The following is a 71471-nucleotide window of genomic DNA, read 5'->3' on the forward strand; positions in this document are numbered from 1 at the left end:
AAATCTTGGTTTACATTGGTGCCATGTTCAGAAATGGCTCCAAAATATCCGGAGAAATTTTAGAGAGCCACATCATCTAACATAAATACTCATCATAAACTTTGATGAAAGATGCATGTTTTACATATAATTAAAGATACACTGGTTCTTAATGCAACCGCTGTGTCAGATTTAAAAAAAAAACTTTAGTAAAAATCACACCATGCAATAATCTGAGACGGTGCTCAAATATAAATAACATTTCTCCGCCATGTTGGAGTCAACAGAAATACGAAATTACATCATAAATATTCCCTTACCTTTGAATATCTTCATCAGAATGCAATGCCAGGAATCCCATTTCCACAATAAATCGTTTTTTTGTTCGACAATGTCCATTACTTATGTCATATTAGCAACTTTATCTAGCATGTGTAGTACACGTGTCCAAACACCGGCGCATTGAAGGCAAACGTCAGATGAAAACTTCAAAAAGTTATATTACAAGTCGAATAAACTGGTCAAACTTAGTAGAGAATCAGTCTTTAGGATGTTGTTATCACATATATCCAATAACGTCCCAACCGGAGCATTTCTTCATGTCTGTATAACTCATGGCACACATGGACATCGCATGGCTAGCGTGCGTGGCCAGGAACTAGAAATCTGCCAGACCAGTCACTCAAATAGCTCCCATGCGGAGCTATTGTGAAATAGCACAGTTACAAGTGGAAATCAAACTGGATGGACAACAGAAATAGAGGAAGGACTAAGAACAAACAAGAGAGAACTATTATAAAGTAGACTGTGTCTGTAAAATGTGTATAAGATGTATAAATTGAAGGTAAAAACAGAAATGTTTATCAGTTTACTCCAATTGGGGGATCGGTGGTAGGGTTTGCGGGGAATAATAATAAAGGTATACTCTTTAAAAAAAGTATGTATGTCTATGTAGGTATGTGTATGTATATATGTGTATATGTATGCATACGTGAATGGATATATATATTTACCCCCCAAAAATATGGGGGATTGGAAATGATGCAGACAATTACATTGGAAGCAACATTCTTTCCGCAATATTAAGCTGATCCACCCCCCCAAAAAAATCAAAAAATAAAATTGCTCCCTTCCAGCCCCACATCACACTAGAGGCTTCATTCCACGTTCTACTGACTGTTGACATCTAGTGGAAGGCGTATGAAGTGCAAACAGATCCATAAATTACAGAGATTTGAATAGGCGATGACTTTCACATCGACCCTTTTCAGATTTTTTACATCCTGTTTGGAAGTTTTCCTGCCAAATGAGTTCTGTTATACTCACAGACATAATTCAAACGGTTTTAGAAACTTCGGAGAGTTTTCTATCAAATAGTAATAATAATATGCATATGTTATCATCTGGGACAGAGTAGGAGGCCGTTCAATTTGGGCACAAATTCATCCAAAAGTGAAAATGCTGCCCCCTAACCCAAACAGGTTTTAAAGTCCCCGGGCCACTAGGAGCGACATGCTGTGTTGTCATGTGTTACTGCCTTGCTATGTTGTTGTCTTAGGTCTCTCTTGTCGTGGTGTGTTTTTGTCCTATATATGTGTATGTATGTGTGTACTGTATATATTTCTTATCCCAGCTCCCGTAGGAGGCCTTTTGCCGTCATCGTAAATAAGAATTTGTTCTTAACTGACTTGCCTAGTTAAAGGTTGAATAAATGTTTGTACCATGTTGTGTTTTCATGTTTTCTTAGGTCTCTCTTTATGTAGTGTTATGGTGTCTCTTTTGTCATGTGTGTTCTGTCCTATATTTGTATTTTATTTTTAATCCCAGCCCCCGTCCCCGCAGGAGGACTTTTGCCTTCTGGTAGACCGTCATTGTAAATACGAATTTGTTAACTGACTTGCCTAGTTAAGAAAATGGATGGTGAAACTTGCCAGCCAAACAGAAAAGCAAGGCGAAGCAATTCAAGCATTCATGAAAGTCATATTGAAAAAAAGTATTTTATAAGGCGTGAAGACACAATAATTAAGTGGAACTTTATAGTTACGCGGTAACATCACGTGCCACGCATAGTCCTACCTTCAAAATGATTCGGCAATCATTATTTATTCGAAAAACACAGTTACCATCATTGTCGAAATAAGAAAGTTAGACAGAAAAAAAATCCGCCCGTTGGACAAATAAAAATGCTTTGCATTAGAAAATGTCTCATATCTGCCGTTTCCATTACACATATCATATCATGAACAATAAAACCCCTAAAGAGACCCTGGTGCTTTCTCTACATGGCTGGACTGGCACAGGGAAGAACTTTGTCAGCCAGCTGATAGTTGAAAAGATCTATAAGGAGGGCATGGCCAGCCGTTTCATCCACCAGTTTGCATCTACAGTTCACTTCCCCCTATCAGAGATTGAGAACTACAAAGTAAGATATAGGACGTAAATGTATTTTGTGGCTATGCTGTAAGTTATTCTTCACAGCTCTAGTCTGTGTTTAATACTGTTGTGTTTATCCCCATTGTCCAGTCAGAGCTGCAGCAGTGGATCAAAGGCAATGTCACCAACTGCCCACGCTCCATGTTCATCTTTGATGACATGGACAAGATGGACGCTGATCTGATCGACTGTATAAAGACCTACCTGGACTACTACCAAAAACTGGACGGGGACTCCTACTGCCAAGCCATCTTCATCTTCCTCAAGTAGGGGAGACAGACCAGCAGTGTGTGTTTAAGAAATAACTTTAGTATTTTCTTCAACTAGATCTACGGTTGTGGCCAAAAGTTTTGAGAATGACATAAATATTCATTTCCACAACGTTTGCTGCTTCAGTGTCTTTAGATATTTTTGTCAGATGTTACTATGGAATACTGAAGTATAATTACAAGCATTTCATAAGTGTCAAAGGCTTTTATTGACAATTACATGAGGTTGATGCAAAGAGTCAATATTTGCAGTATTGACCCTTCTTTTCAAGACCTCTGCAATCCGCCCTGGCATGCTGTCAATTAACTTCTGGGCCACATCCTGACTGATGGCAGCCCATTCTTTCATAATCAATGCTTGGAGTTTGTCAGAATTTATGGGTTTTTGTTTGTCCACTCGCTTCTTGAGGATTGACCACAAGTTCTCAATGGGATTAAGGTCTGGGGAGTTTCCTGGCCATGGACCCAAAATATCCTTAGCGCTCACCTTGTCTTCTCCAGACAAGCTTTTTTCCGGATGCCCCAAACAATCAGAAAGGGGATGCATCAGAGAAAATGACTTTACCCAAGTAAAGCAGTCCAATCCCTGTACCTTTTGCAGAATATCAGTGTGTCGCTGATGCTTTTCCTGGAGAGAAGTAGCTTCTTTGCTGCCCTTCTTGACACCAGGCCATCCTCCAAAAGCCGTCACCTCACTGTGTGTGCAGATGCACTCACACCTGCCTGCTGCCATTCCTGAGCAAGCTCTGTACTGGTGGTGCCCCGATCCCGCAGCTGAATCAACTTTAGGAGACGTTCCTGGTGCTTGTGTAAAGGATGTGAAATGGCTAGCTAGTTAGCGGGTACGCGCTAGTAGCATTTCAATCAGTTACGTCACTTGCTCTGAAACCTAGATGTAGTGTTGCCCCTTGCTCTGCAAGGGCCGCGGCTTTTGTGGAGCGATGGGTAACAACGCTTCGTGGGTGACTGTTGTTGATGTGTGCAGAGGGTCCCTGGTTCGCGCCCGGGCGTGGGGACGTACTAAAGTTATATTGTTACATTGATGCTGTTGACCCGGATCACTGGTTGCTGCGGAAAAGGAGGAGGTTGAAAGGGGGGTGAGTGTAAAGGATGTGAAATGGCTAGCTAGTTAGCGGGTACGCGCTAGTAGCGTTTCAATCAGTTACGTCACTTGCTCTGAAACCTAGATGTAGTGTTGCCCCTTGCTCTGCAAGGGCCACGGCTTTTGTGGAGCGATGGGTAACGACGCTTCGTGGGTGACTGTTGTTGATGTGTGCAGAGGGTCCCTGGTTCGCGCCCGGGTATGGGCGAGGGGACGTACTAAAGTTATACTGTTACACTTGCTGGACTTTCTTGGGCACCCTGAAGCATTCTTCACAACAATTGAACCGCTCTCCTTTAAGTTTTTGATGATCCGATAAATTGTTTATTTAGGTGCAATCTTACTGGCAGCAATATCCTTGCCTGTGAAGCCCTTTTTGTGCAAAGCAATGATGACGGCATGTGTTTCCTTGCAGGTAACCATGGTTGGAGAGGATGAACAATGATTCCAAGCTTCCAGTCTGTTATTCGAACTCAATCAGCATGACAGAGTGATCTCCAGCCTTGTCCTTGTAAACACTCACACCGGTGTTCACGAGAAAATCACTGACATGTCAGCTGGTCCTTTTGTGGCAGGGCTGAAATGCAGTGGAAATGTTTTTGGGGATTCAGTTCATTTGCATGGCCAAGAGGGACTTAGCAATTAATTGCAATTCATCTGATCACTCTTCATAACATTCTGGAGTATTTGCAAATTGCCCTCCCACAAACTGAGGCAGCAGACTTTGACACAAATATTAACTTTCACATTCTCAAATTTTGGCCACAACTGTACAGGCATCCATTATCCTATCTTTCCCACAACTAAGTGACCTGTAGTGACTAGTATTTTACTTAGCTGAAAGTCAGCTGTCAATAAGACATTTAATCATACAAAATTAAAGTTATTTCTGATCCCTTAATATTTACTGTGTGTTGCTCATCTCCATAGCAACGCTGGAGGAGATAAAATAGTTCAGGTGGCCCTGGACTTCTGGAGAGCAGGGCGAGACCGAGCTGAAGGATTTGGAAACACCGCTCTCCTTGTCCGTGTTCAACAACAAGCAGAGTAAGCTAGCTGTTCACTATCACTCTTTAGATGCACTGTTGTAACTCATTCTCGTATTTAACAAATCATGCATTGAAAGATCAAATCACACATCTGTCTAATGTTAAGATTAATCCCTTTTGTTTATAATCCTGGAATTAGAAAACAAGGCGTTTTAGACCTCAAATACAAAATTCCTGTTTTATTCTGTCCATCCTTGTTTCTTCTCCCTAACCCATCTTATTACTGTCTCGTTCTCACCTTCTCTGTAAAGGTGGGTTCTGGCACACTAGTCTGATGAGCCTGGTGGACTTCTTCGTCCCCTTCCTGCCTCTGGAGTACAAACACGTTCTGATGTGTGGCATGGTTGAGATGGCTGCCAAGGGCCTGAAGCCCAACCAGGAAGTTGCTAACCAGTATGCCAGAGAAATGATTTACTTCCCCAAAACAGAGAAGCTCTTCTCCGTAAAGGGCTGCAAGACCATCAGCAAGCTGTCCCACTACACAGCATTGCAGTTGCGGAATGAACGATCTACGAATCATAATGAGTACTAATTTATGATGATTTTGTAGGTCTGATAAATTGGTCTGCAGTTCCCGACGGCAAAGAAAAAGGGAACATCTACCGCCTACTCTACTGTGGGGACTTTCTTAATGAGAACATCTCCGCCAGTCAGTGACAGAAAGTGGATGACCCTCAGCTATCCGGACATCAACGGGCTTGCCTGCTGTCAGACCTTTCTGAGGAGTGCAGGACACTTGTATAGGCTGACTTTCTCCCTTTCTCACACCATCCTTTTTCACAAGCATTGATCTTAATCAGTTTTGAAGGACACCCCCTTCTCAGAGCGCAGTCACATATGAATCTTGTTGTGAGGCAATATGCAACCCAAAAAATCAGAAAAACAAATGACAACTGTATTTGACAAACTTTTTTATTCACAGTCCAGAATTTAGTTACGACACCTTGTTGCAAAATATGCCATCTGATGTTTTCTCCATCTCCAACACACGGTTTAACCACAGATGTCTGTTATTCCATGCCAGTCCCAACTCTGGCTGTATCTTACAGGCACAGTCTGTATAGAGGAGCGGTTTCCCGGACACAGATTAAGCCTAGTCCTAGACTATTAAACAAGGTCAATCTCCATAAATGCTTTAGTCTAGTACTAGGCTTAATCTGTGTCCGGGAAAACGTCCCATAGAGTTCTTCATTTTACACCAGCAGTACAGCATTAATGCAGCCGTCGTTCTCTGGGTTATTTGTCACCTGGGCGTATTTACCTGAGGAAGAAGAGACATTTTAATCCCTACATTTCAGAAATGGAATTACACTGAGATTGTATGCAGTTTTATATAGTGTTGTCAGGAGTGAGATCAATCTAATACATTGCCATCACTCACTATTCTTTACTTTGGCCACACCCGTCTTATAATCAGACATTTCTGCACCGTTTAATAAAAGTATACATTCTCCTGTAGCAATGCCGGACTACACCAACCCCCAAAGTTCTGCAGCCCTCTGATTAAATAAATAACATATATAGGGCCGGGTTCTCAGACAGTCTAAGCTTAGTCGTAGACTAAGCATGTTTAATGGAGAATCTCCATGGAAAGTGCTTTTTAGTCTAGAGCTAGGCTTAAATTGGTGTCCGGGAAACCGGCCCATACTGATCCAGATAAATATCCATGTGAGAGGACAGGAGCTGACTCACCCCAGATGACCTTTCCCCCCTGCGTTACCAGGCCCAGCTCGCTGACGTTGACCTCTACTACGGTTCCCTTGGTGATGACCCCCAGAGTGGTGTAGAGGGGTGACGAGGGGTTCTTCTTCACACCCAGGATGGGAAGACAGAATGTGGCCTTCAGCTCCGGGTGGGTCACATGGGCCTTTTTGAAGCGTAGACCCTGAAGAGAGGAAAGGGCAGAGGCAGGTAGGACATTTATTTCAGGGGTTTTTGCCTCTTCACTAGGAACATCATTGAAAGAAGTGGAAAACTCTGTTCAACACTGAGCCCACTGGAGGAAGTTTGCCAATGGTCCCCAAAGAGCAAAAAGGTTTAAGTCAAGTCAATTTAAGTTGTTTTACGTCATTTAGTTGAATGCACTGTTTGTAACTAAGTTGATCTAGACTGATACATATGTAAAATGTAGTTGCTCACACAGTGATGAGGGTGTTTACACGTCAAAGTTTCAAACACTGCAACTAACTGAGAAAAGTGGCGACATGCCAAATACTGTATATTAGAGAACATACACATTAGGGCTGGGGATACATTCAAATTAATTATCTTTTTGCGTGATATTCCAAAATGCCTGTATCGCTTAATTTAGTTTTGTATTTGTGTGTTTATATCCACTTGTTCTCATGTCTTTTTGGTCTTGTCTCGTTCGCTCCATCTGTGCACCTTTCCATTCACACCAGAGATCTGTATAATGACGAGATGCTCATGTCTCCGCCCTAACAATGGGAGTCGTTGTCCCAAAGGCGGGAAGGCAGGTGACAAGCTTAGGATAAAAATAAGCCCATAGAAATGTATTGGGCTTAATTTGTACAGATTTTGGCGAGAGTGAAAGCTCTGATTCGGCTTTCTCCCAAGCTCCTCCCCCTACCACTCAAACAGTTTCAACTTGCATTTGAGGTTTGGTCCAACAGAAATCGGTCATATGGACATTCGAAACACATGGAGACATTTTACTGTAGGAGGATAAATTAACCTTTCGAACCATACCCTGTTGATGTTTCAACTCAAATCTTGAGCAGAGCATACACTACTAAAAACAGATGTACCAATTTTCAGTGTGGAAAATTAATGCTCAGTTTCACACGCATTACTGCAGCATTTTAGTCAAATAAAGATTGCTATACAGGCCGTTTAGTCGGTTTTATAAAATGTGCAATAAGCATTAAACAATTATATGGAATTGGCAACTCGTTCCCATTCTGAGAAATAAGGTAGGCCACTTAATTTCAACATGTGAACAAAGTGGACAGGCTAGCATGCTGTTCAAACAGGTGGAGACGGACAGAAGGGAACAAAGTGGACAGGCTAGCATGCTGTTCAAACAGGTGGAGACGGACAGAAGGGAACAAAGTGGACAGGCTAGCATGCTGTTCAAACAGGTGGAGACGGACAGAAGGGAACAAAGTGGACAGGCTAGCATGCTGTTCAAACAGGTGGAGACGGACAGAAGGGAACAAAGTGGACAGGCTAGCATGCTGTTCAAACAGGTGGAGACGGACAGAAGGGAACAAAGTGGACAGGCTAGCATGCTGTTCAAACAGGTGGAGACGGACAGAAGGGAACAAAGTGGACAGGCTAGCATGCTGTTCAAACAGGTGGAGACGGACAGAAGGGAACAAAGTGGACAGGCTAGCATGCTGTTCAAACAGGTGGAGACGGACAGAAGGGAACAAAGTGGACAGGCTAGCATGCTGTTCAAACAGGTGGAGACGGACAGAAGGGAACAAAGTGGACAGGCTAGCATGCTGTTCAAACAGGTGGAGACGGACAGAAGGGAACAAAGTGGACAGGCTAGCATGCTGTTCAAACAGTTGGAGACAGAAGGGAACAAAGTGGACAGGCTAGCATGCTGTTCAAACAGGTGGAGATGGACAGAAGGGAACAAAGTGGACAGGCTAGCATGCTGTTCAAACAGGTGGAGACGGACAGAAGGGAACAAAGTGGACAGGCTAGCATGCTGTTCAAACAGGTGGAGACGGACAGAAGGGAACAAAGTGGACAGGCTAGCATGCTGTTCAAACAGTTGGAGACAGAAGGGAACAAAGTGGACAGGCTAGCATGCTGTTCAAACAGGTGGAGACGGACAGAAGGGAACAAAGTGGACAGGCTAGCATGCTGTTCAAACAGGTGGAGACGGACAGAAGGGAACAAAGTGGACAGGCTAGCATGCTGTTCAAACAGTTGGAGACAGAAAGGAACAAAGTGGACAGGCTAGCATGCTGTTCAAACAGGTGGAGATGGACAGAAGGGAACAAAGTGGACAGGCTAGCATGCTGTTCAAACAGGTGGAGACGGACAGAAGGGAACAAAGTGGACAGGCTAGCATGCTGTTCAAACAGGTGGAGACGGACAGAAGGGAACAAAGTGGACAGGCTAGCATGCTGTTCAAACAGTTGGAGACAGAAGGGAACAAAGTGGACAGGCTAGCATGCTGTTCAAACAGGTGGAGACGGACAGAAGGGAACAAAGTGGACAGGCTAGCATGCTGTTCAAACAGTTGGAGACAGAAGGGAACAAAGTGGACAGGCTAGCATGCTGTTCAAACAGGTGGAGATGGACAGAAGGGAACAAAGTGGACAGGCTAGCATGCTGTTCAAACAGGTGGAGACGGACAGAAGGGAACAAAGTGAACAGGCTAGCATGCTGTTCAAACAGGTGGAGACGGACAGAAGGGAACAAAGTGGACAGGCTAGCATGCTGTTCAAACAGTTGGAGACAGAAGGGAACAAAGTGGACAGGCTAGCATGCTGTTCAAACAGTTGGAGACAGAAGGGAACAAAGTGGACAGGCTAGCATGCTGTTCAAACAGGTGGAGACGGACAGAAGGGAACAAAGTGGACAGGCTAGCATGCTGTTCAAACAGGTGGAGACGGACAGAAGGGAACAAAGTGGACAGGCTAGCATGCTGTTCAAACAGTTGGAGACAGAAGGGAACAAAGTGGACAGGCTAGCATGCTGTTCAAACAGGTGGAGATGGACAGAAGGGAACAAAGTGGACAGGCTAGCATGCTGTTCAAACAGGTGGAGACGGACAGAAGGGAACAAAGTGAACAGGCTAGCATGCTGTTCAAACAGGTGGAGACGGACAGAAGGGAACAAAGTGGACAGGCTAGCATGCTGTTCAAACAGTTGGAGACAGAAGGGAACAAAGTGGACAGGCTAGCATGCTGTTCAAACAGTTGGAGACAGAAGGGAACAAAGTGGACAGGCTAGCATGCTGTTCAAACAGTTGGAGACAGAAGGGAACAAAGTGGACAGGCTAGCATGCTGTTCAAACAGGTGGAGACGGACAGAAGGGAACAAAGTGGACAGGCTAGCATGCTGTTCAAACAGGTGGAGACGGACAGAAGGGAACAAAGTGGACAGGCTAGCATGCTGTTCAAACAGTTGGAGACAGAAGGGAACAAAGTGGACAGGCTAGCATGCTGTTCAAACAGGTGGAGACGGACAGAAGGGAACAAAGTGGACAGGCTAGCATGCTGTTCAAACAGGTGGAGACGGACAGAAGGGAACAAAGTGGACAGGCTAGCATGCTGTTCAAACAGGTGGAGACGGACAGAAGGGAACAAAGTGGACAGGCTAGCATGCTGTTCAAACAGTTGGAGACAGAAGGGAACAAAGTGGACAGGCTAGCATGCTGTTCAAACAGTTGGAGACAGAAGGGAACAAAGTGGACAGGCTAGCATGCTGTTCAAACAGGTGGAGACGGACAGAAGGGAACAAAGTGGACAGGCTAGCATGCTGTTCAAACAGTTGGAGACAGAAGGGAACAAAGTGGACAGGCTAGCATGCTGTTCAAACAGGTGGAGACAGAAGGGAACAAAGTGGACAGGCTAGCATGCTGTTCAAACAGTTGGAGACAGAAGGGAACAAAGTGGACAGGCTAGCATGCTGTTCAAACAGGTGGAGACGGACAGAAGGTTGTGTTCATAACAATTCAATTGTTTTGCCCTGTTAGCTGAATTCAGAGCTTCTGAAATTATACCTAGGTCAAAGTTGGCTGAACTTGCAATATAAATATTAGGGATGCACAATATAAAAAGTGAGCATATCGGAATTGAGCGATATTAACAAAAAACGCCAACATCGGTCCGATGTCTAGTTTAACACCGATGTGCAAAACCGATGTCAAAGCTGATGTGCATACCTATAACGTCACTACGTCATCTACCTATGCCATGAAAAATACAGCGCTACACAGAACCAAAGCAGAAAAATACTAAGCGCACACGTCCAACAACTAAACAAGTTCAAGTCGAGCAGTCATTTGAAAGAGTAAGAACATTTCAGCGAGACAACTCAAAAGGCAAAATCCATTAAAACGCCAAGATAATGGAATTCATTGCCCTTGACAATCAACCTTTCTCTGTTGTGGATGATGTTGGCTTTCCCCGACTCGTCGAGCACCGGTACACACTACCAAGTAGGCGCTATTTTTCCAGATGTTGCCCTACCAGAGTTACAGTATTGTTGAAACACATCCATGAGCTACTTGCTATGGGCACCACTGGTATTAGCTTCACGACTGACATTTGGACCAACGATGTCAGCCCCATGAGCATGCAGAATCTGACAGCACAGTGGGTCGATAAGGATTTCGTACTGAAGAAAGCCGTATTGCATGCTCAAGAATGTGCTGGTTCTCATACCGCTGCTGCCATTTCAATGGCATTTGAGAACATGTTTGAAACATGAACACACTCCTTGCTCCATTCGAACTGAATCAAGAAATAAGCTAATCAACTGCGTCAGCAGACGTGATACCCTCGGTCATGGCATTGAAGCGCCTGCTCAACAAAACTGCCGACACAGACCGAGGGGTTAAAACTTACAAAAGTACTCAAGGCTGTGAACAAACGATTTGGCGGCATTCTCTCTCTGAGCCTCTTTACTGTGTTGCCCCCATGCTCGATGCTAGGTACAAGGACCGTTACTTTGATGCAGACAAGAAACAGGGTTTACGTGAAATGTTACATACACAGCTGGACAAAATGGAAACGGACACAGTGACAGTGCACACCAAGGAATAGAGGCCACGGACAGACAGAGCTGAAACTTCACTGCTTGACATGGATGATGAAATCCTGGTTGAGAATGAAATGACTGAACAACAACGAAACAGCAAAAAATATGTTTTGATTACGTTTTACTGGTAATGGGGACACGTAAATGCCAACAAAATAACTTTTTGGTCACTGCAGGTGGCACTAGTGCACTTCACAAAATAGATGGCATCATGAGGTAGGAAAATGATGTGGATATATTAAAGCAACATCTCAAGACATCAGTCAGGAAGTTAAAGCTTGGTCGCAAATCGGTCTTCCAAATGGATAATGACCCCAAGCATACTTCCAAAGTTGTGGCAAAATGTCTTAAAGACAACAAAGTCAAGGTATTGGAGTGGCCATCACAAAGCCCTGACCTCAATCCTATAGAAAATGTGTGGGCAGAACTGAAAAACTGAAAAGGCCTACAAACCTGACTCAGTTACACCAGCTCTGTCAGGAGGAATGGGACAAAATTCACCCAACTTATTGTGGGAAGCTTGTGGAACGCTACCCAAAACGTTTGACCCAAGTTAAACAATTATAGGCAATGATACCAAATACTACTTGAGTGTATGTAAACTTCGGACCCACTGGGAATGTGATGAAAGAAATAAAAGATGAAAGAAATAATTATCTCTACTATTATTCTGACATTTCATTCTCAAAATCTGACTTCAACTGTATGTATGTATATACATGTGTGTGTGTATGTATACACAATTAGTATTTGGTATCATTGCCTATAATTGTATGTATACACACATATGCTTACATACACACGCATATATACACACACACACATACATGTTTACACACACACGTATATGTTTACATAAACACACACATACATATACACTAGAGGTCGACCGATTAATCGGAATGGCCGATTAATTAGGGCCAATTTAAAGTTTTCATAACAATCGGTATTTTTGGACACCGATTATGGCCGATTACATTGCACTCCACGAGGCGGGCGAACTACCTGTTATGCGAGTGCAGCAAGGAGCCACGGTAAGGTGCTAGCTAGCATTAAACTTATCTTATAAAAAACTATCAATCTTAACATAATCACTAGTTAACTACACATGGTTTATGATATTACTAGTTTATCTAGCTTGTCCTGTGTTGCATATAATCGATGCGGTGCCTGTTAATTTATCATTGAATCACAGCTTACTTCGCCAAAAGGGTGATTTAACAAGCGCATTCGTGAAAAAAGCACTGTTGTTACACCAATGTGTACCTAACCACAAACATCAACTCCTTTCTTAAAATCAATACACAAGGATATATTTTTTACACCTGCATATTTAGATAATATTGCCTGCTAACATTAATTTATTTTAACGAGGGAAATTGTGTCACTTCTCTTGCGTTCTGTGCAACAGAGTCAGGGTATGAGAGGCAGTTTGGGCCGCCTGGCTCGTTGCGAACTGTGTGAAGACCATTTCTTCCTAACAAAGACAGTCAACTTCGCCAAACGGGGGATGATTTAACAAAAGCGTATTTGCGAAAAAGCACAATCGTTGCACGAATGTACCTAACCATAAACATCAATGCCTTTCTTAAAGTCAATACACCAAAGTATATATTTTTTCAAACCTGCATATTTAGTTAAAAGAAATTCATGTTAGCAGGCAATATTAACTAGGGAAATTGCGTTCAATGCACGCAGAGTCAGGGTATGTGCAACAGTTTGGGCCGCCTGGCTCGTTGCGAACTAATTTGCCAGAATTTTACATAATTATGACATAACATTAAAGGTTGTGCAATGTAACAGCAATATTTAGACTTATGGATGCCACCCGTTAGATAAAATACCGAACGGTTCCGTATTTCACTGAAAGAATAAACGTTTTGTTTTCGAACTTATATTTTCCGGATTTGACCATATTAATGACCTAAGGCTCGTATTTCTGTATGTTATTATATTATAATTAAGTCTATGATTTGATATTTGATAGAGCAGTCTGACTGAGCGGTGGTAAGCAGCAGCATGCTCGTAAGCATTAATTCAAACAGCACTTTCCTGCATTTGCCAGCAGCTCTTCGCTGTGCTTCAAGCATTGCGCTGTTTATGACTTCAAGCCTATCAGCTCCCGAGATTAGGCTGGCAATACTAAAGTACCTATTAGAACATCCAATAGTCAAAGGTATATGAAATACAAATGGTATAGAGAGAAATAGTCCTATAATAACTACAACCTAAAACTTCTTACCTGGGAATATTGAAGGAACCACCAGCTTTCTTATGTTCTCATGTTCTGAGCAAGAAACTTAAACGTTAGCTTTTTAACATGGCAGATATTGCACTTTTACTTTCTTCTCCAACACTGTGTTTTTACATTATTTAAATCAAATTGAACATGTTTCATTATTTATTTGAGACTAAATTGATTTTATTGATGTGTTATATTAAGTTAAAATAAAAGTGTTCATTGTTCATTCAGTATTGTTGGAATTGTCATTATTACAAATATATAGATTAAAAAAAAACATTTTTTTTTTTAATGGCTGATTAATCGGTATCGGCTTTTAGAAAAATCATAAATCGGTTGACCTCTAATATATACACACACAATAAATATATATATATATATTATACACACACACACAGTATGCTAGTGAGTAATGGCACCATCCTTCTTACCATGGGTCTGATGAAGCGTTCATATTTGGGAGGCTTGCGGGTGAAGTTGTCACCTACGAAGCACACTTTGGTCACCATCCTCTTCCAGGCCTTCTTCTGCCTCTTGCCTGTACGGATTACTTTGAGCACCTCTGTCTCCCCCTGGGCCCGAACCTTGGGCAGGGGCACCTCCCATTTACCCTACAGGGAGAAACAGAATATCCAATCAGAGACCATTTCAGGACACCTTTAAGAACCTGTTTTCAACTAAACTGGCTTGGGCTTTGCACACGTAGGTCCAATTTCATTGAACGTGCATTTAAGTTAAGGACTAGGCTTAATATGGGATTGTTGGAAACCAGCCCATACAGTTTTATGTTGACATTTGAAACAATTAGTCAGCTAGGTATTGTTCCCTTTTATACAAGATAATCTGTTCAGACATACACTGTCTTCGGTGAGACATGACGAAAACAAGTAAAAGAAAGGCATCGAATACTCACAGCCTTCTCCTTCCTCTTCTGTTTGATCATGTTGGAGAGGATCTTGGCGCGTGACTGTCCCTCTCTGTCCAGCAAGTAGGCTGGTACTGCTCCCTCAGGAGTCTTGTCGTCGTTCTTCTGCTTGGTCTTCCTCTGTTCGTGCATTTTCAGGCTGTGGTGAGACAGGTTGTGGTACATAGCTGTCAACAAACAGCGCCAATGGCAAATCAAAGGAAACATTTGTTTGCCCGTGCTACAGACCGCTATATTGGTCTGTTAATACAGGACTAGTAAAGGCCCAGTACACTACTTTCATTATAATAAAAAATATATGTTATTCTGATTTTTCAGAGGGTGTTGCTGCATGGTAGTGTACGACATATATACTCACGTCTTCTTCATCTGGATCTTCTCAGAGTGCCTCTGTTTGTGGTAGAGTTTGGCCTTCAGACCAATCATCTTCCTGGCTTTGTGTGAGCGCTCATGGGCCTCACGGCTCTCCTTCTTCCTCTTCCTCTCCTGATGGTCCAGGCGCTGGCCATGGCGCTTGCGATGTAACTCAATGTGTTCGTTCTGGGGCTGGGGTAAGAGGAAAAAAAGGATTACAGTTCGACTTCTTTTTTAAAGGGTTGGGGCTTTCTGAATGTGTGCTAAGTAAACAAACATCACAAATCATTTATGATTTCTGAATATATAAAGGTCGGCTTACTTGGCTCAAGCATCCTCAAAATATGTTTGCAATGATGACCATTAAAGTAACTTAGTTAGCTAATTGTTGATTGATTAGCGTTAGTTACTTGAGGTAAGGCAAGATCAAAACAATTCAGTTCAGCGGGCGTATTCCTAAAGTATGTTTCATAGTAATTTCAAATTATATTAACTATTGTGCATCGGATTTGCAAATATGTATCTGAAACAAGCCGTGGTTTTATATCTAGAGCAGTTCGACCAACAAAACACATTTGAGACACTGTCGTCAGGCGTCTGCCACATGTTAGCTAGGCAGCTTGCTAACTTTGCATGCTAACAGGTTTTCCTATCAAATATGTTATATAGAACGTGAAACGTGGATATCTTACCATTTTGTGTCTTGAATGTTACGTGTTCAGGTATAATACTTATTTGATTGAACTGGTTGTTTCAAATATGTTTATCTTTCGTTGTTTTGACTTAAGGCTTGGGTCGTTGGTGTTTATTTTCCCCGAAGCCAGAATTTTAGAGGAAGTACGTAATTGGAGTGTCCTCAAACAAATTCCGGAATGAAACCTGGTGCGAGGGTTCAGGAACTGTCCCGTTGCACACTATAAACGGTACTAAATTGACGAGTTACCTATAAATTAATAATAAAAAGTTTTAATAGTTTTAATACTCATTACACTTATCTTTTTAAAATGTAAAACCGGAAGTGAAATTCTGATGCGAATGTATTTTGAAGGTTGCTTTCATGAGGAAAGTGTGAGGAAAATTAGGAAAATGTGGATAGATTTCTTATAGTTGCATCATTGAGATATGAATACATGACTGTTTTTGATTATTGTTATCATGAAAAATGATTTCCGGGCATTTAAAGAATGTGTTTAGCCTATTTTACAGCCAGTTTAAGGCCAACAGTAGGTGCTAAATTCAGAGTTGAGCAGGGGCGAAATTGCCAGACCATGTGGACTATTCCTACTTCTATAAGCATAATCAGGTGCGCGTCCTTACTCAACATTGACAGGAGCGTTTTGAACAAAAGATATACAAATTGACAAAACTCAAATTGAATGAAAATAATAATAATTGTTTCTCAAAAGTGTGCATAGGTTGTGAGTTCTGCAAAACACATGTCCAATCTGACAATGAGAACTGTAGGCCTAAATGACTAAGAATCATGCAGGGCCTAAAATTAACACCACCTGCCAAATGCGGGTCGATTTTGGCACTGGCGGGTAAAATGTCCATTTCCCCAGCCACGTTGGCGGGTGGTCAAGGCTCGACAGTGTGAGCATTTCACTCACATTTGAGAATAAAAATAGTGAAGTATGATCATATTTATAGCAAAGTAAATGCTGCAGTAGCTGTTTTATAAATGAGAAACTACCTGTTGCACATATTCCAATTGGCAGCGGGAAGAGCTTCACAGGATTGGTCGACTTGATTACCAACCAGAGCAGAGGATGGCCATTTGTTTGAAATCAAACCCCTCAGCCAATTAGATGACCAGGAACTTCTACATGAGGCCAGGAAAGCTCTGATAGAACAGGTAATGTAAATGACATCATCATCCCAACTCAACAAAACCTCAATTGGTAGATCACTAAGCAAAACGTTTGGGAACCCCTGATCTAGTGTGGATGTAGGAAGATACGCCTACTGATAGCTAACATCACTTTACAAATAAGAGTATCAATCAAATGTATTTATAAAGCCCTTCTTACATCAGCTGATGTCACAAAGTGCTGTACAGAAACCCAGCCTAAAACCCCAAACAGCAAGCAATGCAGAAGCACAGTGACTAGGAAAAACTTCCTAGAAAGGCCAGAACCTAGGAAGAAACCTAGAGAGGAACCAGACTGAGGGGTGCCAGTGTAACGGATGTGAAATGGCTAGCTAGTTAGCGGGTACGCGCTAGTAGCATTTCAATCAGTTACGTCACTTGCTCTGAGACTTTAAGTAGGGTTGCCCCTTGCTCTGCAAGGGCCGTGGCTTTTGTGGAGCGATGGGTAACGATGCTTCGTGGGCGACTGTTGTTGATGTGTGCAGAAGGTCCCTGGTTCGCGCCCGTGTCGGGGCGAGGGGACGACGTAAAGTTATACTGTTACATTGATGCCGTTGACCCGGATCACTGGTTGCTGCGGAAAAGGAGGAGGTTGAAAGGGGGGTGAGTGTAACGGATGTGAAATGGCTAGCTAGTTAGCGGGTACGCGCTAGTAGCATTTCAATCAGTTACGTCACTTGCTCTGAGACTTTAAGTAGGGTTGCCCCTTGCTCTGCAAGGGCCGTGGCTTTTGTGGAGCGATGGGTAACGATGCTTCGTGGGCGACTGTTGTTGATGTGTGCAGAGGGTCCCTGGTTCGCGCCCGTGTCAGGGCGAGGGGACGACGTAAAGTTAAACTGTTACACCAGCCCTCTTCTGAGTACAGCACAAAGCTGTGTAAAAGCTATGAGCTGAACCACCCAGAGATTCTACAGTTGGTATTTAAATTGTTCTCCTTCACAGGTCTGACACGGAGGGGGAGAGGAAGAGTGATGGTTTCATATATGTTACGAATCCAATTTGTACAATGTTATGAATTTGTGCTTATCTTCAGAAACTGCATAGGGACACCGTTTGATAGTGTTGTGTACACAATGAGATCTCTGCCTATGTACTGTACCGTAGTCTCGTCATGGATTTGTGAGTGTCCACAGAAATAGAGTGTTCATAGAAGAAGACATTATTAGCAATACAGTAGTGGGTTCGTTGGTGATAGTAGCACTACGGTAGTAAAAGTGACCCTAATTGCAATACTACAGTTGTAACAGTGTCCCCATTAGTAATACTACAGTAGTAAGTGTTGTTCGTCTCTCTCTGTAGGCTCTGGGGGGGGGGGTGATGCTGGGTGATCCTGGCTCAGAAACGAGGGGCTAGCCGGGACATCCAGAGTTGCCATGACAACACCCAGGCTGAGAAGAGGTACTTTAATATCGCCGGGGCGGCAGGTAGCCTAGTGGTTAAGCGTGTTGGGCCAGTAACCGAAAGGTCGCTGGTTTGAATCCCCGAGCTGACTAGGTGAAAAATTTGTTGATGTGCCCTTGAGCAAGGCACTTAACTTCTCCTGTAAATCACTCTGGATTAGAGCGTCTGCTAAATGACTAAAATGTAAATGAAGCCTCACATAGTGACAGACCATCTTCTACTTATACCAATCCACAATGAAAGTAAATAGCAATTTCTGAAATTAATCATGTCATTATTGGAGACACTTAAGGGCATTGTGAATTGTACTATTCGTTTTGCTGTTTGTCTTGCTCATCTCCAGTGGGTCTTGTTGCCAGCGAATGACAAATCCCTTTCATCACTATTCTAAATGCAGATCATAATATAACTGTATCAGAGACAAATAGTAGACTCATCAGTTAGCACCATAGAGAAAGATAGGATTCTAGTGCCCAAAAGCCTGTTATAGCATGGCAGCGCCATTGAGGAATTTCACTATTTTGAAGTAATCAACTGGGTGGGACTTCCTATGGGTTAAGGAAGGATCACATAATTCCATCCAGATCACCAGGAGGGATCAGCCAATAATGTATACCTGTGAGTAAACATTCCATAACTGCAAGTAGCAGTAAATCACCAACCTTGACCTTATACCCGTTCAAACAAACTAGGTGGCAGTGTGCACCCTTTCAGTTTGTTTGCCAACTCACAGAATTTGGACTACAAAATGGAGACAGTCTCCATGGCGCCGCCCATGTTCTCACAGACGCCAGAATGGGACAGATACAATGACGCGATGTCTAAGTCCATGTTTAGCACCATTTACCAGGGTCATATTCACTTTTTTCTACAGTGTGCGCTAATAAATATGTCCCAGGTCGTAATGAATCGAATCTTTCCTCCTCCTCGGTTTCAGGGCTACTCTACCGCCCTGCGAACTCTGACAACTGCCACCTTCTCCTTCCAGCTGGACAGCTACGAGGCCATGAACCTCCAGCACCAGAACACCCCGCTCAACAAGATGGCTGGCCTCGCCTGATGACGTCACCTCCTGTTCCTAAACTACAAGAAATGGCTAGAGGATTTGAGATTGTTGCACTTCGAAACAGAACAGTTATGGTTTGACAAATCTCAGCATCCAGTTCAAGCATGTGGCATGGGCATGTCACAAGAGACTAGGATTGGACTAATGGACTCTTGTACCGAACAAGAGCACAATTCAGTTGTTATAGTATGTTTCTGTGGAATATACATGATGTTTGAATGTAAATGTAAACCAGGAAAGCCACTGTCAATACTCTTGTAAGGGTGTTTGCTGTGCAAACAGATTAATCAAGAACATGGTAGTCCGTGTATGAGGGCATATAGTAGTGCTGCTGAACATATTGTAGTAAAATGTATAGACATTGTATGAAAGATGATCTCGTGATGAAATGTGTCATTTCCATGAGTATATAGAACTATCACACTTCAGGTGTCCACAGCACTGTACACAGACAACTGACCTTGCAAAGGTTTATTATTATGATTAAGTCCCATATGGCTCAGTTGGTATTACATGGAGCTTGCAATTTCAGAGTTTGAATCCCACGGGGGACCAGTATAAAAAAAAAAAGAAAATGTATGCACTAACTACTGCAAGTCACTGTAAGAGCATCTGCTAATTGACTAAAATGTAATTATTAATCATTTGAATTATAGATTCATATAAAAATAAATGGTTTTCTAAAAACAAGATCAATGTGACATTACATGGAATGAGGATTGTTCTGGAAAACATTGTTTAAAAAAATGAATTTTCGCTCGTATCAGCGCATCAATGAAGTCGATCACAGTGGTCTTCACATTTCATACCTCTTTGTACTCATGTGCACAGTAACCTGTAAAGAGAGGCTCAGCTGGGATACCACGTCTGGGGAGGGAGAGAGAGTTACCAGTCAAGAGAGAGGACAGGAAGAGACAGTTACCACATTGTATACTACCGTCAAGAGTTGATCATTCTTTTTACTACAACTGGGGGGGGGGGGGGTCACCATGGAATTAAATAGAACAGTAATACAGAGATGTAAACTCAGCAAAAAAAGAAACGTCTCTTTCTCAGGACCCTGTCTTTCAAAGATTTGGATTTTTACGAATTAACTTCACAGATCTTCATTGTAAAGGGTTTAAAACACTGTTTCCCATGCTTGTTCAATAGACAATTCATGAACATGCACCTGTGGAATGGTCGTTAAGACACTAACAGCTTACAGACGGTAGGCAATTAAGGTAACAGTTATGAAAACTTAGGACACTAAAGAGGCCTTTCTACTGACTCTGAAAAACACCAAAAGAAAGATGCCCAGGGTCCCTGCTCATCTGTGTTAACGTGCCTTAGGCATGCTGCAAGGAGGCATGAGGACTGCAGACGTGGCCAGGGCAATAAATTGCAATGTCCGTACTGTGAGACGTCTAAGACAGCGCTACAGGGAGACTGGATGGACAGCTGATTGTCCTCGCAGTGGCAAACCACGTGTAACGACACCTGCACAGGATCGGTACATCCGAAACATCACACCTGCAGGATAGGTACAGGATTGCAACAAAAACTGCCCGAGTTACACCATTAACGCACAATTCCTCCATCAGTGCTCAGACTGTCCGCAATAGGCTGAGAGAGGCTGGACTGAGGGCTTGTAGGCCTGTTGTAAGGCAGGTCCTCACCAGACATCACCGGTAACAACGTCGCCTAAGGGCACAAACCCACTGTCGCTGGACCAGACAGGACTGGCAAAAAGTGCTCTTCACTGACGAGTCGCGGTTTTGTCTCACCAGGGGTGATGTCGGATTTGCGTTTATCGTCGAAGGAATGAGCGTTACACCGAGGCCTGCACTCTGGTGCGGGATCGATTTGGAGGTGGAGGGTCCGTCATGGTCTGAGGCGGTGTGTCACAGCATCACCGGACTGAGCTTGTTGTCATTGCAGGCAATCTCAATGCTGGGCGTTACAGGGAAGATATCCTCCTCCCTCATGTGGTACCCTTCCTGCAGGCTCATCCTGACATGACCCTCCAGCATGACAATGCCACCAGCCAAAGACAGGAATGTCAGTGTTTTGCCATGGCCAGCGAAGAGCCCGGATCTCAATCCCATTGAGCACGTCTGGGACCTGTTGGATCTAGGGCTAGGGCCATTCCCCCCAGAAATGTCTGGGAACTTGCAGGTGCCTTGGTGGAAGAGTGGGGTAACATCTCACAGCAAGAGGTGGCAAAACTGGTGCAGTCCATGAGGAGATGCACTGCAGTACTTAATGCAGCTGGTGGCCACACCAGATACTGACTTACTTTTGATCCCCCCTTTGTTCAGGGACACATTATTCAATTTCTGTTAGTCACATGTCTGTGGAACTTGTTCAGTTTATGTCTCAGTTGTTGAAACTTGTTATGTTCATACAAATATTTACACGTTAAGTTTGCTGAACATAAACACAGTTGACAATGAGGACGAGGACGTTTATTTTTTTGCTGAGTTTATGTATCTCTATGGGCACGACTTACTGGACCATGCGGCAGCGGTGCTTGGCTAGACGACTGTAGGCATCATTTAGGTCCCTCACATCCCCGTCACTCCACAACCGCTCCCCCACAGCACTGGCACGGGGCCTGAGCATAGGAAACACATTATGGGACCAACAGACTTCTTAGTAATAATCTGTAGGCTATAACATTTCTGAACATATGTGTGAGATAGATGAAAGAAAGGATGTTTCATTATTATTATTATTGATGTGGCGTTGCCTGGTGTACCAGAGTCTAGGGGTCAGGTTGGTAGCATCCACATATTCTCCCCACAGACATGCCTCTCCTCCAATCACCAGCTTTTTCTGGGCATCTGTGCCTGGGTTCAAAGGGTAATTTAGTGGTCAGGGGGTAATCACATTCACATAAACATCATATATGTAAACATTTATGTATGCCAATTTCTGTACTTAATCTTACCACGTGAACACAGTTTTTGGAGGGACATTTTTCTGCTACTTCAATCAACAGGTTTGCATAGTTGCACAGAAATCCAAACCGTGTGACCATCGGCTCATTAGAAAAAAAGCAGATGGCTTTTAGCACGGAGGGGGTTTTCCCTATTCAAACTCAGAAAGTGGGTGACCTCAGAACTGTGTCACATGAATCCACTAGCACTCTAGAACAGCAGGGCCAGGCAACGTCTTTCTTTATCACAAACCATAAAGCAAGTCAATCGCTGTATTGGTCTTTGCTGCCCTACTGTTAATATTGAGTGAGGTATTGTCAGTGGTGGAAAAAGTACCCAATTGTCATATTTGAGAAGTAAAGATACCTTAATAGGAAATGTCTCAAGTAAAAGTGAAAGTCATCCAGTAAAATACGACTTGAGTAAAAGTCTAAAACTATTTGGTTTTAAATATACTTAAGTATCAAAAGTACATGGAATTGATCAAATGTATCAAAAGTAGAAGTATAAATAATTTCAAATTCATTATATTAAGCTAACTAGGCAGCACGATTTTCTTGTTTTTTCATTTACCGATAGTGTGCCCCTGGCTAACACATAATTTACAAATGACACGTGTTTAGTGAGTCCGACCAGATCAGAGACAGTAGCGATGACCAGGGATGTTCTCTTGATAAGTGCGTGAATTGGACCCTTTTCCTGTCCTGCTAAGCATTCAAAATGTAACAAGTACTTTTGGGTGTCAGGGAAAATGTATGGAGTAAAATGTACATTATCCTTCTTTAGGGATGTAGTTGAGTAAAAGTTGGTAATACTATTTATATTTAAGTACAGATACCAACAAAAAAAAGAGACTTAAGAAGTACTTTAAAGTATTTTTACTTAAGTTCTTTACACCACTGGGTTTGTGATGAGTGTTGTGGCCAGTGTGCAAAACGACAAACTAAGAAACCTTAAAATGAACAAGCACCAAATAAGTTGGACATTGTACCAACACAGCAAAGACAAGTAAGAGCCGAGGAATAGTACTTTCCAAGAAATAAAGCCTCTGTCCAAAGCATCTAGATGGGCTGCCTGTGTAAACACAGCCATATAGGACACACACCATTGAAGTTCTGTGGGTCGGCCTTGTAAGTGGCCTGCCAGTCTTGTCCGTAGGAGATGCGGTTGAGGTACCAGGGTGTGGAGAGCAGGGTCTGGTAGCCTGATGCTGTGACCCTCGTCATCTCAGCATTGTACTGCTGCTGGTTGCCTTTCCACATGTGGATTAGTGAGTCTGCCTTCAGCTACATACAGTAGACACACAGATAAACATGCAACATGTGATTGAGAAATAGCCTTAGCAATTAGGGGAATTATTAGTACCAATTAGGGTATAGTACTTCTTTTTGGAGAAAAACATGAAATAGAAAAACAAAATGCCACAGCAGCGCTCTCGTGGATAAGCTTACATCAGGGTACATTCAAGATGCAAAACAACAGAGCAGTGGCCAATAGAAGGAGCGGTCCTCTTGTCAGATGCTTACGGTGGGGTGGTTTTCATCAGTGCATTGGCATTCGTCTCTCTTCGGGGGTAGACATCACAATACAGATGGAGCAAAGTCCAAAGCTGCCTGCATTTGCAAGGTTTTACAGTGCATTCGGAAAGTATTCAGACGCTTTGATTTCCCCCAAATTTTGTTACAGCCTTATTCTAAAATAGATCAAATAGTCCCCCCCCCCCTCAAACTACACACAATACCACATAATGCAAAGCAAAAGCAGGTTTTTAACAATTTTTGCATGAATTAACATAAGTATTCAGACTCTTTACTCAGTACTTTGTTGAAGCACCTTTGGCAGCGATTACAACCGAGACTTCTTGGGTATGACGCTACAAGCTTGGCACACCTGTATTTGGGGAGTTTCTTCCATTCTTCTCTGCAGATTCCTCTCAAGCTCTGTCAGGTTGGATCGAGAGCGTCGCTGTACAGATATTTTCAGGTCTCTCCAGAGATGTTTGATCGGGTTAAAGTCTGGGCTCTGGCTGGGCCACTCAAGGACATTCAGAGACTTGTCCCGTAACCACTCCTGTGTTGTTTTGGCTGTGTGCTTAGGGTCGTTGTCCTGTTGGAAATTGAACCTTCGACCCAGAGGTTCTGAGCGCTCTGGACCAGGTTTTCATCAAGGATCTCTGTACTTTGTTTCGTTCATCTTTCCCTCGAGCCCGAGTCTCCAATTCCCTGCCGCTGAAAAACATCCCCAAAGCTTGATGCTGCCACCACCATGCTTCACCGTAGTGATGGTTTCAGGTTTCTTCCAGATGTGACGCTTGGCATTCAGGTCTAAAGAGTTCAATCTTGGTTTCATCAGAGCAGAGAATCTTGGACTCTCAGACCATGAGAAACTTTAGGTGCCTTTCGGCAAACTCCAAGCGGGCTGTCATGTGCCTTTTACTGAGGAGAGCCTTCCGTCTGGCCACTCTACCATGATGGTCTAATTGGTCGAGTGCTGCATAGATGGTTGTCCTTCTGGAAGGTTCTCCCATCTCCATAGATGAACAATGGAGCTCTGTCAGAATGGCCATTGGGTTCTTGGTCATCTCCCTGACAAAAGCTCTTCTCCCCTGATTGCTTAGTTTGGCCAAGGGGCCAGCTCTAGGAAGAGTATTGGTGGTTCCAAACTTCTACCATTTAAAAATGGAGGCCACGGTGTTCTTCGCGACCTTCAATGCTGCAGAATTTTTTTGCCACCCATCCCCAGATCTGTGCCTCAACACAATCCTATCTCAGAAATCTACGGACAATTAATTTGACCTTATGGCTTGGTGGGACCTTATATAGAAAGATGTGTGCCTTTCCAAATCATGTCCAATCAACTTGTAGAAACATCAAGGATGATCAATGGAAACAGGATGCACCAGAGCCCAATTTCGAGATATATATTTTTATACATTTACAAAAATTTCTAAAAACCTATTTTCGCTTTGTCAGTATGGGGTATTGTATGTAGATTGATGAGGATTTTTTATTTATTTAATCAATTTTAGAATAAGGCTGTAACGTAACACAATGTGGAAAAAGGGAAGGGTTCTGAATACTTTCTGAACGCATTGCATGTCAACTTCTTGCTCATAATGTTTAACATGTTACAGTGTTACTGGTCTTGAATGTAACGCTGATTTAAGAGAAGCATTGTACAGCTGAAAAACAACGCATCCTGAATGCCAAGTGAACATTTATAGAAAGGAAAATAACTGACAATGTAGGAATTGTCAGGGATAGTATTTGGAAAGTAATACACTGCAACAAGCCATGAAGATGTATACTTCAGGCCACCTGTCAACATTGTAATACAGTGTTTCTCAATAATGGTCCTGGGGACCCAAAGGGGTATTTTAACTTTTTGCCCTAAAATTACACAGCTGATTCAAATGATCAACTCATCATCAAGCTTTGATGATATGAATAAGGTTTTTAGTGGTAAGGCAAAAACCAAAATACCCCTTCGGGACCCCAAGACCAGGATGGAGAAACATTTGTAATAGACACTTTTTTAACTGAATAGGCTGCTCTCAAAACCAGCTAGAGCCAAACCCGCCTTCCAACAGTCACCATCTCCCTACAACACAACCTTCTTCCAGAGAGCAGAGATTTCGATACAGCTGTGCAATATTAAAGCGCAAACCTGTTGAGTGAGGTCTTTTAGTTTTGAATCACTATTTTGGCATTTTCAGCCTTGGCGTGTTAGGCCAAAACACAGGGCAATTTCCATATATTTTACACACGTTGAGAGTATAAAAACACCATCTGATGAAGCCAACTGACCCTTGAAGCTGAGCGGCTCGGCTCTGTAGTACTTCTGCCAGTCCTGTCCATAGCTAATGTAGTCTAGGTACCAGGGGGCGGAGAGGATGGTGGTGAAGCCTGCCTCCGTCACCTTCTGAAGCTCCTCCTCCACCTTGTTCCCCATCCACACATGCACTACCGTGTCCGACTTCAACTGCAAGTATTAAACTGATTTGTTAGACTCAGAAAACATGTTTGTCTGTGTATTATTTGTGGATGTGGTCATCAGACTTGGGTTTCAAATGGCCGATCGATTCAAATACATTGAGCGTTTGCTTGAGTCTGATGGGAATTTGATTAAGCTTCCTCGAATCCCCTCTCTGCCGGGGGGGCCAGATGGGTGGTATTTTCAGTTTTGGGACATTTCTTTTGGTCTATTAATCCAGGCAAGCTCAAACAGACACAGATAGACTTATGTGTGTGAACCAAGTTCTGTTGGTTATCTGATAGAGTTGGAAAGGAAAAGCTAATACCAACAGGGGGAAACTATAGAAGCTAAATGTACTACTATGTAAACACCAGGCAAGAAGTGAGTAGGGTAACTGAAGATATTTTGATTAAAGAAATATCCGAATTTGAATTCAGAAAATGACCCTTTGCATTCTAGACAGAGTGGCTGCTTTTCACTCTGCCAGTGCTGATATCTGCTGTTGTTCTGCTACCTTAACACCGTTGTCAAAGACCTCCTGCCAGATCATGTAGCCCTTGTTGATAGTGGTGACGATATCCAAGAGCCTATCATGTGACAGAAAATAACCACATGATAATGTGAATAATTAAGCTTCAGAAAAGAGTGGAAATCAAGGAGAGGAAATCATTGAGAATATATGGATAAGTTAAGGTTTCTCAGGTTGGCCGAATGACTGATCAACGTAATTTGTTTCATTTTAAGGCCATCCAGAGGTCTGAATGAAGCCACACCTCTGGATGTAGAAAGACTCCAGCTTGCTGTAGTCCGTCCCAAAGCCTTGCTGCTCCATGAACTTCTGGATGTCAGGGTTGGACTTCCTGTGGATCACAGAGGCAGAAAGTAGAAGTGTTTTTATTGATGTGCTTGATGTTGGCCAAGACACGGCCTACAGTACGGTTTCTGTGACTTCATTTCCATTGAGTGTCAAACAAGCTAGTGTCACATGGCTGTTGGCTATTGACAATTAGTGTGGTCATACATTTGTAGTGGATGAGCAGTCTGTGGTTAAGTGGGTGCTGAATATGTTAACTGTAACTCCCATTGGAAAATGCATGTTAAATGTCCCTGTCTCACCAGCAGCTGAAGTCGACCTCGTCTCCTCCCAGATGGACGTAGGCATCAGGGAACACTGTGCTGACTTCCTTGAAGAACATTCTCATAAAGTCATAGGTGGTGTTGAGCATGGGGTTGACCGGTCCGAATGAACCAGAGGGGCTGGCTCCAGAGTAACAGGGGGTCAGCAGGTCCTTCTGCCCTGGAAGGGGTGAGCATGAGGGGGAGGGAAGCATGAGTGAGAAGGGTGCATTCGAGAGGAAAGGGGAGTTATTTGGTGCAGATAAAACCAATGCAATTTCAGGTAGCTGCATATTTCAGTTAAATTCTTACAAAAAGATATTGAAAATGTGCATGTCTAAAGGACAAAAGACAACCCTGACCCCCTAGAAATGAACCCCTCGATACAGCCAGAAAATGTTCATCTGAATGACCCCACATTCACCTTTGCCCCATGACTGAGTGTGCCCAGGGGTGTCAAACTCGGGGACAACCCGAATGCCCCTTAGGCGAGCAAACTCGATGATCATCTTCACATCAGAAGGCGTGTACACATGTGTGTACGGGTGGTATGCTCCCTGCAGTCACAGGATAGAAAAAGTTATCTACACACATTTTACATTTATATGAAACATGCATCATTTATGCACGTCCTGTACTTCATGATCACAATGAAGTTTAGACTGGTTATATATCCCTACATCAATGATTACAGATGTGTTAGCAATATGACGGCTCTACCTAGCCCTCCAATAGGCCTTGTGAAGCACCGACCATATTCTTTTCACATTTTACTTTCGCCATATCCCCTTCACCCATCCAGTCCTTTCAGGTGTGTGAAAACTGAAAGCAAAGCAGCTGAAATGGGACCAGGATATCAATAACAACGCCCATCCACTCACATGTTGACTCAGCTGGGGGAAGGTCCGGCTCAGGTAAGGGAAGGAGGGGTCATCTACTATGTGCCAGTGGAACACATTGAATTTGTTCCACGCCATGGCTTCCTGTGTATGGATTGGGGGAGAACATGATGTTTGTTATGAGTATGACGTTATGTTATGCCATTATTAGAAATTGAAAATGATTTGATCATAACGCAAACATTTAACCATAACGAAGTGAACTGAAATCAGGATCCATGTCCTCTCACCAGATTGGCTAAAATGACTTTGATGGGCAGGAAGTGACGAGAGGTGTCCAATAAGAGGCCTCGATGTGCAAACCGTGGGAAGTCGTGAATGTCTGTCCTATTGATGCTTTTCTGTGAAAATAAAACAATTTTAAAATTAAAGTATTATTGAAATATTGGTACAATTTAAACTATTTACATATAATGAATACTGAGTCACTGAGGCCAAAACCACAATGTTGGATTGAAAATAGCTTGCTAAATTGAGGGCAACTGAATGTCCAAATGTGTTGATGCAATACAAACACTTAGAATAATAACAAATGAAAACCAGTGAGGTAGTTTACTTCCGCAATCATACGACTGGTGTTCAGACATGGGTGAGGCCTCCTGGTTGAATGTAGCAAACTATTCACATGGCACTAACGCAAACTTACTGCTCCATATTCATCCTTATACACCAACTGGCTAAAAGTCTCCAGACCTAGCAATTAGGAAACGAGACACAGACAATGGTTAATCAACAGAGTCACAATCGCAACGATTGCAAAGACATGCTTTACAACTAGGGATGTGCACCTTACCATTTCAAGAGGATTCGATATAGGACAGATACGTTTTAGTTTAGTTTGAAACGATTCGTGAGAGTCGGTTTGATATGTGGTGTGTGTGTGTAAATGATGTATGTCTATAGTGCATGTACTATGTAGGCTCCTGAGTTAACCTGATGAGGACAGGGGGTGCTGTTGTCACTTTTTCTGGAAAACGTGTCCTTTTTAAACGGCTTCCTACTCAATTCTTGCTCGTACAATATGCATATTATTATTGGATAGAAAACACTCTCTAGTTTCTATAACCGTTGGAATTATGTCTCTGAGTGAAACAGAACTCATTCTACAGCACTTTCCCTGATATGGAGTGAGATTTCAGAAATCTTGGCCCCTGTTCCCAAGTCAGTTGTAAAGTCCCTGTAAATGCTATGAGGATACAAACACTGCCTACGTCTTCCTCTAGATGTCAGTAAGGGGTGACGCTTTGAATGGAGTCGATTGCGCAATCAGGGCCTGTATAAAACACCAATGACCGGAAGTAGCTTTCTTTTCGTCTCTGCGCCTTACGCACGATGGTCGTCGGACTTGCCTCCTTCCAAGCTGTTGTTTAGCCAGTAATATTTCTCCGGTCATGTTTTTACTCGTTATAGGTGTTAAAAACATCATTAGGTAGTTAATTTGAACCGTTTTATAGCAATTTATATCCGTTTAGGGCGATTTTATGGCATTTCTGTCTGATGCACTTTGAGGAGCTGGGCACGTTTCGAGTGCATGGTGAACGTTAGTGGGCATTTCGACGGGACTAGAGGACATCTTTCGACCAAAAGACGATTAGACCGGAGAAAGGATTCATTGCCCAAGATTCTGATGGAAGAACAGCTCATAGTAAGAACTATTTATGATGATAAATCGTGTTTCTGTCGAAAAATGTTAAACGCTTATGCCGCCATTTTGTTTGGTGTAGCTTCGTTTGGCGCAACATGTATTGAAAAGTAAGGATAATTTAAAAAATGTAATTCAGCGATTGCATTAAGAACTAAATTGTCTATCAATCGCTGTCCACCCTGTATTTTTTAGTCAAGTTTATGAGTATTTATGTATAAGACTAGATCACTGTCTAATATGGCGCCCGACATTTTCTGACCAGCTTGGCTACTTTTGTCATTGTATAACCACGATTTTGGTGGCTAAATATCCACATTTTCGAACAAACTCTATATGTATGTTGTAATATGATGTTACAGGAGTGTCATCTGAAGAATTCTGAGAAGGTTAGTGAAAAAATTAATACATTTTGGTGGTGATAATGCTATCGCTCTTTTTGCTGTGAATCAATGCTGGGGTAATGTTTGCACATGTGCTATGCTAATATAACGATTTATTGTGTTTTCGCTGTAAGACACTTAGAATATCTGAAATATTGTCTGTATTCACAGGATCTGTGTCTTTCAATTAGTGTACGCTGTGTATTTAAGAAATGTTTTATGATTAGTAATTAGGTAATACACGTTGCTCTCTGTATTTATTCTAGTCGAGTTGTGATGGTGGGTGCAATTGTAAACTATGATTTATACCTGAAATATGCACATTTTTCTAACAAAACCTATCCTATACCATAAATATGTTATCAGACTGTCATCTGATGAGGTTTTTTCTTGGTTAGTGGCTATCAATATCTTTATTTGGTCGAATTGGTGATAGCTAGTGGTGTTGGTGGACAAAGAAAAAATGGTGTCTTTTGCTAAGGTGGTTAGCTAATAGATTTACATATTGTGTCTTCCCTGTAAAACATTTTAAAAATCGGACATGTTGGCTGGAGTCACACGATCTGTATCTTTCATTAGCTGTATTGGACTTGTTAATGTGTGAAAGTTAAATATTTAAAAAATATATTTTTTTTGAATTTCGCGCTCTGCCTTTTCAGTGGAATGTGGGAGGAGTTCCGCTAGCGGAACCCCAGACCCAGACAGGTTTAAGCCATAAGGGAGACTAGGCATCTACCATCTCATTACCACTATCAAATTAGGGGGGTGCACTGTAGCCTGTTTTTGATCCCCCCACTTTGGTTATGAAACCACAATCACACACACTTGTCATTTTTGCAGATTAAATGTTTGAGCTAGTATCAATATTTATCGTTTAGAAATTAGCTATGACAAAGCCAATACATAGCACAACATTGGATTTCACCCCACCACATATGTCAAAATCAAATGGGTTTGATCGTTTGGAAGTTAAGAGTGATCTTCTCTTCTCTCGCTTCTGCCACATAGTTCTCCTCGCAAAAGTGATTGCTGTCCTCGTTATGAACTTTACCCTGTATATCAAAAAACGACCAAATAGTCTGATTGTTTAAAGCAAAACTACCAACACTATTGTAGACGCTCTTATCCAGAGCGACTTACAGGAGCAATTATGGTTAAGTGCCTTGCTCAAGGGCACATCAACAGATGTCACCTAATCATCTCTGGGAATCAAAACAGCAAGCTTTCGGTTACTGGCCCAACCTCTTAACCGCTAGGCTACCTGCCGCACAGTGCGCAGTTTGACTAGGCTTCTGATATCGCCTTGAGTTGTTCTGCATTCAAAATGACTTGTAGATCAACAACGAAATAGTTACATGCAGTTTGACACTGAAGGATAGGACTTCAGATGTCACAATAGATGGTCTTTTCGGAAGGTATGAAGAACGTAATATGAGCAACAACAACAAATTTAACTGCTGATTCAGAACGTTTGAATAGATTTTCTGACCGATGCATGCTACATTTCGGTCAGTTTGGGGTCCGCGGACCAATGCACTTGTATATTTTTTCATTTTACCCCCTTTTCTCGTGGTATCCAATTGCTAGTAATTACTATCTTGTCTCATCGCTACAACTCCCGTACGGGCTCGGGAGAGACGAAGGTCGAAAGCCATGTGTCCTCCGAAGCACAACCCAACCAAGCCGCACTGCATCTTAACACAGCGCGCCTCCAACGGAAGCCAGCCGCACCAATGTGTCGGAGGAAACACTGTGCACCTGGCCCCCTTGGTTAGCGCGCACTGCGCCCAGCCCGCCACAGGAGTCGCTGGTGCACGATGTGGCAAGGATATCTCTACCGGCCAAACCCTCCCTAACCCGGACGACGCTAGGCCAATTGTGCGTCGCCCCACGGACCTCCCGGTCACGGCCGGCTGCGACAGAGCCTGGGCGCGAACCCAGAGTCTCTGGTGGCGCAGCGATGCAGTGCCCTAGACCACTGCGCCACCCGGGAGGCATGCACTTGTATCTTAAACATTTTAATCTGTGACCAATGGGTATCGTGAATTGTTACATCCCCATTTACAACACACTGCTGCAAACCTGGATATGTCTCAAATCAAAGTTAGCCATATGCACAGGATACAGTGTAGTGTTGTAAACAGTACAATGAAATGCTTACTTGCAAGCTTTTCTCTCAGGACAACAGTACTATAGAAAGTATAAGTTTCAAAGATCAGGTTATGGAGTTAGTACTTTCTGTAGCTCTCAAGGTCTAGACACAAGAAACTCTAAAGGCAACCCCAAAAGTTGCACATGGGTTATGAAAACAAGTGAAGTGTTATAAGCATGCAGAACAATAAAGGGTTATTATAGTATGAAAATAGAGGATGTCGTGACGGAACAAACCTCTTCATCAGAATATAAACAGTGTGTAGAATAAAAGCCATGACCCCTACCTCTCAGAGCTCCCCACACCTTAGGTGCTTTCAGCACAGCAACAGGAGAGTCCACTGACAGTTTGTCTGTGGAAAGGCAGAGAGAACACAGTCAGTCCTATGTTTTGTTTTAAAATGTGTTAACATCCAATAATGCATATTGATTCAAAGACATGCATTTGTCATGGTTACCCATCTAGGTAAGTGAATGTTTCTTCTTTGATGTGTAAGTAAATACGTTCATTTCTCTTTGATGTGTAAGTAAATACGTTCATTTCTCTTTGATGTGTAAGTAAATACGTTCATTTCTCTTTGATGTGTAAGTAAATACGTTCATTTCTCTATTAGTTTGGGGCCTTGAAACTCGTCCACGACCAAACTTGCATGTGTACTACTGGTGTGCATTCATGAAACAGTAGCTAAGGGCCTTCACAACAAAGATCTGACTGTAGAATAAATCCATTATCTCCAAGACAAGCTAGGTAATCCCTCTGTGGGATAATCTCAATTGATTCTTGATTCCTTGCGTCTGCTCTTCTCGACTCCATCTCAAAACCCATTGGATGAGAAGGTCAGAGGTCCCGCCCTTCTGACCATCTCATCCAATGGGTCTCCCTATTGGTCTACTACTGACGTAAAATATACTGGCAGACGTAAACCGCACCAGAGGATAATACTCCCCTAAGCACTGGTGTGGGATGATGAGACCCTGATCCCTCTGGGGAGCCCCCTCCACTATACGACTGAAGTCTCTTCCATTTGCATATATCCTGCTCCAGTCCCAAACTTGAAAACATGTGCCCATAGTCACAGAGTCTCAGGAGGGCTGGTCTGGGATTAGGTCCCCCCTGACCATATGCTTTAGAAATCAGATCCTGTGTTAGCACACTCTGAAAGTCTTTGTGCATACGGACCCTGTTTTACAACACCAGCACCCGTCTTTTCTTACTAGCACTGACTTTGCTGACAGCGGTTTTATTGTGGTAAAATGTACATATTATGACAGATATGTTATTGTCTCTCCTAGCTACCTTAAGATGAATGTGTAACAGTATAGCTTCCGTCCATCTCCTCGCCCCTACCTGTGCTCGAACCAGGGACCCACTGTACACGTCGACAACTGCCTCCCACGAAGCATCGTTACCCATCGCTCCACAAAAGCCGCAGCCCTTGCTGAGCAAGGGGAACAACTACTTCAAGGTCTCAGAGTGAGTGATGTCACAGATTAAAACGTGGTTAGCGCGCACCCCTCTAACTAACTAGCCATTTCACATCAGTTACAAATGCACTAAATTGCAAGTGGCTCTGGATAAGAGTGTCTGCTAAATGACTAAAATGGAAACGTAAGACAAACCCCATGCCTGTGCACTCACATGACTCATCAGATGTTACACTGGGGTAGCTGTCGCACTCGGAGTCAGCTGATGTGATCCACACCTGTAATTCAGACATGTCAGAGGACAATGCCTTTTTGCTCTTGTTTTTCCCTTGTTTTCTGGAACTGGTAAAGATGTACTCATCATACCTGAAGGAAGGAGGAACAAAACCAGTGTGTCATGTTTGTGTGACAATTGGTCTAGAACCCCAGGAAGAGAAGGAATGTAAGTAGAATGTCTATCCATAATACACTTCAACAGCAAGCCATTTGTATTTATACATTCATTTATCTCGTACTTTTGAAAAACGTTCAGATTGATACATCTGTAAGCCTAATTAAATTAAAATTGACTACATGCATTTAAAGCAAACGTTATTCAAATGGTACATCTGCAGTTTAAACAATAATAAGCGACACCTTTTGGGGTAAACAGTTTAGGGTTGGGGCTGGAGAAATGTAACGCCTCATTCATAAACTCATGAGGCAATTAATTTATATTCTTCAAGAGTCAATGGGTACATTCATTTAAAAGTAAAACAACTGATGTAGCAACCGCATATTGCCACTTTTTAAAAGGAACTAACGCAAAACAAACAAATCATGAAAGCATGCTGATGCCTGTTATTTACATGACTCAGTCGTCTTACCTTCGATATGCATTTTGAAGAAGTCTGCAGCTCGCACCAGAAGACGATTCTTTAGCGTCGAATATATGGAAGCTAGCACCGCTGAGTTTGAATACTGCCGTGGATATTTGGACTTTCTGAGGCAACGGCCAAAGAGATCCATATGGAGAATCCCCCAGGGTAGGCTCCTCGTCTATTTCAGCGTCATCATAGTCATAATCTTGCGTTGCCCAGCAGACAACAACCGCGAGCAACAACGCTGCAAACTTCAGCGTCGCAAACATGATGTGCTATGGTGTTGCCAGTCAGCTGACAACTGGCAAGACTGCATTAGCCTCGAGCGGGTGGGGCTTGAATCAATGTGGAAATAGGACGAAATCTAATCTAGCAAATCATATAAGACATGTCTTTATTTATATATTGAGCCATGAGACAGTACATCACTGAAAATCGAGCATTTGTTTGGTTAATGGTCAAGCAGCCAGTGTAATATGTGACTATAGGGACTGGCTAGATGACCTTTCAATCTAGCTATCTGAGGACTTTCAACTCATAAATCATGTAAAGGAAATATAAATACATTATTTATGAGTTAGATGTCCTCAAGATAGCTAGGCTATTTATTGTAAATACCTACTACAAGTATGAATGTCTAGAATATCTCCACAAACACATTACAACATGATTATGTTCATTTGCTCTCATCCCCACCGGATGGATTAAAGTCTTATTGCCACATAAATAGATCATGGTTAAAAAGAAGCATATGGACAAAATACATAAGGTTGAGGGGTAATCTAGCCAGTACCTATGGTCACATATCACACCGGCTGCCTGAACATTGACCAAACTAATGTTCGATGTTCAGTGAGTGAGTAAGAAGACTTGATAACATGACTCCTTGCTCTTTGAACGTTCTAGAATCAACCTTTTCTCAAGCTTTTAATTTTCTCCAGCAAGTGGCGATGTTGTCACAAAAACAGTCATGTTTCACAAAGTTGTTTCAGACTCTCTAATGAAGTTTTCATTCAGTATCACATCAATCTCAACAATATCTCACCATTTCACAATTTTTAAGTGGATTCATTATTTGTGACAATATGTTTCGGCAGTAAAACTTTTGGAATTTTGCCAATGTTGCATGCCAAAATGACCTATATCCATCTAAACGTACTGTCCCGTGTCTGTCGGTCCATTATATTTTACAAATATGAACACATTTAGGTGTAAAGACCCTGGCAGGCAAAATGTATATTCCACGTAATTTGTACACTAGACTATGTTGGGTCATGGCCAGGCCTCTGGTCACGTGTATATTGACACACGTACAGTGCGTCCAGAAAGTATTTATACCCCTCGTCTTATTCCACATTTTATTGTGTTACAACCTGAATTCATCATGGATTAAAGCAACAAAACACATTTCACCCCTCTACACACAATACCCCATAATGACAAAGTGAAAACATTTTTTGAAATGTTGCACATTTATTGAAAATGAAATACAGAAATGTCTCCCTGAAATATTCATATCTCTGAGTCAGTACGTGTTAGAATCACTTTTGGCAGCAATTACAGCTGTGAGTCTTTCTGGGTAAGTCTCGCAGAGCTTTGCACACCTGGATTGTACAATATTTGTCAATTATTATTTTCAAAATTCTTCAAACTCTGTCAAATTGATTGTTGATCATTGCTAGACAACCATTTTTAAGTCTTGCAATAGATTTTAACTGTGAGTCAGTCTTTTTGGTAAGCAACTCCAGTGTAGATTTGGCCTTGTGTTTTAGATTATTGTCCTGCTGAAAGGTGAATTAATCTCCCAGTGTCTGGTGGGAAGCAGACTGAACCAGGTTTTCCTCTAGGATTTTGCCTGTGTTTAGCCCCATTCCGTTTCTTTTTTAATCCAGAATAGAGATATATGATAGAGGAATATGTGATTCCAATGACATCATCAACCAATTCGTAGACAATTAGTAGGCAATACCTACACACAATTGATCAAAATCACATGATGCACACCTATGACGTCATTGAAAACGCTTATCTTCCTCTATGTTTTAGTAGAAAACGTAGAAATGCACCAATTTCACATGTTGATGTTGGGATGGTGCTGGAGATGATGACTATGAAGTTGGAAAATGGTGACGTTTCCCATTAAGGAAGTTGACTTCATGGAAATCAAATGTAGCCTAATATAAATCATATTTTGTGCATTTTATCATCCAGTAGGCCTCGTATGGTGTGCAAAAAAATCTGAACTCACATCTACATTACAGAGTGTAGGTAGGCTATATAGGCCTTCTGACGGATCAGAATACACTTTGTCTATTGAGCGTCTGTTTGTAATAAAGGGCACAGTTCTGCAGGTGAGTAAATTGTACTACTCTTAGATTTGAGACGGCAGACTCTCTCTCACTGACTATTTTACCGTTTTATTACTTCTCCCTTCCGTTGTTATCCTACCGCCTCTGCTGCTGCTGCTCCGTTCCCATCACACTAGGCTACTTTGCATAGCTTACCTCTCCCACTCCGCTTCCTCGACACGAGGACGTTCCTCCCCCTTTCTCACTATAAACACACCCATTGATTTTACCGAGGGAAGACCCGACTCAACCGAGCGCACCGTATGCACTATCGACATAGAACTCCTATAGGATCAGAAGCAAGTCTGGAGTCAGTCCGCGAGCGCAAACGTTTATCTGTATTCCTTCAAACTGGACGGAACGACGAATGTTGAACTGGAGATCTCATCACTGAACGACACATTTAGATGAGTCGCGTCCATTGACATCTATATAGGGATAGAACTATTGTCCAGATCCTTTCCAAATAAGGCTATTCCTTTTTTGAAGAACCCAAGACGCGCATTCTCCCAAGCACAAGTGGCTTGCTTGAACCAGCATCGTGGCTACTCTTCCAGCAGTGGCATGTTCGAGGGATAAAGCAGACAAAATTGAACTCCTACTTTCACCCAAAGAGGTAGTAATGGCACATAGTCTATTTGTATTTTTCACATTTGAGAATGGTTATTGCCATTGTTGATGTTGTGATATAGGCTGGAGGAGCTCTGATGGGGCATTTGAGAGGATCACATCTACCTTTATTGTGTCTTTTTGTGGGAAACGCCTAATTTAAGAACATAGCCTAAAGACACCATCCTGTAATGGATTTTGCAGCATGCCACTTATTAAAGGAATTCCTCAAACATCTGTCTAGGAGATACCATATTAGAATAATTTAGAGGACAATATTCAGAGGGAACGTTGTGTTTTTGCATTATCATGTTAATTGACTGCATATATTCTAGTATACTTTAACGAGAGAAGCAAGATAAAGCAAAGATTGAGATCATATAGCCTAAAATGTGTTATTTTTAGGGCATGAAGAGGACTTTTAGCATGTGTACGTCTTTTATAAATATATTCAAGCCAATCTCATCTAGAAACACTGAGGCGATATTTATTTAAAAAAAATAAGAAATCATCCCTTGCAATTGTAACCCTTATATTGTGTTGTCTTCTCATTGATTAAACACGGTCTATTCTGAATGGTCTCCCTGGGTGCCCTTCACAGCTGCTCCCGGTGTAACGAGATTAACGGAGGGCATCAGGTGTGATATAATGCCAACATAGCTGCTGATGTGTCATTAATGTTCCTTATTCGGTTAAATTCGGCAAGGAACACAATTTTAGTCCCGTGGAGCGTTGGGTTTAACAACACAATTAACCTCTCGCGCAGAGACGATGACAGCCAGTCGGGGACCGCCGGCATTGTATTGGTTACAATACAATTAGGACTGATTGGATTTGAATATACACTCGCAGATGACGGCTGTTTACAGTGACGGGTTAAATTGGCATTTTGCCCAGTGATAGGGTTTATTTTTCCTGCAGGGATTGGACAGTTATAGGATACACATGCCTTGCTGTTTACTTTTGCAAGTTTTCTCCCTGCCTAGCCCCCCCACCTCTTCTCTCTGTATCCCTGGTCCACTTTGAACACCTGGCAATGATTTGACAGATTCCAGCCAGCCCTAGACATCAGATCAGACAGGGTCTGTTTGTGTGTGTATGTGTCATGACATCATCCAGCACAGCAGCTATCTGTCTGCCTGTCCCAGTCATATCAACATCTCTGGTAGACAGGCATTGCTTTCTTGATCCCAGCCCAGGGAGCGACCCTGCTGATATTGATCATATCACACACCCTGCCTGAAATCAAAATGAGACTGAGAGGTTGCATTCCAAATGGCACCATATTCTCTATGTAGTGCACTACTTTGACCAGCAACCATAGGGCTCTATAGGGAATGGGGGCCAATTGGAATGCATCCTGAGAATGTGATGGAGACTCACTACCCTTCCTTAGGACTGTATAGAGATGAGTAATACACTCTTACAGGGCTTGGCTTGGCTTGGACTAGCTTCCATTTATATTCAGGGTTTCTGGTTAGAAAAATTACTTTGAACAGTAGGCTACATCCCAATGCTTTAAATATATTATCATGCATTTTTCTATGATGTGTTTGTATGGGTTTCCATATGTTCGTATGGGTTTTCTTTTTAGAATCACTCATGCCACTGGCTATGTCTAATACTTGATTATTATACAGTATAATAATGCAAATGCAAATACAATTCATCATTTTGTTCTCCTTATCCAGGATTCAATGAAAATGTCTGTGTGCGTCCATGAGAACCGCAAGTCGCGTGCCAGCACTGGCTCCATGAACATCTACCTGTTCCACAAGTCATCGTACGCCGACAGCGTCCTAATGCACCTGAACACACTGCGGCAGCAACGTCTCTTCACCGATGTCCTCCTCCACGCCGGGAGCCGCTCATTCCCCTGCCACCGTGCTGTGCTGGCTGCCTGCAGCCGCTACTTCCAGGTAAAGACACTGTCACCCAAGGCAGGGTACTGTTAGTGTTTGACATTGGAAAACAAGTCACGTTTAGCTGCCATGCTAACACTAGCTGGACTAAATGCTAATGCGCTAACTCTTGGTTTCCCACCCCCTTGTTTGTCTGTCAGGCTATGTTCTCTGGAGGTCTCCGGGAAAGCCAGGCCAGCGAGGTTGACTTCAGGGACTCCATCCACCCTGAGGTCCTGGAGCTGTTATTAGACTACGCCTACTCCTCTCGCGTGGTCATCAACGAGGAGAATGCAGAGTCTCTCCTGGAGGCCGGGGACATGCTGGAGTTCCAGGACATCCGGGACGCCTGCGCCGAGTTCCTGGAGAGGAACCTGCACCCGTCCAACTGCCTGGGCATGCTGCTGCTGTCCGACTCCCACCAGTGCACCAAGCTGTCTGAGCTCTCCTGGGGCATGTGCCTCAGCAACTTCCCCGCCATCTGCAAGACAGAGGACTTCCTGCAGCTCCCCAAAGACATGGTGGTGCAGCTCCTGTCCCACGAGGAGCTGGAGACAGAGGACGAGAGACTGGTCTATGAGGCCACCCTCAACTGGGTCAACTACGACCTGGAGAGGAGGCACTGCCACCTGCCGGAACTGCTGCAGACCGTCCGCCTGGCACTCCTCCCTGCCATCTTCCTCATGGAGAACGTGTCCACGGAGGAGCTGATCAACGCCCAGTTAAAGAGCAAGGAGCTGGTGGACGAGGCCATCCACTGCAAACTGAAGATCCTCCAGAACGACGGGGTGGTGAACAGCCCCTGCGCCCGGCCCAGGAAGACCAGCCACGCCCTGTTCCTCCTGGGAGGACAGACCTTCATGTGTGACAAGCTGTACTTGGTGGACCAGAAGGCCAAGGAGATCATCCCCAAGGCGGACATCCCCAGCCCCAGGAAGGAGTTCAGCGCCTGCGCCATCGGCTGTAAGGTCTACGTGACCGGCGGGAGGGGCTCGGAGAACGGTGTGTCCAAAGACGTGTGGGTCTATGACACCGTGCACGAGGAGTGGTCCAAGGCAGCGCCCATGCTCATCGCCCGCTTCGGCCACGGTTCAGCCGAGCTGAAACACTGCTTGTACGTGGTTGGAGGACACACGGCCGGCACCGGCTGCCTCCCCGCCTCGCCCTCGGTGTCCCTGAAACAGGTGGAGCAGTTCGACCCGGCAGCCAATAAGTGGACTATGGTGGCGCCGCTGAGGGAAGGCGTGAGCAACGCGGCGGTGGTCAGCGTCAAGCTGAAACTCTTCGCCTTCGGCGGCACCAGCGTCACCCACGACAAACTTCCCAAGGTGCAGTGCTACGATCCGCAGGAGAATTGCTGGATGGTTCCCGCCTCCTGCCCGCAGCCCTGGCGCTACACTGCCGCCGCCGTCCTCGGCAATCAGATCTTTGTGATGGGCGGGGACACAGAGTTCTCGGCGTGCTCGGCCTATAAGTTCAGCAGCGATACCTACCAGTGGACTAAAGTGGGAGACGTGACGGCTAAGAGGATGAGCTGCCAGGCCGTAGCGTCAGGAAACAAACTGTATGTGGTGGGGGGCTACTTTGGCACACAGCGGTGTAAGACTCTGGACTGTTATGACCCGACGCTGGATGCTTGGAACAGCATCACTACCGTACCCTACTCCCTCATCCCCACTGCCTTCGTCAGCACCTGGAAACATCTCCCAGCCTGACCTGTATGGCATTCTGGGATAGCCCCACACCTCCATCCCAACCCCCCTCTCATGAGGTATGGAGATCTGTCTCTCTCTCTCTCTCTCTCTGTGTTGTTGTCTGTTTGTTACTATCTGTCAGTAGGGGAATGAGATGGAATGCATAATGTATTAGTGATACTCTGGGCAGTCCAGACTGGAGAATCCAAGCGATTTCAAGTATTCTCAGCTGAGCTGAGTGCATAAGACAGTTTCTTGTTGTCAGTTTTTCTAATAAACACTCTTCGTCGCATATCTACTGGGCTGTGTTTTGAGCTCTCATTGTCACATATCTACTGGGCTGTGTTTTGAGCTCTCATTGTCACATATCTACTGGGCTGTGTTTTGAGCTCTCATTGTCACATATCTACTGGGCTGTGTTTTGAGCTCTCATTGTCACATACTGGGATGATATAAGTAAAATTCCCAGCTCATAGGTTAAAGACAGCTGTTTTCATTCAGTAGCCAGTAGATAAAAATCCTGTTCTTCCTCCGTCACCCTACAAAGATCCTGATTGAATCAAGCACAAATGGACTATTGATAGAGTAATTAGATTGCCATGCGATTTTGGCCAGGACTGAACTGCATGCTTTGAATACTAACCAAGCAGCCGCCGCTATTTGATTTGTGTCTGTCGATACCAGTGAAAACCACAGATACAGGGCGAAACAAAATACACCAGACCACTGTGTGGAGAGAGGGGAGTGAGTGGTAGGATGGGGGATTGTATGTGTAGGTCATGAGAGTTATGAGACCGCAGGTTTGGGGTGAGACAATTTTGACTTTGCGGCTGGCCTAAGGGGAAATCACTCAGTTCTGCCTACAGGACAAGAATCATGACAATAAACTTCAACCTGCACGAGGCAGCGAAGGAGGAGGCACACAGGGGGTAATTGAAACAGAATAAAATACTTTTATTGTCCCTGTGGGGGAAATTTGTCTGAGGGGGTTGAGAGGGGGGAGGCCAATTAGACAAGTTACATGCCGGCAAGCTACAACATCCTGGTGAAGCTAATCCACTCTCAATGGCCTCTTTTTGATGGGTTTATGGGGCTCTGGGTGGGAGGTGAGAGAGAGAGGCAGTCTGGAGTTACTGAGATGAGGAGAAGGCAGAGGGTGGTAACAGGGAGTAAGGCTTTGGTGCCTGTCTTTCAGAGAGAACGCGGCTGCACAGCCATGCAGACAAGCAAAACACAGCCAGTACACACACACTCCGGCCCTGACAAATAACAGTGCCTGGACAGGAAGTGAGTGTTTACTGTTTCTCTGAGCAGCCTCAGTCTCCCCCACCTCTCCCCTGTTCCCCGTGTCTGTGTGTCTGTCTGTGTGTATCTGCAAAGCCTTATAGTAACCACTCTCTGTCTCCTTGACGATAAGCAGGCCAGACAGATGTAGAGCACAGACCATTGGCAACCCTGCTCATTCTGAACACTGGAGACACTGGTGTCATAATCCGACTCTCTCTTTCACACTCACACACGATCGTATAAAGGCAGACACACATGCACACACGCGGACAGATGCGCACACACACACGCATGCAGACACACAATTGGCAGACCTTCTCATTTAGCAGACCTTGGTGAAATGGCTGTGTGCCCTCAGCTCATGAGCCAAAGAGAGGGGAGAGGCAGAGAGGGAAGGATAGATAAATAGATTGATCGGCCTGGGATACTGATGCGCCTCTCCGCTCCACTATTCTTTGCTCTCCTTTGATGAAATGCTCCCTGACTTAAGTGCAAATTTTTCTTCAATGACTCATCTCTGAAACAGAGACTGCAGTGAAAGCTTTAACCCTCTAGACTAAACCAATGCAACATACTGCTTTTGGGTGTACAATTATTTCAGATTTCAGTCACTGAGGCCTGATCCTCTCTTTTGTGTAGGTGCCCATTTTTCTGTAAACAGTCATAGTGTGGAGTGGTGACTCCACACAGAGACACAGTGACACTGATGTATTACTGGCCACTAAATAGTGGGAGGGGAGGAGAGAAGGGTGAAAAACAGATCTCTCCTCTTCAGTCTGTTTTCACACTTTTTTGGTTGCTCAACACTCCCCTCTACACTTCCCCCTCCTCTCTCTTCATCCCTCCCTTTTCCCTTCCTCTCTCTCCCTCTATTAGGTCTAGTCTGTCCTGCTGGCTTGTACTGTTTACAGCCCCACTAGGTATCTGGTGTCAAGCCAATTTATGCTTTTGTTCAGAGATCTGCTTTAGTCTCGCATGGGTGCCATACTGATCAAATCCAATTTTCCAATCATTCCATTTTGTAACTTCCAAGGTTGGTAAGGACTGGGGAACTCCAGGGTATAGAATCCTCCAAAATCTGAAATGAGGATTTCATTATCAGTCAGCTAGCTCATTCCACTCATGCGTTGGAGAGGATAGAGATGCTTGCTTATTGTTATTCATCCTTTGCTATGCAATGACCTCCAGGCAGATATCCCCATCACTAGGCCAGTAGAACTGGATCTTTTCTGGAAGCCTAATTAAGAAAGGCCTCTTCTGGGAGGCAGAGTTGGCTGTTATGCACTCATCTGTGTGTGTGTGTGTGTGTGTATGTCTGTGTGCGACCGTGTGCGTGCGTGTTTGCATGTGTGTGCCTGTATGTGCGTTTCCTCTAGCTACCACAGCCAGTTGTAAGATTGGGCTTCCCCCTCAAGATAGGGCCACATGGGAAGAAGGCGAGAGAGATGGGGGAGGAGGATATGTATTTCAAATGGATATTAGACTTGCGTTACACATGGGGCCTTCACAAGGATTTAAACCATCTGTGGTGTAATGCGGAAAAAAATAAAGCTTTTAAAACCGAAAAGTCAGAATAAGATGCAGAGCAGAAGTCAAAGGCCATCAGATTTGAAATATCTATCTGGATTTAGATTTGGGGGAGCGATAAAAAGAACCCTAACTGTGTCAGGGAATGGCAGTAAAGTGGATGAATTTCACAAAGGAGTCCATTAGCCTTCTAGCCTGATGCATGATATCTCTGACAAGTCTCTAGAGAAACAGGTGCAAATGCCACGGCAGGCAAGGCAGTGTCTGTTTAGTTGTTGTTTTTTACTGAGGGGAGAAAGAGAAGGAGTTAGGGGGGACAGTAATGGAGTGAAGATAGGGTCTGGAGTCTATCTGAGGGATATTTCTGTCCCTGAACTTTTGAATCTTAGCAAATATGTTAAATTGTCTACTTTTGAGCCTTTTTTCGAGGCGCAAAAGCAGAGATATTTTCCATGACCTCTTAAGCACTGTTTGTCTAATGGGTAATTTTTTTCTCTCTCCTTTTTCCTCAGATTTCTCTGTTTTGCATCATCCACTGGATTTCAGCTGTGAAGATAGAATCACACTCTTTAACTTCCTGTCTGTGCAATAAAAAAAAGACTTTCTAATTGTCTTCATGAAAAAAAACTGAACCATTGTATAAGTGTGAAAACACACCTTGATCCACCCTAATGCTACTGTGAGTTTACAGACGTTTAAAGAACCATCAATGCTCCTGAGAGGACCTTGTACACAGAATGATGTCAATGATGTCATATCGTTTCTGAGAGAGAGGTTTGGACGTTATTCATGCAAACAAACCCAGCAACCTGCTGCTTGTACTGTACGATCCAACAACCTGCTGCTTGTACTGTACGATCCAACAACCTGCTGCTTGTACTGTAAAATCCAACAACCCCCTAATCCCAGTGTACTATCGGCATACCGCGCCTGTGCTTCTCAGCCTTCCATGAAAGACCCATCAACATATCAGTCAGTTACACACTCACACAGCCTGGATTTCTTTCCATTCAATCATGAAATACTTGTACTACAGACTATGTCTTTGCTCTTCTCACTCTGATAATTCTGTGATCTGCACAGGGCCTTTAATTGAATAGCATGAAGGAGGACCTGTTTGGACATAGGATACATATGAGGGGAGAGAGGAAAGTGACCAGAGACGGACTCCTCTTCAGCTTGATTATAACCAACTGATCCATCAACAGTTTTCTCTCCCTGGTGTATCTGAGACTTTAGACTCTTCTAGTTCCAGTCGTTCTGCCCTCGCCAAGAGGAGAGAGACAGAGATTGACAACCTCCTCCCCTCCTCTTCCTGTCCCCACCACCTAGTAGGCGTTTGGGGTTTAAAACGTTTTAATGGGTGTTGGAAGTTCCTCTTTGGCAGTTTGCTGTGAGACCTGGCTCTAGCTGTCACTACGTGTTGTGAGGACTTGAAGTGCCAGCACCAGCTGAGTGCGAGAGCGGAGTTTGGGAGAGGGTGAAGGAGGGTCAAGTCCTGACATGTCTACCGATATAAAGTTACCACCCCCTTTAGCCCTGCCTCCCCCAACCCCATTCTTGCAGTAGGTCACTACACTCTCCTGATCCAAAATAACAATAATCCAAGAAGAGAAGTGGACAATGCAACACAGAAGTGAAGAAAATGCTAATCCAAGCTCAGTTGGACACTAAGGGCTCGATTCAATCTGTAGCGCTGAATATCAGGATTACAGCGTGATTGAAAATGAAAGGCAATGTTTCCACGTTCGCGGAGACTGCATTCACGGTAATAGCTGCATGTCGGCTCAATCGGAAATGACCTTTAAAATGTTAAGCTTCCTGTACGGATTGCATCCAGCCCTGAAGGGTTTGCTCTTGCACACTATTTACTGTTTGTTCTGAAGTCATTCCAATGAGCAGTATTGTTTTGTTGGATCACCGATGGATAGATGTTCTACTTTGCCTAGAAGATTATTCTGAACTCTTCAGAGCATGTACCATGGATATGGGGACTCAAGTAAGATTGGCATGATGAACTTCTCTGGTCAAGAGCATCTTGTTACCTTCCTAACCAAAACTGAAATGGAATACATTCTTGTCTTATCTTGCTCCAGTGTATCATGTCTTAATTTATACAAAAATGACTTTACTTTTTTTATTGTTTCTCTCCCTGCATTCATTTCCAGGTAAATGAATGTAGATCTTTTTAAGGGTAAATCATGCATGACCCTTGTTATAGATGCTCTATTTTATTGTTTATCCTTTGGTCTGCTTTTTTTGCACTGTTCAGTTTCTCCCAAAGTGCAACCTGTTCCAACCATATGGTCAGTTAGGTGAACAGGTCAGAGGTCTGGGGATAGGACTTAGTGTAGGGATGGACACTTAGATTACCTAGATTGCAAGTGGCCTGTGGGTGGGCCTTGCTTAGAGAATGTGTCTGTTTTAGAGGTGGACTCTGGGTAGAGTAACATCTCACATTTAAATGTTGACTCTGCTATGAGGCATATCTGCTCAAGTCCCACACTCAAATATTCAATATTATGACTTGAGATGAGCGTATGTAGCTCAGACTTCTGTGTACATCATTTATCAATGTCAACGGGAGACTTGCATGAAAAATACAAGCTAAGCATGTAGATCTCAAGTCAGAATATTGCCATTTTAGTATAGTGTGCGTGTGAAGATGAGGAGGAGGAAGAGGATGTGTAGTTAACTGAATCCTGTACATTTAAAGGGCAGGCAGACACCGCAGTGCTCTTCACCATATGGGCACTGATGTATGGGAGGGAATATGACAGGGGAGAGTTCCAAAGACCAACAAAAAGAATGTCTTAAATACTTGCATCCAAAATGTTGTATCAGTAGTTGATTTCTTGATGTTTTTGTCTGTTTGTCTGTCTGGGTGGCCAGAATATTGACATGTACAGTTTAGCATGATGAAATCATTGTCAAGGTCAACATAAAAGCTAACAGTTGTATAGATTTTCCCAGGCAGGATGTGTTCTGGATGGATTCGGGGAATGGCCTCAATCCCTTGTATTCCACATTCCTGTTTGATTATTTGAGCCACCCACCTCCCAGTCCTCCTCCCAGCCCAACTTCCACCTCCCAGCCCAGCTCCCAGCCTACCTCCCAGCCCAACTCCTAGCTCCCAGCCCACCTCCCAGCCCACCTCCCAGCTCCCAGCCCACCTCCCACCTTCCAGCCATTCTCCCAGCCCACCTCCCAGCTCCGAGCCCACCTCCCAGCCCTCCTCCCAGCTCCCAGCCCACCTCCCAGCCCACCTCCCAGCTCCCAGCCCACCTCCTAGCTCCCAGCCCACCTCCCACCTCCCAGCCCACCTCCCAGCCCACTTCCCACCTCCCAGCCCACTTCCCAGCTCCCAGCCCAGCTCCCAGCCCACCTCCCAGCTCCCAGCCCACCTCCCACCTCCCAGCCCACCTCCCAGCTCCCATTTGCTCCTTGATGTCGACCCCCTAACCAACCCGCCCACAGAACACTGCACGTTTCTCCTCACCAATCAGATAAGAGGGTTCCTTTTAGAACATAAGTTACCCTGGCAACGGTCAGCAGTGAGTGCCCCTACAATTTACAAGTGATTGTTCAGTGTCATTTTCTTCCCTCTCTCATTTCTCTTTTTGCCCCCTCTCTCCTCCCCCTTTATTGGGATTCAGCTCGCTTACGTCCGCTTACGTGTAGTGTGTTCTCCCTGACTGGCTTGCTGTAGGCATTCACCAAAATTATGTAAAATTCTTTATAAACACTTTCAATGTGCATTTGCTTTCATTTTTTCTGTCATGTTTTAATTTTTTTATAACATTGTTTTGTACATGTGACAGATTTTTTTTCACAGTGTGAAATTCATTGCAAAATAAATGAGTTTTTCCTCTTTACTGTAATCACTTGCCTTACCTGTCTTTATTTGCAATTGAGCTTTGATATATTGCAACTATTTGTGTAACTATTTGGTGTACACACACAATGACCTCTAAAGAAATGTATTTTAACACTATGCTTAAACCAACATCCAATGTCTTTCCCAGGCTAAACTCATGAAGGCACGTGACGGTTTTGCATACAGGCTATCTATCATTCCTAAGACCAACTTTCCCTATAAACCTCCTGCAAATATTTTGACATAGCTCTTGAGTAGTAGGAATGAGGAAAAATACAACCCACTCATTCCAGCAGTAGCACCATAGCCTGGGTTCCGGAGGCCTAGCAAGCTCATTATTGCATGTTTCACATATTTAGGCAGCTTTAGAGGGAATGTAGTTCACTTTAATTGTCCCACAGTATTAAAGTCCACTGTATTATCCCTCCACACAGCCTTTTGTTCTGTTAGAGGAGAGACTAAAATAATCCTATCTACTGTATGCCTGTGGCTTTCCATCTCCGCTCTGTTCTGCTCTCACTCTGTTCTGCTCTCACTCTGTTCTCTGTTCTCTCACTCTGTTCTGCTCTCACTCTGTTCTGCTCTCACTCTGTTCTGCTCTCACTCTGTTCTGCTCTCACTCTGTTCTCTGTTCTCTCTGTCTGTTCTCTCACTCTGTTCTGCTCTCACTCTGTTCTGCTCTCACTCTGTTCTGCTCTCACTGTTCTGCTCTCACTGTTCTGCTCTCACTCTGTTCTGCTCTCACTCTGTTCTGCTCTCACTCTGTTCTCTCACTCTGTTCTCTCTGTCTGTTCTCTCACTCTGTTCTGCTCTCACTCTGTTCTGCTCTCACTCTGTTCTGCTCTCACTCTGTTCTCTGTTCTCTCACTCTGTTCTCTATTCTCTCTGTCTGTTCTCTCACTCTGTTCTCTGTTCTCTCACTCTGTTCTCTCACTCTGTTCTCTATTCTCTCTGTCTGTTCTCTCACTCTGTTCTGCTCTCACTCTGTTCTGCTCTCACTCTGTTCTCTGTTCTCTCACTCTGTTCTCTGTTCTGCTCTCACTCTGTTCTCTCCCTCTGCTCTCACTCTGTTCTGCTCTCACTCTGTTCTCTCTGTCTGTTCTCTCACTCTGTTCTGCTCTCACTCTGTTCTCTCTGTCTGTTCTGCTCTCACTCTGTTCTCTCACTCTGTTCTCTGTTCTCTCACTCTGTTCTCTGTTCTCTCTGTCTGTTCTCTCCCTCTGCTCTCACTCTGTTCTGCTCTCACTCTGTTCTCTGTTCTCTCACTCTGTTCTCTCACTCTGTTCTCTGTTCTCTCACTCTGTTCTCTCACTCTGTTCTTTCACTATGTTCTCTCACTCTGTTCTCTGTTCTCTGTTCTCTCACTCTGTTCTCTCACTCTGTTCTCTCACTCTGTTCTCTGTTCTCTCACTCTGTTCTCTCACTCTGTTCTCTGTTCTCTCACTCTGTTCTCTCACTCTGTTCTCTCTGTCTGTTTTCTCACTCTGTTCTGCTCTCACTCTGTTCTCTCACTCTGTTCTCTGTTCTCTCACTCTGTTCTCTCACTCTGTTCTTTCACTATGTTCTCTCACTCTGTTCTCTGTTCTCTGTTCTCTCTGTCTGTTCTCTCACTGTTCTCTCTGTGTGTTCTCACACTGTTCTGCTCTCACTCTGTTCTCTCACTCTGTTCTCTGTTCTCTCACTCTGTTCTCTCACTCTGTTCTCTCACTCTGTTCTCTGTTCTCTCACTCTGTTCTCTCACTCTGTTCTCTGTTCTCTCTGTCTGTTCTCTCACTGTTCTCTGTCTGTTCTCACACTCTGTTCTCTCACTCTGTTCTCTCACTCTGTTCTCTGTTCTCTCTGTCTGTTCTCTCACTGTTCTCTGTCTGTTCTCTCACTCTGTTCTCTCACTCTGTTCTCTGTTCTCTCTGTCTTCTCTCTCACTGTTCTCTGTCTGTTCTCACACTCTGTTCTCTCACTCTGTTCTCTCACTCTGTTCTCTCACTCTGTTCTCTGTTCTCTCTGTCTTCTCTCTCACTGTTCTCTGTCTGTTCTCACACTCTGTTCTCTGTTCTCACACTCTGTTCTCTCACTCTGATCTCTCACTCTGATCTCTCACTCTGATCTCTCACTCTGTTCTCTCTGTCTGTTCTCTCTGTTCTCTCACTGTTCTCTCACTATGTTCTCTCTGACTGTTCTCTCTGTTCTGCCGCTGTCTCTCTGCATTCTCTGCTCTCTTTCTATACTCTCTCACTCTGTTCTCACTATGTTCTCTCTCTGTACTCTCCCTGTTCTCTCTGCTCTGCTCTCTCTGTGCTCTCTCTATGCTCTCTCTTTGCTCTCTCGCTCTGCTCTCTGCTCTCTCTCTGCTCTCTCTGTTCTCTCTCTCCTCTCTCTCTGCTCTCTCTCTCTCTGCTCTCTCTCTCTTCTCTCTCTCTTCTCTCTCTGCTCTCTATCTTCTCTCTGTCTGTTCTCTCAGTTCTCTCTCTCTGTTCTCTCTCGACTCTCTCTGTTCTCTCTCTGTTCTCTCTGCTCTCTCTCTCTCCTCTCTGTCTGTTCTCTCTGTCTGTTCTCTCTGTTCTCTCTCTCTCTCTCTCTCTCCTCTCTCTCTGCTCTCTATCTTCTCTCTGTCTGTTCTCTCAGTTCTCTCTCTCTGTTCTCTCTCTCTCGGCTCTCTCTCTCTGTTCTCTCTCTCTCTGCTCGCTATCTGTTCTCTCACTCTGTTCTCTCTGCTCTCTTTCTGTACTCACTCCCTCTGTTCTCTCTTTGTACTCTCTCTCACTCTGTTCTCTCTCTCTCCTCTCTCTCTGCTCTCTCTCTCCTCTCTCTCTCTCTGCTTTCACTCTCTCCTCTCTCTCTACTCTGCTCTCTCCTCTCTCTCCTCTCTCTCTCTGCTTTCACTCTCTCCTCTCTCTCTGCTCTGCTCTCTCTCTGCTCTGCTCTCTCTCGACTCTCTCTGTTCTCTCTCTCTCTGCTCTACTCCCTCTCTGCTCTGCTTTCTCTCGGCTCTCTTTCTGTTCTCTCTCTCTGCTCTGCTCTCTCTTTCTCTATCTGCAGCTTGGGAAGGAATAAGGCGAAAAAGACTGCCCAGATACTTTCCCTTTTTCTGCCATGTCACCTAGGCAACGGTGACCTTTATCTGCTGAAAACTGTGGGGGCTGAGGAAGGAAAAAGGAGAACTCTCTCCCTCCCTTCCCTCATATCTCACTTCCTACACCCTCCACTCGCTCTTTCCACATGAGACAGTGCAGAGAATACGGTACATATCTGCTTGCCAACTGTGGACTCACTGTGTTTAATGTTTCCTTGTCTCTCTAACAAGTTTAATATCCCATTAGTGTGGAGACTGCAAAGCAGAGAGCACAGCACAGCACAGCCCAGCTGCTTAATAAGACAGCATCCCAAATGACCCTATTTAGTGCACTACTTTTGACCAATCCCCTATGGAGTTAGGGTTCCATTTGGGACTCAACATAACACTGCATTCCTCTAGCACTGTGGAGTCCAGCTCCTCTCCTTTCTGCTCTGCTTAGTGATTGGTGATTGGTGACAGCAGGTTCTGAAACAACAGTTTAACTGGCTCCAGTCCCGACCCTCACCATAGACAAACACAACACACGTACCCTTTCACAGAAAGATGAGGAACGCGACTAAAAGAGACATTCTTCAAGTTCATAGGTTGGACATGTGCTATTATTCAACTTCACTTGCGACGCCCAGGCTTTTTTGAGGTGTATCTGTCAGATGGAATGAATTTTCTTCCCTCTTTACTTTCCTCCTCATGGGACAGGGCACAAGATTTGGCCAAAGACAGACTCCAGTGGTAGAATATTGTTGCTGCCTTATGTCCCACCCGGGACAAAGAGAACTGAGTAAGTGTTTATTTTCCCCCAGCGGCAATGCTGTATAACAAAGATACACTGATTAGCACTTGAGTTGAAGTTTTGGTCTGTGTGTGAGGGACTGGGAGGCTCCTCTAGTGCCCCTATGTGAGTTAACAGTCCCTTATTAATCAAAGGAAATGGAATATCCTGTCTAGCAGGAAATGGCTCCTGTTTCCCTTAACATAACATTACCAATGATAAGTTGACCTCCAGTGATTACTGGGAAGTCTGTCCTCACCAAGTTCAGTTCAAATCCCTGCTTTGTGCTGCAGATGGAGGGAGGGACAGAGAGAGCGACAGAGAGAGAGACAGAGAAAGAAATAGAGAGAGAGACAGAGAGTGAGAGAGAGAGCGCAAGAGAGAGAGACGGAGAGCGTGAGAGAGAAGAAAGATGAAACATATTCAGATTTAGAAAGACTGCTTTTAAAATATAACATGGACAGAATGATTGCCCACCCAGGCAGCCACCTACGCTCTGGCAGCATGTACTACGTGCCCACAGGCGATAAAAACAATGTTCCTGCATGTCACCGTTGCCTGGCAACACGTTTGGCAGCTCTCTGATTCAGCCTTACCAGTTCTCTCTCTCTCTCTCACACACACACACACACACACACACACACACACACACACACACACACACACACACACACACACACACACACACACACACACACACACACACACACACACACACACACACACACAGTCTCCTGTCAAAGTAGAGTTGAAAAGAGAGAGAGGTCTTTTGAGATGTGCCAGCCCTTACTCCCCTTTTACATCACCAATAAGATAGACAGAGAGAGACCAGGGAGCTTCAGGCCAAGTAAATATCACAGCAGAAAAGACATGTACCCCCGGAGGGGTTTTAAGTGACAAAGTAAAATATTATCTTCATGGTGGGGTCATTTTTATGTTGAATTTAGGGCCACCTTTCATTTCCAGTTGTGCTGCAGGTTTGCAGATCTGTGAGACAGGTGGGGAATGATCAAGAGCACACTGTATGTTTAGTTTATGAATTATTAATAAGAGGAAACATAAGCCTCTCATTGAGGTAACATAAACCTCTCAGTGAGATAACATAAGCCTCTCAATGACGTAACATAGGCCTCTCAATGAGGTAACATAAGCATCTCAATGAGGTAACACAGGCCTTTCAATGAGGTAAAATTGGCCTCAATGAGTTAACATAAGCCTCTCAATGAGGTAACATAAGTGTCTCAATGAGGTAACACAGGCCTTTCAATGAGGTAAAATAGGCCTCTCAATGAGGTGACATAAGCCTCTCAATGAGGTAACATAAGCTTCTCAATGAGGTAACATAAGCCTCTCAATGAGGTAACATAAGCATCTCAATGAGGTAACACAGGCCTTTCAATGAGGTAAAATTGGCCTCAATGAGTTAACATAAGCCTCTCAATGAGGTAACATAAGCGTCTCAATGAGGTAACACAGGCCTTTCAATGAGGTAAAATAGGCCTCTCAATGAGGTAACATAAGCCTCTCAATGAGGTAACATAAGCTTCTCAATGAGGTAACATAAGCCTCTCAATGAGGTAAAATAGGCCTCTCAATGAGGTAACATAGGCCTCTCAATGAGGTAACATAAGCCTCTCAATGAGGTAACATAAGCTTCTCAATGAGGTAACATAAGCATCTCAATGAGGTAACATAGGCCTCTCAATGAGGTAACATAAGCCTCTCAACGAGGTAACATAAGCTTCTCAATGAGGTAACATAGACCTCTCAATGAGGTAACATAAGCTTTTCAATGAGGTAGCACAGGCCTCTCAATGAGGTAACACAGGCCTCTCATACAGCACAGCATGTGGCATGATGTATTGGTTTTTAGCCCACGGATCCTGGTCTGTGTCCGAAACAGCACGCTACTCTCTATATAGTGCACTTTTTTTGGCCTATGGGCTCTGGTCAAGTAGAGACCTAAACAGGGAATAGGGTGTCATTTTAGACACAGCCCTCAACTGCTGTATAGTAATGAAAGTGTGCAGCAGTCTCTGCCTCTCTTTGCCCTCCAGCTGATCTCTGGCTCTCTGCTGACCTCTGGCTCTCTGCTGACCTTTGGCTCTCTGCTGACCTCTGGCTCTCTGCTGACCTCTGGCTCTCTGCTGACCTCTGGCTCTCTGCTGACCTTTGGCTCTCTGCTGACCTCTGGCTCTCTGCTGACCTTTGGCTCTCTGCTGACCTTTGGCTCTCTGCTGACCTCTGGCTCTCTGCTGACCTTTGGCTCTCTGCTGACCTCTGGCTCTCTACTGACCTTTGGCTCTCTGCTGACCTTTGGCTCTCTGCTGACCTCTGGCTCTCTGCTGACCTTTGGCTCTCTGCTGATCTGGATCACCTGGCAGTTAGACACACAGGAGATAACACATGATGGAAGAAAGGGTAGAGAAAGTTAACTAGCTAACATATGCTGGACTTAGTGCAGCAGAGAAAGATAGGAGAGGAGGGGCTCAGCAGGCCTACTGTAGGTCTGGACCACACAAGACTATCTAAACCCAGGTCAGGTCCTGTTCTCGTTGTGTTATATTAGAAAATAAAAAAGAAAGAGTATCTTTAACTCTTAGGTTGGAGATTTTAAATCTGATTGCACAGTGATTGCACTTCCCTTGCTGAAAGAGAGTGATTGTCGATTGCTGCATCATAAGAGAACATACAGAGAAAAGAATGAGAGCATAAGTGTTCTGTTTGAATGAGAAATGTCCCAATGTTTCCATGGAGTCAGAGAGGGGAGACGGTTCATTGGTTCTTCTCAGGTCCAACACATCTGCTTCTGTCTCCTCTGCAGCATGATTGAACGGACAGGGAAATTAAAATGGATTCAATTAGCTCCTCTCTCTACCAAAGGAGGCTGGTGCAAGGAGATATAGCAGGACGGGCTCATTGTAATGAATGGAATGGAATCTTTGGAACGGTGTAAAACACATCAAACATATGGAAACCACATGTTTGACTCCATTCCATCAATACCATTCCAGCCATGACAATGAGCCCATCCTCCTATAGCTTACCAGCCTCCTCTGCTCTCTACCCCTCTTACAGTTCCCCCCTCTCTCTCTCCCTCTATCCCCCTATCCCCCTATCCCTTCCCCTTCTCTCCCTCTATCACTCTCTCTCCCTCTATCCCCCTATCCCTTCCCCTTCTCTCCCTCTATCACTCTCTCTCCCTCTATCCCCCTATCCCTTCCCCTTCTCTCCCTCTATCACTCTCTCTCCCTCTATCCCCCTATCCCCCTATCCCTTCCCCTTCTCTCCCTCTATCACTCTCTCTCCCTCTATCCCCCTATCCCTTCCCCTTCTCTCCCTCTATCCCTCTCTCTCCCTCTATCACTCTCTCTCCCTCTATCCCCCTTCCCCTTCCCCTTCTCTCCCTCTATCACTCTCTCTCCCTCTATCCCCCTATCCCTCCCCCTTCTCTCCCTCTATCACTCTCTCTCCCTCTATCCCCCTTTTCCTTCCCCTTCTCTCCCTCTATCCCTCTCTCTCCCTCTATCCCCCTATCCCTTCCCCTTCTCTCCCTCTATCCCTCTCTCTCCCTCTATCCCCCTATCCCTTCCCCTTCTCTCCCTCTATCACTCTCTCTCCCTCCATCCCCCTATCCCTTCCCCTTCTCTCCCTCTATCACTCTCTCTCCCCCTATCCCCCTATCCCTTCCCCTTCTCACTCTCTCTCCCTCTATCCCCCTATCCCTTCCCCTTCTCTCCCTCTATCCCTCTCTCTCCCTCTATCCCCCTATCCCTTCCCCTTCTCTCCCTCTATCACTCTCTCTCCCTCCATCCCCCTATCCCTTCCCCTTCTCTCCCTCTATCACTCTCTCTCCCCCTATCCCCCTATCCCTTCCCCTTCTCACTCTCTCTCCCTCTATCCCCCTCTATCCCCCTATCCCTTCCCCTTCTCTCCCTCTATCCCTCTCTCTCCCTCTATCCCCCTATCCCTTCCCCTTCTCTCCCTCTATCACTCTCTCTCCCTCTATCCCCCTATCCCTTCCCCTTCTCTCCCTCTATCACTCTCTCTCCCTCTATCCCCCTATCCCTTCCCCTTCTCTCCCTCTATCCCTCTCTCTCCCTCTATCCCTCTCTCTCCCTCTATCCCCCATCCCTTCCCCTTCTCTCCCTCTATCACTCTCTCTCCCTCTTTCTCGCTCCCTCTCGCCCTGTGCAATCCTTGGAGAGACCTTGCGTTGATTGGGTCGCCTTCCAAATGCCGTCAGCGCCTGATTTACTACTTGAACATAATCTGAATTGATTTTCCATCAGAATGAGGACAGTAGTTAGCTAAGGAATAGAATTAATCGAACACTGGGGAGCAACAAACAACCACTGATCTTGCCTGTCTGCTCTACCTGTCTGCTCTAGATGTCTGCTCTACCTGTCTGCTCTAGATGTCCTCTCTGCCTGTCTGCTCTACCTGTCTGCTCTAGATGTCTGCTCTACTTGTCTGCTCTAGATGTCCTCTCTGCCTGTCTGCTCCACCTGTCTGCTCTACCTGTCTGCTCTAGATATCCTCTCTGCCTGTCTGCTCCACCTGTCTGCTCTACCTGTCTGCTCTAGATGTCTGCTCTACCTGTCTGCTCTAGATGTCCTCTCTGCCTGTCTGCTCCACCTGTCTGCTCTACCTGTCTGCTCTAGATGTCTGCTCTACCTGTCTGCTCTACCTGTCTGCTCTGCCTGTCTGCTCCACCTGTCTGCTCTACCTGTCTGCTCGACCTGTCTGCTCTACCTGTCTGCTCTACCTGTCTGCTCTGCCTGTCTGCTCTACCTGTCTGCTGTACCTGTCTGCTCTACCTGTCTGCTCTACCTGTCTGTTCTACCTGTCTGCTCTGCCTGTCTGCTCTACCTGTCTGCTCTACCTGTCTGCTCTACCTGTCTGCTCTAGATGTCCTCTCTGCCTGTCTGCTCTACCTGTCTGCTCTACCTGTCTGCTCTACCTGTCTGCTCTACCTGTCTGCTCTAGATGTCTGCTCTACCTGTCTGCTCTAGATGTCCTCTCTGCCTGTCTGCTCTACCTGTCTGCTCTAGATGTCTGCTCTACTTGTCTGCTCTAGATGTCCTCTCTGCCTGTCTGCTCCACCTGTCTGCTCTACCTGTCTGCTCTAGATATCCTCTCTGCCTGTCTGCTCCACCTGTCTGCTCTACCTGTCTGCTCTAGATGTCTGCTCTAGATGTCCTCTCTGCCTGTCTGCTCCACCTGTCTGCTCTACCTGTCTGCTCTAGATGTCTGCTCTACCTGTCTGCTCTACCTGTCTGCTCTGCCTGTCTGCTCCACCTGTCTGCTCTACCTGTCTGCTCGACCTGTCTGCTCTACCTGTCTGCTCTACCTGTCTGCTCTGCCTGTCTGCTCTACCTGTCTGCTGTACCTGTCTGCTCTACCTGTCTGCTCTACCTGTCTGTTCTACCTGTCTGCTCTGCCTGTCTGCTCTACCTGTCTGCTCTACCTGTCTGCTCTACCTGTCTGCTCTAGATGTCCTCTCTGCCTGTCTGCTCTACCTGTCTGCTCTACCTGTCTGCTCTACCTGTCTGCTCTAGATGTCCTCTCTGCCTGTCTGCTCTACCTGTCTGCTCTACCTGTCTGCTCTACCTGTCTGCTCTACCTGTCTGTTCTACCTGTCTGCTCTACCTGTCTGCTCTAGATGTCCTCTCTGCCTGTCTGCTCTACCTGTCTGCTCTACCTGTCTGCTCTACCTGTCTGCTCTACCTGTCTGTTCTACCTGTCTGCTCTACCTGTCTGCTCTACCTGTCTGCTCTACCTGTCTGCTCTACCTGTCTGCTCTACCTGTCTGCTCTAGATGTCCTCTCTGCCTGTCTGCTCTACCTGTCTGCTCTACCTGTCTGCTCCACCTGTCTTGCCCTGACCTGTCTGCTCTACCTGTCTGTTCTACCTGTCTGCTCTACCTGTCTGTTCTACCTGTCTGCTCTAGATGTCTGCTCTACCTGTCTGCTCTACCTGTCTGCTCTAGATGTCCTCTCTGCCTGTCTGCTCTAGATGTCCTCTCTGCCTGTCTGTTCTAGATGTCTGCTCTAGATGTCTGCTCTAGATGTCTGCTCTACCTGTCTGCTCCGCCTGTCTGCTCAATCTGTCTGCTCTAGGTGTCTGCTCTGCCTGTCTGCTCTATCTCCTCTCCTCTACAAAGATTGTTCTAAGAAGCTTAAACATAAAACTATTTAGGAAAACAAGCTCTTGGAGTTGTTGTTTGTGTAAAGAGACAGTTGACTGGTAGTGTGTCCCAAATGGCACCATACTCGCTATATAGTCCACTACTTCTGACCAGTGCTGTAGGTAATATGGTGCCATTTAGAACTCAGTATGGGTGAGTGTCAGGAGAAGGACAGGGGGAAACAGAGCATGGTGTCTCAGTCAGCGGCTCCGCTCCGCTTCTCTTGGCTTATCAGTGTCAGAGTTGACACACCTCATCTGTGGGATAAAGCACCAGGATGCTCCTTAACCCGGTCCTGTCTCAGCCCAGAAACCTCTCAATGGGTTTACAGATGCAGATTAGACGTGACACGACCAAAGATTTGGAGTGGGACGTGATGCTCAATGCTATCTCGCAGATGTGAGCGTTAACGAAAGGGGCTAAAGTAAATGTTGGCTTATGGAGAGAGTGTCAAGCCTTCTTCGAATAATAAGACAGAGGATCGCAACAGTTTCTCAAGGCTTTTCTTGGGAAGCAGCCTAAGGTCATAGTCATCTGATGGCTGTGGTTAGCCTAGGCTACTATGGTCTTGCATGGTAGAAGTTACCAGCGTTGCCCAATCCCAGTTAAAGGCAGTAAAATATTTCTAACGTTGCCAAATCCCACAAATAAGATATTTCTGATTACATCTTTGGATAGTGGGAAAGGAGTTAACAATACTCCAGACAAGGTTTGTGCTGTTCATCGTTTGAAAGCCTATGAAAATAGCTGTTCATAGCAAGGTCATCAGAAGCAGGCAGCTGGAAATGTTTCATGAGGAGCTCTGCTTTGTCCAACAACTTTGACAACTACCTACCTCACCGTGCAGCAAATATTCCAGCTCTATACCTAGAGACTAATGGTTTTACAAAGCTTTATCCTTGGGAAGGTATGAAACTCCCTATCCCATACTGATAAGAAAACTGACTGCTGCTCTCTCTCTGTGAAGCACTGGGGCTGAGGCTCCATACCTTTGTGTTGCAGCCTGGCCTTGTAACGGGCCCCCCGCCCGCTCTCATTTCTCTCACAGCAGCAGACTTAAAAGCCTTCCTTCCCTCATACTTCGTGCTTGTAAATTCCAATCACCCCACCGCATCGCTCCGTTGAATATGCGATACGTTTTTTTTTATCAGACTCTTTCATATAAGATAAAATGTGTTTAGGGTCATTAGAGCGTAATTATTAACGTCTTAAGAATTGCTTTTAGTGCCACTTAGCTTACCTCAGCACAGAGGCGTATCTCAGGGATGGAGATGAAACACCATAAGGTGGATGCACTCTGTGTCCAAATGGCACCCTATTCCCTATATAGTGCACTACTTTACTAAGATGTGTACTCAGAGCATTCGCGGACCAACTGGCAAGTGACTTCACTGACATTTTCAACCTATTCCTGACTGAGTCCGTAATACCTACATGTTTCAAGCAGACCACGATAATCCCTGTGCCCAAGAAAGCGAAGGTAACCTGCCTAAATGACTACCGACCCATAGCACTCACGTCGGTAGCCATGAAATGCTTTGAAAGGCTGGTCATGACTCACATCAACACCATCATCCCAGAAACCCTAGACCCACTCCAATTTGCATACCGCCCCAACAGATCCACAGATGGCGCAATCTCAATCGCACTCTACGCTGCCCTTTCCCACCTGGACAAAAGGTGAGAGTACTGTTCATTGACTAGAGCTCAGCATTCAACACCCTCCAAGCTCATCACTAAGCTAAGGACCCTGGGACTAAACACCTCCCTCTGCAACTGGATCCTGTACTGCCTGATGGGCCCCTCAGGGGTGTGTGCTTAGTCCCCTCCTGTACTCCCAGTTCACCCACGACTGCGTGGCCAAACACAACTCCAACACCATCATTAAGTTTGCTGACGACACAACAGTGGTAGGCCTGATCACCGACGATGAGACAGCCTATAGGGAGGAGGTCAGAGACTTAACAGTGTAGTGCCAGGACAACAACCTCTCTCTCAATGTGAGCAAGACAAAGGAGCTGATCGTGGACTACAGGAAAAGGAGTGCCGAACAGGCCACCATTAACATCAACGGGGCTGAAGTGGAGTGGATCGAGAGGTTCAAGTTCCTTGGTGTCCACATCACCAACAAACTATCAAGGTCCAAACACACCAAGACAGTCATGAAGAGGGCACAACAACACCTATTCCCCCTCAGTAGACTGAAAAGATTTGCCATGGATCCCCAGATCCTCAAAAAGTCCTACAGCTGCACCATCGAGAGCATCCTGACCGGTTGCATCACCGCCTGGTATGGCAACTGCTCAGCATCTGATCGTAAGGCGCTACAGAGGGTAATGCGGATGGCCCTGTACATCACTGGAGCCAAGCTTCCTGCCATACAGGACCTATATACTAGGCGGTGTCAGAGGAAGGACCAAAAAATTGTCAAAGACTCCAGTCACCCAAGCCATAGACTCTTCTAGCAGAGAGCGCCAAGTCTAGAACCAAAAGGCTCCTTAACAGCTTCTACCCCCAAGCCATAAGACTGCTGAACAATGAATCAACTGGCCACCCAGACTATTTACATTGATCCCCCCTTTGTTTTTACACTGCTGCTACTCCTTGTTAATTATCTATGCATAGTCACTTTACCCCTACCTACATGTACAAATTACCTTGACTAACCTGCACCCCGTATATAGCCTCTTTATTGTAATTTTATTGTGTAACTTTTTATTTCATTTTTTACTTTAGTTTATTTAGTAAATATTTTCTTAACTCTATTTCTTGAACTGCATTATTGGTTATTAAGGGCTTGTAATCCAGGCTGTATTACAACCGTCCATGATTGGGTGTCCCATAGGGCGGCGCACAATTGGCCCAACGTCGTCCAGGTTTGGCCGGTGTAGGCCGTCATTGTAAATAAGATTTTTTTCTGAACTGACTTGCCTAGTTAAATAAAGGTTAAATAAAATAAAATAAAAAATGAGGGGGAAAAAAGTAAGCATTTCACATTAAGGTCGGCGCATGTGACAAATAACATTTGATTTACTTTTGACCAGGGCCTATAGGGAACAGGGTGCCATTTGGGATATAGTGTAATAACAGTGTGGTACAGGTCTGTGTCCCTGCAGGCGGGCGGGCACAAGGTGTAGCTGGCAGCCTCATAACATTGTTTACACCCCTCTCTCTCTCGCTTTGAAATAGTCCTGTTTGGTCTTTTAATCAGGCTCTAGCTCAAAGGAAATGCGTTGGTTCGCCCTGCAATTTCTACTGTTCTAAGGTTTTTTGCTTGGGTGTGGTTAAGGTTGAGTTTGTGATAAATGGCACATGTGATAAGGAGAGGGTGAGAGAGAGGAGGGGTTGTTGAATTAGCTCGGTTGGTTATGTATTATTTTCACTCCAAAGTAGCATAGTTTTGGTGAAGTCTGTTAAACGCTAAACATTATATTATTAGCCTTGGTCAAAAGTAGTACACTATATAGGGAATAGGTTGGCATTTGGGACGCATTCAGTGAGCCTGTCTCCAATGTTGTCAGACTCCAGTGATTCCCTGTCAGCTGCCCTTTTCACACAGAGGAGGTGATTAGATCAGAATGAGGAACCAGCACAGAGGAGGTGATTAGAATGAGGAACCAGCACAGAGGAGGTGATTAGATTAGAATGAGGAACCAGCACAGAGGAGGTGATTAGAATGAAGAACCAGCACAGAGGAGTTGATTAGAATGAGGAACCAGCACAGAGGAGGTGATTAGAATGAGGAACCAGCACAGCGGAGTTGATTAGATTAGAATGAGGAACCAGCACAGCGGAATTGATTAGATTAGAATGAGGAACCAGCACAGAGGAGGTGATTAGATTAGAATGAGGAACCAGCACAGAGGAGGTGATTAGATTAGAATGAGGATCCAGCACAGCGGAGTTGATTAGAATGAGGAACCAGCACAGAGGAGGTGATTAGATTAGAATGAGGAACCAGCACAGAGGAGGTGATTAGAATGAGGAACCAGCACAGAGGAGGTGATTAGAATGAGGAACCAGCACAGAGGAGGTGATTAGATTAGAATGAGGAACCAGCACAGAGGAGGTGATTAGATTAGAATGAGGATCCAGCACAGCGGAGTTGATTAGAATGAGGAACCAGCACAGAGGAGGTGATTAGATTAGAATGAGGAACCAGCACAGAGGAGGTGATTAGATTAGAATGAGGAACCAACACAGAGGAGGTGATTAGATTAAAATGAGGAACCAGCACAGCGGAGTTGATTAGAATGAGGAACCAGCACAGAGGAGGTGATTAGATTAGAATGAGGAACCAGCACAGAGGAGGTGATTAGATTAGAATGAGGAACCAGCACAGAGGAGGTGATTAGATTAGAATGAGGACCCAGCACAGAGGAGGTGATTAGATTAGAATGAGGAACCAGCACAGAGGAGGTGATTAGATTAGAATGAGGAACCAGCACAGAGGAGTTGATTAGAATGAGGAACCAGCACAGAGGAGGTGATTAGATTAGAATGAGGATCCAGCACAGCGGAGTTGATTAGAATGAGGAACCAGCACAGAGGAGGTGATTAGATTAGAATGAGGAACCAGCACAGAGGAGGTGATTAGATTAGAATGAGGAACCAGCAGAGGAGGTGATTAGATTAGAATGAGGATCCAGCACAGAGGAGGTGATTAGAATGAGGAACCAGCACAGAGGAGGTGATTAGATTAGAATGAGGAACCAGCACAGAGGAGGTGATTAGATTAAAATGAGGATCCAGCACAGCGGAGTTGATTAGAATGAGGAACCAGCACAGAGGAGGTGATTAGATTAGAATGAGGAACCAGCACAGAGGAGGTGATTAGAATGAGGAACCAGCACAGAGGAGGTGATTAGAATGAGGAACCAGCACAGAGGAGGTGATTAGATTAGAATGAGGAACCAGCACAGAGGAGGTGATTAGATTAGAATGAGGATCCAGCACAGAGGAGGTGATTAGAATGAGGAACCAGCACAGAGGAGGTGATTAGATTAGAATGAGGATCCAGCACAGAGGAGGTGATTAGAATGAGGAACCAGCACAGAGGAGGTGATTAGATTAGAATGAGGAACCAGCACAGAGGAGGTGATTAGATTAGAATGAGGATCCAGCACAGCGGAGTTGATTAGAATGAGGAACCAGCACAGAGGAGGTGATTAGATTTGAATGAGGAACCAGCACAGAGGAGGTGATTAGATTAGAATGAGGAACCAGCACAGAGGAGGTGATTAGATTAGAATGAGGAACCAGCACAGCGGAGTTGATTAGAATGAGGAACCAGCACAGAGGAGGTGATTAGATTAGAATGAGGAACCAGCACAGAGGAGTTGATTAGAATGAGGAACCTGCACAGAGGAGGTGATTAGATTAGGATGAGGATCCAGCACAGCGGAGTTGATTAGAATGAGGAACCAGCACAGAGGAGGTGATTAGATTAGAATGAGGAACCAGCACAGAGGAGGTGATTAGATTAGAATGAGGAACCAGCACAGAGGAGTTGATTAGATTAGAATGAGGAACCAGCACAGAGGAGTTGATTAGATTAGAATGAGGAACCAGCACAGAGGAGGTGATTAGATTAGAATGAGGAACCAGCACAGAGGAGGTGATTAGAATGAGGAACCAGCACAGAGGAGGTGATTAGAATGAGGAACCAGCACAGAGGAGGTGATTAGATTAGAATGAGGAACCAGCACAGAGGAGGTGATTAGATTAGAATGAGGATCCAGCACAGAGGAGGTGATTAGAATGAGGAACCAGCACAGAGGAGGTGATTAGATTAGAATGAGGATCCAGCACAGAGGAGGTGATTAGAATGAGGAACCAGCACAGAGGAGGTGATTAGATTAGAATGAGGAACCAGCACAGAGGAGGTGATTAGATTAGAATGAGGATCCAGCACAGCGGAGTTGATTAGAATGAGGAACCAGCACAGAGGAGGTGATTAGATTTGAATGAGGAACCAGCACAGAGGAGGTGATTAGATTAGAATGAGGAACCAGCACAGAGGAGGTGATTAGATTAGAATGAGGAACCAGCACAGCGGAGTTGATTAGAATGAGGAACCAGCACAGAGGAGGTGATTAGATTAGAATGAGGAACCAGCACAGAGGAGGTGATTAGATTAGAATGAGGAACCAGCACAGAGGAGGTGATTAGATTAGAATGAGGAACCAGCACAGAGGAGTTGATTAGAATGAGGAACCAGCACAGAGGAGGTGATTAGATTAGAATGAGGATCCAGCACAGCGGAGTTGATTAGAATGAGGAACCAGCACAGAGGAGGTGATTAGATTAGAATGAGGAACCAGCACAGAGGAGGTGATTAGAATGAGGAACCAGCACAGAGGAGGTGATTAGATTAGAATGAGGAACCAGCAAAGAGGATGTGATTAGATTAGAATGAGGATCCAGCACAGAGGAGGTGATTAGAATGAGGAACCAGCACAGAGGAGGTGATTAGATTAGAATGAGGAACCAGCACAGAGGAGGTGATTAGATTAGAATGAGGAACCAGCACAGAGGAGGTGATTAGATTAGAATGAGGAACCAGCACAGAGGAGGTGATTAGATTAGAATGAGGAACCAGCACAGAGGATGTGATTAAATTAGAATGAGGATCCAGCACTGAGGAGGTGATTAGAATGAGGAACCAGCACAGAGGAGGTGATTAGATTAGAATGAGGAACCAGCAAAGAGGAGGTGATTAGATTAGAATGAGGATCCAGCACAGAGGAGGTGATTAGAATGAGGAACCAGCACAGAGGAGGTGATTAGATTAGAATGAGGAACCAGCACAGAGGAGGTGATTAGATTAGAATGAGGATCCAGCACAGAGGAGGTGATTAGAATGAGGAACCAGCACAGAGGAGGTGATTAGATTAGAATGAGGAACCAGCACAGAGGAGTTGATTAGAATGAGGAACCAGCACAGCGGAGTTGATTAGAATGAGGAACCAGCACAGAGGAGTTGATTAGAATGAGGAACCAGCACAGAGGAGGTGATTAGATTAGAATGAGGAACCAGCACAGAGGAGGTGATTAGATTAGAATGAGGAACCAGCACAGAGGAGGTGATTAGAATGAGGAACCAGCACAGAGGAGGTGATTAGATTAGAATGAGGAACCAGCACAGAGGAGTTGATTAGAATGAGGAACCAGCACAGCGGAGTTGATTAGAATGAGGAACCAGCACAGAGGAGTTGATTAGAATGAGGAACCAGCACAGAGGAGGTGATTAGATTAGAATGAGGAACCAGCACAGAGGAGGTGATTAGATTAGAATGAGGAACCAGCACAGAGGAGTTGATTAGAATGAGGAACCAGCACAGAGGAGGTGATTAGAATGAGGAACCAGCACAGAGGAGGTGATTAGATTAGAATGAGGAACCAGCACAGAGGAGGTGATTAGATTAGAATGAGGAACCAGCACAGCGGAGGTGATTAGATTAGAATGAGGAACCAGCACAGAGGAGGTGATTAGATTAGAATGAGGAACCAGCACAGAGGAGGTGATTAGATTAGAATGAGGAACCAGCACAGAGGAGGTGATTAGATTAGAATGAGGAACCAGCACAGAGGAGGTGACTAGATTAGAATGAGGAACCAGCACAGAGGAGGTGATTAGATTAGAATGAGGAACCAGCACAGAGGAGTTGATTAGAATGAGGAACCAGCACAGAGGAGGTGATTAGATTAGAATGAGGATCCAGCACAGAGGAGTTGATTAGAATGAGGAACCAGCACAGCGGAGTTGATTAGAATGAGGAACCAGCACAGAGGAGTTGATTAGAATGAGGAACCAGCACAGAGGAGGTGATTAGATTAGAATGAGGAACCAGCACAGAGGAGGTGATTAGATTAGAATGAGGAACCAGCACAGAGGAGTTGATTAGAATGAGGAACCAGCACAGAGGAGGTGATTAGAATGAGGAACCAGCACAGAGGAGGTGATTAGATTAGAATGAGGAACCAGCACAGAGGAGGTGATTAGATTAGAATGAGGAACCAGCACAGCGGAGGTGATTAGATTAGAATGAGGAACCAGCACAGAGGAGGTGATTAGATTAGAATGAGGAACCAGCACAGAGGAGGTGATTAGATTAGAATGAGGAACCAGCACAGAGGAGGTGATTAGATTAGAATGAGGAACCAGCACAGAGGAGGTGACTAGATTAGAATGAGGAACCAGCACAGAGGAGGTGATTAGATTAGAATGAGGAACCAGCACAGAGGAGTTGATTAGAATGAGGAACCAGCACAGAGGAGGTGATTAGATTAGAATGAGGATCCAGCACAGAGGAGGTGATTAGAATGAGGAACCAGCACAGAGGAGGTGATTAGATTAGAATGAGGAACCAGCACAGAGGAGGTGATTAGATTAGAATGAGGATCCAGCACAGCGGAGTTGATTAGAATGAGGAACCAGCACAGAGGAGGTGATTAGATTTGAATGAGGAACCAGCACAGAGGAGGTGATTAGATTAGAATGAGGAACCAGCACAGAGGAGGTGATTAGATTAGAATGAGGAACCAGCACAGCGGAGTTGATTAGAATGAGGAACCAGCACAGAGGAGGTGATTAGATTAGAATGAGGAACCAGCACAGAGGGGGTGATTAGATTAGAATGAGGAACCAGCACAGAGGAGGTGATTAGATTAGAATGAGGAACCAGCACAGAGGAGTTGATTAGAATGAGGAACCAGCACAGAGGAGGTGATTAGATTAGAATGAGGATCCAGCACAGCGGAGTTGATTAGAATGAGGAACCAGCACAGAGGAGGTGATTAGATTAGAATGAGGAACCAGCACAGAGGAGGTGATTAGATTAGAATGAGGAACCAGCACAGAGGAGTTGATTAGATTAGAATGAGGAACCAGCACAGAGGAGTTGATTAGATTAGAATGAGGAACCAGCACAGAGGAGGTGATTAGATTAGAATGAGGAACCAGCACAGAGGAGGTGATTAGAATGAGGAACCAGCACAGAGGAGGTGATTAGATTAGAATGAGGAACCAGCAAAGAGGATGTGATTAGATTAGAATGAGGATCCAGCACAGAGGAGGTGATTAGAATGAGGAACCAGCACAGAGGAGGTGATTAGATTAGAATGAGGAACCAGCACAGAGGGGGTGATTAGATTAGAATGAGGAACCAGCACAGAGGAGGTGATTAGATTAGAATGAGGAACCAGCACAGAGGAGGTGATTAGATTAGAATGAGGAACCAGCACAGAGGATGTGATTAGATTAGAATGAGGATCCAGCACAGAGGAGGTGATTAGAATGAGGAACCAGCACAGAGGAGGTGATTAGATTAGAATGAGGAACCAGCAAAGAGGAGGTGATTAGATTAGAATGAGGATCCAGCACAGAGGAGGTGATTAGAATGAGGAACCAGCACAGAGGAGGTGATTAGATTAGAATGAGGAACCAGCACAGAGGAGGTGATTAGATTAGAATGAGGATCCAGCACAGAGGAGGTGATTAGAATGAGGAACCAGCACAGAGGAGGTGATTAGATTAGAATGAGGAACCAGCACAGAGGAGTTGATTAGAATGAGGAACCAGCACAGCGGAGTTGATTAGAATGAGGAACCAGCACAGAGGAGTTGATTAGAATGAGGAACCAGCACAGAGGAGGTGATTAGATTAGAATGAGGAACCAGCACAGAGGAGGTGATTAGATTAGAATGAGGAACCAGCACAGAGGAGGTGATTAGAATGAGGAACCAGCACAGAGGAGGTGATTAGATTAGAATGAGGAACCAGCACAGAGGAGGTGATTAGAATGAGGAACCAGCACAGCGGAGTTGATTAGAATGAGGAACCAGCACAGAGGAGTTGATTAGAATGAGGAACCAGCACAGAGGAGGTGATTAGATTAGAATGAGGAACCAGCACAGAGGAGGTGATTAGATTAGAATGAGGAACCAGCACAGAGGAGTTGATTAGAATGAGGAACCAGCACAGAGGAGGTGATTTGAATGAGGAACCAGCACAGAGGAGGTGATTAGATTAGAATGAGGAACCAGCACAGAGGAGGTGATTAGATTAGAATGAGGAACCAGCACAGCGGAGGTGATTAGATTAGAATGAGGAACCAGCACAGAGGAGGTGATTAGATTAGAATGAGGAACCAGCACAGAGGAGGTGATTAGATTAGAATGAGGAACCAGCACAGAGGAGGTGATTAGATTAGAATGAGGAACCAGCACAGAGGATGTGATTAAATTAGAATGAGGATCCAGCACTGAGGAGGTGATTAGAATGAGGAACCAGCACAGAGGAGGTGATTAGATTAGAATGAGGAACCAGCAAAGAGGAGGTGATTAGATTAGAATGAGGATCCAGCACAGAGGAGGTGATTAGAATGAGGAACCAGCACAGAGGAGGTGATTAGATTAGAATGAGGAACCAGCACAGAGGAGGTGATTAGATTAGAATCAGGATCCAGCACAGAGGAGGTGATTAGAATGAGGAACCAGCACAGAGGAGGTGATTAGATTAGAATGAGGAACCAGCACAGAGGAGTTGATTAGAATGAGGAACCAGCACAGCGGAGTTGATTAGAATGAGGAACCAGCACAGAGGAGTTGATTAGAATGAGGAACCAGCACAGAGGAGGTGATTAGATTAGAATGAGGAACCAGCACAGAGGAGGTGATTAGATTAGAATGAGGAACCAGCACAGAGGAGGTGATTAGAATGAGGAACCAGCACAGAGGAGGTGATTAGATTAGAATGAGGAACCAGCACAGAGGAGTTGATTAGAATGAGGAACCAGCACAGCGGAGTTGATTAGAATGAGGAACCAGCACAGAGGAGTTGATTAGAATGAGGAACCAGCACAGAGGAGGTGATTAGATTAGAATGAGGAACCAGCACAGAGGAGGTGATTAGATTAGAATGAGGAACCAGCACAGAGGAGTTGATTAGAATGAGGAACCAGCACAGAGGAGGTGATTAGAATGAGGAACCAGCACAGAGGAGGTGATTAGATTAGAATGAGGAACCAGCACAGAGGAGGTGATTAGATTAGAATGAGGAACCAGCACAGAGGAGGTGATTAGATTAGAATGAGGAACCAGCACAGAGGAGGTGACTAGATTAGAATGAGGAACCAGCACAGAGGAGGTGATTAGATTAGAATGAGGAACCAGCACAGAGGAGTTGATTAGAATGAGGAACCAGCACAGAGGAGGTGATTAGATTAGAATGAGGATCCAGCACAGAGGAGGTGATTAGAATGAGGAACCAGCACAGAGGAGGTGATTAGATTAGAATGAGGAACCAGCACAGAGGAGGTGATTAGATTAGAATGAGGATCCAGCACAGCGGAGTTGATTAGAATGAGGAACCAGCACAGAGGAGGTGATTAGATTTGAATGAGGAACCAGCACAGAGGAGGTGATTAGATTAGAATGAGGAACCAGCACAGAGGAGGTGATTAGATTAGAATGAGGAACCAGCACAGCGGAGTTGATTAGAATGAGGAACCAGCACAGAGGAGGTGATTAGATTAGAATGAGGATCCAGCACAGAGGAGGAGATTAGATTAGAATGAGGAACCAGCACAGAGGAGGTGATTAGATTAGAATGAGGAACCAGCACAGAGGAGGTGATTAGATTAGAATGAGGAACCAGCACAGAGGAGGTGATTAGATTAGAATGAGGAACCAGCACAGAGGAGGTGATTAGATTAGAATGAGGAACCAGCACAGAGGATGTGATTAGATTAGAATGAGGATCCAGCACAGAGGAGGTGATTAGAATGAGGAACCAGCACAGAGGAGGTGATTAGATTAGAATGAGGAACCAGCACAGAGGAGGTGACTAGATTAGAATGAGGAACCAGCACAGAGGAGGTGATTAGATTAGAATGAGGAACCAGCACAGAGGAGTTGATTAGAATGAGGAACCAGCACAGAGGAGGTGATTAGATTAGAATGAGGATCCAGCACAGAGGAGGTGATTAGAATGAGGAACCAGCACAGAGGAGGTGATTAGATTAGAATGAGGAACCAGCACAGAGGAGGTGATTAGATTAGAATGAGGATCCAGCACAGCGGAGTTGATTAGAATGAGGAACCAGCACAGAGGAGGTGATTAGATTTGAATGAGGAACCAGCACAGAGGAGGTGATTAGATTAGAATGAGGAACCAGCACAGAGGAGGTGATTAGATTAGAATGAGGAACCAGCACAGCGGAGTTGATTAGAATGAGGAACCAGCACAGAGGAGGTGATTAGATTAGAATGAGGAACCAGCACAGAGGAGGTGATTAGATTAGAATGAGGAACCAGCACAGAGGAGGTGATTAGATTAGAATGAGGAACCAGCACAGAGGAGTTGATTAGAATGAGGAACCAGCACAGAGGAGGTGATTAGATTAGAATGAGGATCCAGCACAGCGGAGATGATTAGAATGAGGAACCAGCACAGAGGAGGTGATTAGATTAGAATGAGGAACCAGCACAGAGGAGGTGATTAGATTAGAATGAGGAACCAGCACAGAGGAGTTGATTAGATTAGAATGAGGAACCAGCACAGAGGAGTTGATTAGATTAGAATGAGGAACCAGCACAGAGGAGGTGATTAGATTAGAATGAGGAACCAGCACAGAGGAGGTGATTAGAATGAGGAACCAGCACAGAGGAGGTGATTAGATTAGAATGAGGAACCAGCAAAGAGGATGTGATTAGATTAGAATGAGGATCCAGCACAGAGGAGGTGATTAGAATGAGGAACCAGCACAGAGGAGGTGATTAGATTAGAATGAGGAACCAGCACAGAGGAGGTGATTAGATTAGAATGAGGAACCAGCACAGAGGAGGTGATTAGATTAGAATGAGGAACCAGCACAGAGGAGGTGATTAGATTAGAATGAGGAACCAGCACAGAGGATGTGATTAGATTAGAATGAGGATCCAGCACAGAGGAGGTGATTAGAATGAGGAACCAGCACAGAGGAGGTGATTAGATTAGAATGAGGAACCAGCAAAGAGGAGGTGATTAGATTAGAATGAGGATCCAGCACAGAGGAGGTGATTAGAATGAGGAACCAGCACAGAGGAGGTGATTAGATTAGAATGAGGAACCAGCACAGAGGAGGTGATTAGATTAGAATGAGGATCCAGCACAGAGGAGGTGATTAGAATGAGGAACCAGCACAGAGGAGGTGATTAGATTAGAATGAGGAACCAGCACAGAGGAGTTGATTAGAATGAGGAACCAGCACAGCGGAGTTGATTAGAATGAGGAACCAGCACAGAGGAGTTGATTAGAATGAGGAACCAGCACAGAGGAGGTGATTAGATTAGAATGAGGAACCAGCACAGAGGAGGTGATTAGATTAGAATGAGGAACCAGCAC

The 71471-nt window shown here is 44.6% G+C and overlaps 3 protein-coding genes and 1 pseudogene across 9 annotated transcripts; 2 read left to right on the forward strand and 2 right to left on the reverse strand.

Annotated features, from left to right (window-relative positions):
- Window positions 1–2218: 2218 nt before the first annotated feature.
- On the forward strand, window positions 2219–5923 carry LOC129818140 (torsin-1A-like; annotated as a pseudogene).
- LOC129818139 (ribosome biogenesis protein NSA2 homolog) lies at window positions 5727–15955 on the reverse strand. Its single transcript, XM_055873768.1, has 6 exons — window positions 15793–15955; window positions 15105–15292; window positions 14735–14885; window positions 14253–14432; window positions 6525–6717; window positions 5727–6093 (listed from the first exon to the last, which is right to left on the reverse strand). Exons 1-6 carry the CDS (start codon window positions 15793–15795, stop codon window positions 6026–6028), a joined length of 783 nt encoding a protein of 260 aa, XP_055729743.1. The 5' UTR covers window positions 15796–15955; the 3' UTR covers window positions 5727–6025.
- Window positions 15956–19893: 3938 nt separating this feature from the next.
- LOC129818141 (beta-hexosaminidase subunit beta-like) lies at window positions 19894–35193 on the reverse strand. 6 transcript variants are annotated; one of them, XM_055873770.1, is made up of 14 exons: window positions 34816–35186; window positions 34164–34315; window positions 32812–32877; window positions 28995–29041; window positions 28579–28689; window positions 28331–28432; window positions 27874–28006; window positions 27450–27630; window positions 27107–27193; window positions 26848–26920; window positions 26165–26339; window positions 22178–22268; window positions 21929–22033; window positions 19894–20304 (listed from the first exon to the last, which is right to left on the reverse strand). In XM_055873770.1, exons 1-14 carry the CDS (start codon window positions 35076–35078, stop codon window positions 20241–20243), a joined length of 1650 nt encoding a protein of 549 aa, XP_055729745.1. In that variant the 5' UTR covers window positions 35079–35186; the 3' UTR covers window positions 19894–20240. The 6 variants fall into 6 exon arrangements, with proteins under 6 accessions (XP_055729745.1, XP_055729748.1, XP_055729747.1 ...); XM_055873773.1 differs by lacking the exons at window positions 28995–29041; window positions 34816–35186 and adding an exon at window positions 33873–33963 and having other exon boundaries at window positions 34164–34251; XM_055873772.1 differs by lacking the exon at window positions 34816–35186 and adding an exon at window positions 33873–33963 and having other exon boundaries at window positions 28579–29041; window positions 34164–34251.
- Window positions 35194–37304: 2111 nt separating this feature from the next.
- LOC129818142 (ectoderm-neural cortex protein 1-like) lies at window positions 37305–48056 on the forward strand. Of its 2 annotated transcripts, XM_055873778.1 has the most exons (5): window positions 37305–37773; window positions 39458–39685; window positions 39829–41438; window positions 44688–45147; window positions 45259–48056. In XM_055873778.1, the coding sequence occupies exons 2-3, from the start codon at window positions 39464–39466 to the stop codon at window positions 41380–41382; spliced, it is 1776 nt and encodes a 591-aa protein (XP_055729753.1). In that variant the 5' UTR covers window positions 37305–37773; window positions 39458–39463; the 3' UTR covers window positions 41383–41438; window positions 44688–45147; window positions 45259–48056. The 2 variants fall into 2 exon arrangements, with proteins under 2 accessions (XP_055729753.1, XP_055729751.1); XM_055873776.1 differs by having other exon boundaries at window positions 44688–48056.
- The last annotated feature ends 23415 nt before the right edge of the window (window positions 48057–71471 follow it).

Source organism: Salvelinus fontinalis, chromosome 21, assembly GCF_029448725.1.
Source record: "Salvelinus fontinalis isolate EN_2023a chromosome 21, ASM2944872v1, whole genome shotgun sequence".
Classification (NCBI taxonomy): domain Eukaryota; kingdom Metazoa; phylum Chordata; class Actinopteri; order Salmoniformes; family Salmonidae; genus Salvelinus; species Salvelinus fontinalis.

Coding starts and splice junctions, on each gene's coding strand:
- LOC129818139 (XM_055873768.1), bottom strand. Junction 14,433..14,734: donor AGAAGAGGAAGGAGAAGGCT/GTGAGTATTCGA, acceptor TTCTCCCTGTAG/GGTAAATGGGAGGTGCCCCT. Junction 6,094..6,524: donor GGGGGGAAAGGTCATCTGGG/GTGAGTCAGCTC, acceptor CTTCTTCCTCAG/GTAAATACGCCCAGGTGACA.
- LOC129818142 (XM_055873776.1), top strand. CDS start 39,464: ATGAAAATGTCTGTGTGCGTCCATGAGAACCGCAAGTCGCGTGCCAGC. Junction 39,686..39,828: donor CCTGCAGCCGCTACTTCCAG/GTAAAGACACTG, acceptor TTTGTCTGTCAG/GCTATGTTCTCTGGAGGTCT.
- LOC129818141 (XM_055873770.1), bottom strand. CDS start 35,078: ATGTTTGCGACGCTGAAGTTTGCAGCGTTGTTGCTCGCGGTTGTTGTC. Junction 29,042..32,811: donor GGTGTGGGGAGCTCTGAGAG/GTAGGGGTCATG, acceptor CCTAATTGCTAG/GTCTGGAGACTTTTAGCCAG. Junction 27,194..27,449: donor GAGGTCGACTTCAGCTGCTG/GTGAGACAGGGA, acceptor TGTGATCCACAG/GAAGTCCAACCCTGACATCC.